Source organism: Hemiscyllium ocellatum, chromosome 4 (assembly GCF_020745735.1).
Source record: "Hemiscyllium ocellatum isolate sHemOce1 chromosome 4, sHemOce1.pat.X.cur, whole genome shotgun sequence".
NCBI classification, from domain to species: domain Eukaryota; kingdom Metazoa; phylum Chordata; class Chondrichthyes; order Orectolobiformes; family Hemiscylliidae; genus Hemiscyllium; species Hemiscyllium ocellatum.
Window position 1 is genome coordinate 16676667 of NC_083404.1, and position 72089 is coordinate 16748755.

General features: G+C 41.7%; 1 protein-coding gene across 1 annotated transcript; it reads right to left on the bottom strand.

Annotated features, from left to right (window-relative positions):
• Window positions 1-23538: 23538 nt before the first annotated feature.
• Window positions 23539-48874, bottom strand: LOC132815306 (uncharacterized). Its single transcript, XM_060824153.1, has 5 exons — window positions 48747-48874; window positions 37645-37790; window positions 37472-37555; window positions 36433-36570; window positions 23539-27402 (listed from the first exon to the last, which is right to left on the bottom strand). Exons 1-5 carry the CDS (start codon window positions 48865-48867, stop codon window positions 27250-27252), a joined length of 642 nt encoding a protein of 213 aa, XP_060680136.1. The 5' UTR covers window positions 48868-48874; the 3' UTR covers window positions 23539-27249.
• Between the last annotated feature and the right edge of the window lie 23215 nt (window positions 48875-72089).

A 72089-nucleotide genomic window follows, 5' to 3' on the forward strand; every position in this document is an offset into this window, starting at 1 on the left:
GAGGGACTTGGGGGAGGGGCGATGGAGGTGGGATAGGTGGAAGGAGGTCAAGGTGAGGGTGAAAGGCCGGAGTGGGGTGGGGGCGGAGAGGTCAGGAAGAAGATTGCAGGTTAGGAGGGCGGTGCTCAACTCAACATCAAATTCTCTATTCCTGAGATGCTGCCTGGCCTGCTGTGCTTTGACCAGCAACACATTTTCAGCTGTGATCTCCAGCATCTGCAGACCTCATTTTTTACACTAATAAGGTCATTCCCAATTACCTAACTGTGTGATGTATATTGATGACCTGGTGATTTTTAGTCACTCATGGAAGGAACATTTACAGCATTTATCAGACTTGTTCGATTGACTTCAGAGGGCAGGCTTGGTGGTAAACCTGGCTAAAAGTGAATTTGCCAAAGCCCAAGTCACCTTCCTGGGCCATGTTATTGAGCAAGGACAAATGGCCCCATGAGATGCAAAAACAAATGTAACTGGGAAACTTCCCACACCATCAACAATAAAAGCAGTTCTATGGTTCCTGGGGCTGAATGGATTTTACCATAAGTTTGTGCCAAGCTTTAGCAGTATGGCTGCTCCACTCACCGAATTGTTTAAAAAGGGCATGAAGTTTCAGTGGACAGCAGACTGTCAAAAGGCACTTGACACCTTAAAAACTGTGTAAACGACTGCCCCAGTATTAGTCACATTGGATTACACAAAGCCTTTCAAGGTGGTTATCGATATCAGTGATGTGGGTATCGGTGTGGTGCTCCTGCAGGAGAATGACCAGGAAATAGAAAGACCCATTGGGTATTTTTCCAGGAAGTTGAACATTCATCAACAGAAATATTCAACAGCAGAAAAAGAGACTTTAAGAATAGTGTTGGCATTACAACATTTCAGTGTCTATATTACCAGCTCTGCAGCTGAGACAATCATACACACTGGTCAAAACTCATTGACATTTGTGGAAAACTTCAAGGACAAAAATGCCAGACTGTTTAGATGGAGCTTGTTGTTGCAGCCGTTCAGTTTGATAATTGTGCATGTGGCAGATCGCGAAAACGTGATTGCTGGTGCGTTATCGAGACTCGAATGAGATGCGGGGGCGTTCGTTGGCGGGTGTGTCACGGCCTGAACTCGCATATGGTTGTGCATGTTTGCATATGTATAGTTAGTATAGTGTGTATGTGTGTGTTTAGACTACTAACCAGTTTGCTTTTAAAGGGCTTTAAAAATGAAGCCATCTTTTGATATTGATGGTTCATTCTTTTTCTAGGGGAGGTGTCACAAAGCTGGACCTTTTTTTCTAAATGCTGTTCCTTTTCTCAATGATACTGTGTCCTTGATTTTTTCAGGGGTCATAAACACCTCCCAGCTCCAATGTGACTAGTTTGGTACAGAGATGAAAAGGATGTTGAGAAGCCTTTTGTTTACGTGACATCAGGCCAAAGTGGTCATGTTTTAGAAGTGACCTGTATAATGAAAGGGGAGTGATCAGCTCTCTAGCTGAGCAGTTCAGTCCAGAACTAGTTAGTAGTTCAACAGTGAGCTGTGTGGAAACAGGTTGCTAAACTCTCTCTCCTTCCACCCTTCTAACTTCAACATGTAAGCATTTGTTCCATTTTTCACTGTTTTTTTTGGGGGGGGTTGCTTATTGGGACTGTTGTATATATTTGGAAAAACATAATTAAGTCTAGTGTGGATAGACTGAGTCCTGTAGGGGCTATTTATTCTGTTCTTTGTGTTTCATTGTGTAATTATGTGAATAAACTTTTGTTTGTGTTAAACTTGGTATTTAACCTAGCTAACTTACTCCGGTTAATTTTCACTGTACACTTACCAAAACAAATTGCAAAGTTATGGTCTGGGCTGCCTGTTAAGAATGTTTTGAATAGTGTCGTCTAGTCCATAACACATTCCAACTTGATTTAACATAGAAGAATGCTAAATTTCTATCCATCTATCCCACAAATTACCACTCTCACAGGTAACAATTCAGAAAGAGTGAAAATACATTCATTTCTAATTTCTATTAGAGACAGATTAGATCTTGTCTCTCTCAAATAATCACTTTTTGTCCTTTCTCCCCCTGTTCTTTCTGAGTAAACTTCTGAGAGGCAAATTCTTTCTAGAGATCCGGTACTAAGTCCATACCCAACCCCTGCCTAGGCTGTGCACTCTTCCGGAACCCTTGACTTTTCTTAGGGTCTGCTTTACAACTTTCACTTATGACACTGGCTTACTTCTTTTCCTACACCTTTTCCCACAGTGCCTTTCTTTAATAATCAGCACTGTGATTTTACCTGTCCCACTTTACCACAGTGGAAACATCTGAGACTTTTCACCTCCTTTCCACCCTCTTGGGCTTCTTTTTTTAAACCTGTGGTAAACAATTACCAGTTTTCTCTACTCTTTGTTCTATAGTATAGGATCTTCCCTTCTCCCAATTTCTATCCCTCACAGGATAAAATTCTTGCCAGAAGCTAAACTTCACCTTATGCACCAATATCTATTCATCTGCCATCTCTGCTGCTCTTCTCACTTCTTGAACTTTCTGTTCATCCACATGAATTCTTACCATCTCTGGAAGTGAGTTTTTAAACTCCTCCAGCAGAATAATCTCTCTTAGAGCCTCATAGGTCCTATCTATTTTTAAGGCCTGCACTCGTCTATCAAAATTACAATGTTTAATTCTTTCGAACTCAACATAAGTCTGACCTGGTTCCTTCTTTGTGTTTCTGAACAGCTGTCTATATGTTTCTGGTACCAATTCATAAGCACTTAAAATCGCCTGTTTGACATCTTCATTATCTCTTGACCCCTCATATGATAGCAGTGCAAATACCTCACTAGCTCTGCCTGCTAGCTTAGTCTGGACTAGCATTACCCATAAGTTCTCTGACCCCTCCATCTGCCGAGCCAATTTTTCAAATGGAATAAAGAAGACTTCGACATCTTTCTCATCAAAATATGGCAATGTTTTTACATATTTGTATATATCACTACCTTCTCCCTTCACCTCCATCCTGTTGACTTGACTTTCCTGATTAAGACACAACTTCTGAAGTTCAACTTCTCTCTCCTTTCTCCTTCTTTTCTCTCTTTTTCTCTCTCCCTTTCTTCTCTCTCCCTTTCTCTTTTTTCTCTCTCTCATTGTTCAACTAAGAAACTTCTCTCTCTTTCTTTTTCTTCTCTCGTTTTGTTTATCTTCTAACATTTTCCTCAACTGTAATTTAAGGTTTTCTAACTCTGCTGCATTTGTCCGTTTCTCTGACACACCTAGGGGCTCGAGTTGTTCTGTTACCAGCTTTCCTTTTACCCCTGGTTAGACCCAATTCTCATCTTTTTGCTGATTCTAAAAGTATGGTCTTTTTCTGTCTTTCTAAACTTCCTTGGCAAATTTAGGAATCATCTTCAAACCCCAGAACCTCTTTAGTAATCTTAAGAGTCATTCTCTCACTTTTCATTTAAACAACGACAAGTAATCGAAATTAAACAAATTGACTCCTATATGTTTATTTAAAGATCGAGGACACTAATCGGCAAGCGCTGGGATCTTTTATGCCCTAAATCTGATCATATCTGTCCAAATCTCAGACTACAACTGCCAAATCCTGTTCAAATCACAGGCCCAAGCCCCCAAATTCTTATAACACCGCAGTGAGCCCTCCTCCTAATTAGACTAAACGCCCAGAAAAGCTCACCTCACCTCATAATCTGTCAAAGTATCAGTGATAGAGAACTCCCAACTTCCACTACTAAAAGAAAAAAATATCAAGTTATTCATTCACTCTAAAAGTGAACATTAAGCAACAACTATTTACGACTCTAAGCCCCCTTTCTCTTTCAGGTTTCTTACCTACCTCACACTTGTTCCAATAAAAAGCCCGTATTAAAATTACATCAACCTAATTTCAAAACTACACAGCAGCAGTCATCTCTGGTGCCCTCCATCCTCTGGCTGTAGATCGACCTGGGCTGTCTTCAGTCGTTTGTTGCAAAGATGGTTCATATGAAAAAGGTGCCTTTGATAGAGAGTGTTTTGAATGGTAGTCTCTCTCCTTAGATGACAGTTTACCTTTTCGGGCTAACTCTCCCAAATGCTAGCTTCTTTATATCCCAAGCATTGGATCATCTCATGAGTTCAAGGTTGGCAAAACCAATGAATTCAAATTCAATTGGGTTTTAGTATCCTCGGGCATACTTTCAACTGATTGGTTAATTTTGAACTGTTGTGAAAACAGCCAAATGTTACATATTTTCAATTTTCCAGTACACTTTGAGACTGCCAGTCAGTCACATGTCAGGTTCTTGTAAGATCTCAGTGCAAAATAGCTTTCACTCTTTCTTAAAGGTACAGTACACGCCTTCAACTTCTTAACAACATGCAGTGGCTGTCCTTGTTCTTGCTGGCCACAATTTCTCTATACAGGACAGTGTGTCAAAATACTTCTCCAAATCCAGTACAAACTGCCAAGGGACAGCCCACAGTCAGTGCAAATGCAATACATGTACCACCAGTGAAGGCAAATGTAGCCCAAAGCGTTACAATAATTCAGTACAGATTTGTTCATGGAGACCACTATTATATCTGGGGATCATTATGCAGGTGTAGTGGTTACATGTTGGAGTTTGGGGGGTTAGGAAAACTAAAATGAGGGCACAGTAACAAAATCTTGCCTGCACATCTGGCCAATATATGAGCAGAGCCAGAGATCTTGATAGAGCAACTCTGCAAAATGAAATTTACATAAAGAAATGATGTGGAAGTGCCAGTGTTGGACTGGGGTGGACAAAGTCTGTAGTCACACGACACTGGCTTGTTGTCCAATAGGTTTATTTGAAATCACAAGCTTTCGCAACACTGCCTCTTCATCAGGTGAAGGGGAGGAAGTACACAAGGATGATGAAAGAGCACTGTTCACAGCAGATTATTGTTCACAACAAACTGCCCGGCTTTCAGGACAACACCATACAACCCAGTCATGGTAGACGCTGCAAGGCATGTCAGAGTGTGGGCATGGATACCACCATTACACAAGGGGACAGCTCCCACCATGTACATGGCAGGTACTCATGTAACTCAGCCAACATTGTCTATCTCACACGCTGCAGGCAAGGATGACCTGAGGCATGGTACATTGGCGAGACCGAACAGAGGCTACAGCAACGGATGAATGGACACCGCACACCAATCAATGGACAGGAGTGTTCCCTCACAGCCAGAGAACACTTCAGTGGTCCAGGACATTCGACCTCGGACCTTTGGGTGACTGTCCTCTAAGGTGGACTTCGAGACAAGCAACAAAGTAAAATGGCCGAGTAGAGGCTGATAGCCAAATTCAGTACAAATGGGGATGGCCACAGCCAGGGCCTTGGGTTCATGTCACACTACAGGTGACCCCACAGTACTGCACACACACACGTGCACACACACATACACACACACATAAGAACAGACACAAACACACAGACACACACACACCTACAGACCCATCACTCATGAAGACTTAACAAACAATCCAGGTCTTTTTCAATATATAATTTCAAATACATCACACTGTAAGTTTTTACTATAAATTCTGTGTCCTATGATCTTATACTCCACAACCACCTGGTGAAGGAGCAGCACTCCGAAAGCTAGGGCTTCCAAATAAACCTGTTGGACTATAACATGGTGTCGTGTGATTTTTAACTTTAGTCAGGTTACAAAGTTGTGAAATCGATCAGGTGAGACTTTGATCATTGCTATTAAATAAAAATTGCTATTCATGATCCCTCTCCCTATCCCCGGCAGCCATTCCCACCAGATCCAGACTTCCAAACTTTTCCAAACACCCACCCTTCCCCCTTCTTTCTCTCACCTTTTCCCCACCTTCCTCTTCTTTTCCCCTCCTCACTCCCCCTCTTCCCCATCCTCTTCCTCTCCCCTCCTCATTCCCTCTTCCTTCTCCTCTTCCTCTCCCCTCCTCATTCCCTCTTCCTTCTCCTCTTCCCCTCTTCCCCCTTCCCTCTGCCTCTTCCCCTTCTAGTTTCCCCTCTTCCCTCTCCCTTTCCCCCTCCCTCTTCCCCCTCTTCTTCCTCCTCATTTCTCTCTTCCCCTTCCCTCTCCCTCTTCCCCCTCCTCAATCTTTCTCTTCCTTCACCCCCCTCTGAACATTTTGTAAAACTGCCCCCACACAAAAGTGGTAAATGTACTTTCAAAGTTTCTAACAGTTCCAAGAACGTACCTGTCCCTGAACTGAACACCTACAGACAAGTGGCCTTCAGACAGTGGCCTTATTGCTCTCAGCACTTCTCATTCCTCTGGGATCTTGCGATGGGAAGATAGTCAGAGCCAGCGGTGAAGCTAGAGGCGCAGAGCAGGGAAAGTGTTCCCCACTCTCCGCCTGGATTAGATTGGTGCTGGAAAAGCACAGCAGTTTGGGCAGCATCCGAAGAGCAGCAAAATCGACGTTTCGGGCAAAAGAAGGGCTTTTTGCCTGAAACGTCGATTTTCCTGCTCCTTGGATGCTGCCTGAACTGCTGTGCTTTTCCAGCACCACTCTAATCTAGACTCTGGTTTCCAGCATCTGCAGTCATTGTTTTTACCCATTCTCTGCCGGGCTCAGCGGATTTAAAAGGATCCCTGTGAAATGAGGGGCATCCCCCCAGAAAAAAAAGATCAGTCGCCGTTTCTGTCTGGATCTGATCACTGCGAGAATCCAGGAGGCAGCATCGCTTACCATAGAGACTGTCAAATTGAGTTAAACAGGTTTTCTGATGTTTAAACGTTGCCACAAAAAAAAATCACCTATACAACTCGACTGAGTGTGTAAACGTGAAATATCAGTTATTTTAAAACTTCTTGATGCAATTCAGAAGTTACTTTAAAATGGCTTTAACTTTGAACTGTCTCCTCAGCTCTTTCAGGAGTAGAGGGTGTAGTGCTTTTTAGATTGCTTTTGTGATACGGTCCATTTGAATTCTGGGAGTATTTAATACAAGGTTGACCTCAAAAAGCTTTCTAAACGGGAGATGTAACGAGATAACAATGACACACCACTGTTGCAATTCTATGCAGGTGCCCATCAGCTTTTTGAAAAGTGGAGCATGTTTTCAGAGCTTTTTACATAACTCCTGTAACGCTGCAAGGTCTGTTTCAGTCGCCAGTCTGTGATGTACAAGAATTTTTTTAAAATCAAGTTTGAAATGTCTTATTCAGAATTCTGCACTGTTTTATCCCTCACTGATTCGAAGTGACCAACATGTAGCAGTCTGAGGTTATCTCTCACTTTTAACAGGCATTCCAGGTTACATTTTGAGAATTGAAACTCTGAACGATAGATATGTTCAGCCCCTTTGTACCTCTAAATTCAAGCGTTGACCTCTCCCACATGTTGGCAAGGCCTGGGTGCAGAGAGTACCAAAGAAGAGACTAATGAGATATACAGTCTTATATGTAGAGGGTCTCTACATATAAGACTATAAAGGGTGTAAAGGCAGAGGACATTCTGAAATAGGATGTCTGAGGATTTGTGCGCCTGGAGACAGTATTTTAGTAAGAATGTGATTGGACAACTCTGCAAGATGTTGAATGGAGATCTGACCCCATCCAAGAGGCTGCATCCATATCTACAATGGTCAATTGAGCCCTGAATATTTCTGTTTTTTTTAAAAACATTTGAATAATTTCATTCTAGGACTGGTGGCAGTGCAGGTACACAAACTTTTACCCGAAATCCTTAGGGGCTAGTTGTTTTTCAGATTTTGGAATTTTTTTGAATCTCTGAATAAATGACATTTTCACAGTGAAATGTTTTAAAAATCTTACCGAGCAGCAGACCCAGGTGTGACTAGTACCAGCACTGAGACACAATGGAGCCTGACAGTGCTGGGCCACACCGCTACATGGGTCAAGTGGGTGTGGAGTTGGGTCATCTGTTCGCGCACCAAACAACCTTGTTATGAAGAAAAAAACTTCACAAAATAACTTCAGGTTTCAGAGCTTTTCGATTTTCGGCATTTCAGATAAAGGCTTGTATACCTGTACAGCATTTTTGCAGGGGTCTGCATTCACCAGTGTGACTTGGTTTACCTTGAGCTGTAGATTTCACTCACTTTGTTGCATGTCCCATGCAGATGTGGAAGAGGGTGCTCACCTTCCACAGGATTGCTGACTTCCTGCAGATGAAATAGTGACACGAACGATAAGCTGGAGAAGTGTAATGTGCAGCTGGATATACCTCATGGAGCCCCTGAGGTGGCCCAGGCTCCAACAGCCCACCAGACAGCTGGAAATTACCAGTCTTGAAAATTCCTACCCCTCCCCCCCTTTCAAAATAAAACAAGGAAACTGCTACAACGGATGCTGCCAGACCTGCTGAGCTTTTCCATTGCCACACTTTTTGATTCTAACCTCCAGCATCTGCAATTCTCACTCTCTCCTAATGGGTAAACAAATGCCTATTTTAGCTCGAAACACTTGAACAACTTCAGAGGTTGAATAATAAATTTCATAAATCTTTACAGACTACTGCAACTATGTTATTGAAGCAACGGGTGTCATTTACAAGAACTTGAAACGAACAACATCTAGAAACATGGTGCAAATAAAGGCATAAATATATCAGATAACATTAGATAAAATAAAAATGAAGTTAAATGTAACAGAACACAATGTACTGACAAATAAAAGTAAGGAACTGACTGACGAAGACAGCTTCTTTCAAGTTTTGCACCTCTTATGCGAATTTTGATATTGTTTTCTCCAGGATTCTACACTGTAGATGTAGATACACTGTTGATTTCACCTTGGCAAGAAGAATGTTCATATCTTCAGCATTGAAACTTGGCAATCTCTTTTTTTTACCACAATCTTCCATGCCGTGTTCTACTTTGCATGTAAAAATGAGTAATTTTCAGGAAGCTATACCTGGAATCACTTTGTACCATTGTTTGTTTCAAGTAAGGAAGGAAAATAAATTAAGAATGATTCAATAGTAATGGCACTAATATAGAAAACAAAATCTCATTACATAGCTATCACAAAGGTGGTGGGTGTAGTTGGTGGAAGGCAATCATTTCAGTCCCAGGAAATTACTGCATGAGTTTCTCACTGTATGGTCCGAGATTTGACCATCTTCATCCATTCTATTAACAACTTTTCCTCCATTATAAGGGCAGAAATGGGAATATTAACATATAACTACATAATGTTCAGCAGCATTCACCACCCCTCAGATACTGAAGCAGTCTGTGTCAATGTATGTCAAAACTTGAACAATTTCCAGGCTTGGGTTGATAGGTGTCAAGTAACACGCCACATAAGTGCCAGGCAATGATCATCTCCAGCAAGAGAGAATATGCCCCTGGCTCCTTGGTGTGTAACAGCATTACCATCACTGAATCCCCCATTATCATCATCCTGGGGATTACTATTGACCAGAAACTGAACTGGACCAACCATATAAATAATGGGTCTACACGTACAGATCAGATGCTAGGAATTTGGCAGCAACTAATCATCTCACATCACACCAGACAGCACACTCCTCGGTTGCCTGGATGGGTGCACCTCCAAGAACATTCAAGAAACTTGACAATAACCAGAACAAAACAGTCTGCTTGATTGGGACCACATCAACCACCTTCAATATTCACTCTCCTCACCACCAGGGTTTATCAACTACAAATTGAGCTATAATAACTCACTATGGCTCCTCTGTTAGCACCTTCCAGACCAATGACCTCTGTCAGCTCTAAAAGGATAATTGAAGGGGAACTTGCAGGTCATAATGTTGACATGTACATATGAACATCATGGCTTGCAAGTTCCCCTTCAAGTCACATACCATTCTCACGTAGAACTAAATCACCGTTGCTTCATTGTCACTGAGTCAACATCCTTCCAGACTCCCTTTCCAACAGCATTGTGGGTGTCAGCACAAGGAGTGTAAAAGTTCAAGAAGGCAGCTCTCCATCATCTTCTCCATCATAAATAGGAATGGGCAATAAATACTTCAGAGCAAGTGACATCCACATCCTATGAATGAATAAAAAAACAACAAACTTATAAAAACCTCAAACTTACATTTACCAAATGCCAATAACATTAAATATTCAAAACTGAGAATTTGTGCAGAGACTTCTAACAAGTTTCCCCCATTTTAATCATTGTGTTAATAGCCCTCTTAAAGGCCATTTCTTGTTCCACTGGTGTCACTACAAGGATGTTTCTCATTGACCATAGATTTTGCTGAGGATTCACGAAAATATTTCTGACAGAGACTCTCAGACAGTCTTGTGTTAGTCACAGCTAAAAATCACACAACACCATGTTACAGTCCAACAGGTTTATTTGGAAGCACTAGCTTTCGGAGTGCTGCTCCTTCATCAGGTTGTTGTGGAGTATAAGAACATAAGATACAGAATTTAAGGAAAAGGTTTACAGTGTGATGTAACTGAAATTATACATTGACAAAAGACCCGGATTGTTTGTTAAGTCTCTCATTTTTTAGTTTGACCATGTTGATTTCAGTTGTTTTATATGTAAATCCCAAAACTTTGGTCAGGACATAAAGTTCATTGGCAGACAGGTGTCCATTTTGTGATCATGACTTGTCCAGTCATATACCATCTTACCATAATTGGAAAACCTGGGACATGATATGTTACTTGTAAGTTTGGTTCACAACAATTGTAACTAAATTGATCAAAACATTAAGCCACAGTTTTCATCAGTAATCTTTCAGTGCACATAGCACATTTCAGAACAATTGCAAATTTTGAATGAACGTACAAGACAAAAACTTTTTTTCTAAATTCACTCGTACAGAATCCTTACTGTGCCAAAATAAGTCACTTGACCCACTGAATCTGCATCAACCCTCTGAAGTTCATTCCATCCCAGACCCAGGATCTGCCATCCTATCCTCACAATTATCATAGTTAATCCACTTGACCTGCAATCCCTAATCACTATGGACAATTTAACATGACCAATCCAACTAATCTTTGGACATCTTTGGACTGTGGGAGGAAATGGGAGCACACCCACACAGTCTGAGACAGCAGTGCTAACCACTGAGCCATTATGCCATCATGCTAATGGAACCTGAAGAAAGGTTACTCCTGAAACATTGACTTCTCCACCTCCCGATGCTGCCTGGCTCGCTGTGTTCTTCCAGCTTCCTGCTTGTCTAGCCATACTCATGTACAGACAAATTAGCATGTATTATTTGTAATATTGTTCCAGTATTTGATTCAATAAAGCACAACATAAATGAAAGCCTATTGTGAATTTAAACTGGGATTACTTGGATAATTGCATGCAATGTTCTTACTGTAAGAGTAGTAACAGTATCTCTATACTGATCAATACTCACAAGCAGTTCTGCTAAAATACTGTAGCCTGAGTAAGAACACCAAATACGCACAAAGGACTTGGAAATTCTACTACTCCCTCACCTATAAATGACAAAATCTCTATGGAACCAAAGGAAATAGCTGAAGACATTTGACTCAGCCATTTTCCTGGGGAAATTCTGGTTGAAGTTAATGAAAAATAAAACCAGCCTGATTTCCAATTAGTCTGTCGCTTTGCTATAGCCCATTTTGAACTACCACCCAGTATATTGATACCCTTACAAGCCCAAGATACAAAATAGAATCTAATCATATAAAAAAAACTGCAATGGTGAGGAATTGCTGGAAAATTATGCCATTATAATGACATATTAACAGCACTCACTGTTATTAATTCATGAATTATTCAGATATCTGCAGAGTAAAAGAGGTATACCAGGAGTTCTGGACAATTTCTGGACAATTTGTGCTTTTCCACAAACAGTCTTGTCAAAGTCGCTGTAAGTTCCTTTTTGCTGTGTCTCCTCCCTGAAGTTAACAGTAATCATGAAATGGCTGGATTGACTTTATGAATACAAATGATTCCTATTGCAACCATTAAGTGCTGCTAATTAGTGTCACCGTGGATCACGAGATTCATGGTTCTCACAAGATACCGACTCATGGAGGTTGGGAAAGGAACAGAGAAGCTGTGGAGTCGCACTCTGGCAAGCAGTTAATTACTATTAAATTTTTAAAAATCTTTTGGTCAATTTCTGTGCCAGTTTTCACATTCACATTGCAGTTGGTAACAGAGCATAACTATGTTCAGGACATAAAGCTCTTTGAGCACTCAGAAATTGCTCACCCTCTTTCAAATGCAAATATCCAAGAAGTTAAACAGGGCATTCAGAAGTTTTCTGCTGCTATAAAGGAAGATAGCACAGTGGTACTGATTAATCTTCCAGCAATAATATAATGTCAATGGTTAGCATAAATGTCCAATTAATGTCACCACATCCACCCTTGCAGCCATTACTTTCCTATTCCACATGCGCACAGATGGTGATATTAGGTTAATCAGAAGACAGAAAAGCAAATAATACAGCTACAGAAGATGAATAGTCCTCCGTACTGCTCCATGACTGAAGTGGAGTGTTTGGAAACAGGCTGCTGGATTTTCTGGTGTGGACTGGGCACACTTTTGTGAAATTCTGTGTGATGACAGCAGTATGGCACCAATAAGCGGGTTGGCTGGACACCGAAACTGACCGTCGATCTGCCATTTTTATCAAGTAATGAACAAGAGGGTCAGTCCATTAACAGTCCATTAACAGCCCATTAACGAGCTACTCCATTACTTTCTAGTCACAAGGGAAAAAGCACTGGAATTGATTAACAACAGGTGTGAGGGGGCGAATAATAAAGACAGCAAAGGGCTCATGTGGCACAGTGATATCGTCTTTACCTCTGAGCCAGGAGGCCCAAGTTCAAGCCCCACCTACTCCATGGGTTTGCAATAACATCTTTGAATAATTGATTAAAAACATGTCTAAAAATGACAGCAAGTCTGAGCCTGGAGGCCTGAATTCAAGTCCTACCTGCACAACAGGTTGATTCAATTTTTTTTAAGAAGAATTATCATTGGCATTAGTTAAAAAGTGTGGTGCTGGAAAAGCACAGCAGGTCAGGCAACATCCGAGGAGCAACAGTCGACATTAGGAGAAGTCAACAAGGAGAGATGGGAGTGTTTTCTTTTCATACATTTATTTTTGTTAGACAGTCATAAGGGCAGAGGGCCTGAATGTGTGGCTGCTGTGCTACCCAGCTTATTCAATTCTCCAGCATTATCCCCTAGTTTTATTAATTCACAGGATCTGGGCATCACTGGCTCAGCCAACATCTACTGCCCATCTCTAATCATCCAGAGAACTGTTAAGAGCTTACCATATTGCTGAGAGTCTGGAGTCATGTGTAGGTGAGACCAACTGAGGACAACACTTCCCTTCTCTTTTTCTGACTGGCAACAGTTCCATGCTAACCATTAGACTCTGAAATCCAGATTTCTTTCTTTTTTATTGGATAAAAGTGCCGTTATCAGCATTGGTTGGATATGAACCCAGGTCCAGAGAACATTATCTGGATCTTTGGATTAATAGTCTAGTGCCAGTGCCACTCCAAGACCTTTGGTACAGTGCACTCTGGAGAAAAGGAGATGGAAACAGAGGAAGACAGTTGTGTAAAGAGGTGCATGTTGCAGTCCAGGAAAGTAAGGGACCTTTGCTGCGTGGGGACATGTAAGTGCAGGGGCCAATAATGTGGAGACAACATAATTCTGCCAATAGAGTGTGTTGGTATTGTTGCAGATGTCAGAAAACCTGTGCCTTAGAATATTGCGTCTCTCTGGGTAAAGGATTACATCACTGTTTTCCATGTCAGTTTGGAGTACACCTTGCCACCCTTTGCCTGTCGTTTTGAAAGTTAGAGCAGCCTTGAATTTAATTGCAGGCATCAGCTGGCAGTCTTTGCATTCAGCAGTGTCCAATGCATCAGGTTTGAGACACACACAGCTGTCAGGCACGCCATGAAGTCTACTTTTAGCAAAAATAACAGCTGACTCAGATTGACCAGCAAGGGCTTTGCTGGAGTCCTCAAATTGCAAGGGGTCAGAAATTACACTCAAGTGGCATTCAAAACCCTGTCAGGACATTCAGGAGCCTTTGTCAGCACAATAGGTTCCATTGAATCAAGGTGCAGCTTGTTTCTGGCCATTGTCAGAAGATTTCACAGCTGTGTGCACACTACCCCGTATGTGGTCATATTTCCTGCGCACCGTTATAGGAAGGATATCACTAAGCTGGAGAGGGCTCAGAAGACATTTGCCATGATGTTGCCAGGAACAAAGGGGCTTGAGTTACAGGAAGAGGTCAGATAGGCTCAGATTTTTATCACGTAGCATAGGAGGTCGAGGGGTGATCTTCAAGAGGTTTATAAAATCACCAGAGATATAGACAAGGTGAATAGCAAGAGTCTTTTCCCAAGGGTAAGGGATTTCAAGACCGTGGGGCATATTTTTAAGGTGAGAAAGATTTAAAAAAGACATGAGGGGCAATTTGTTTTCACATAGTATATGGTTTGTGTATAAAATGAACTTCCAGACAAAGTGGTGGATGTGGGTCGTGTTATAATGTTTAAATTTAAATAAGTACATGAATAAGAAATGTTTGCAGGGATATAGGCCAAGCGCTGTCAGGTGGGACCAGTTTAGTTTGGGATTATGGTCAGCATGGACTGGTTTGACAGAAAGATATTCTGTAAGGTTATTACTGTATGACTTAGGCACTCAGGCAGAGATCTGGCAGATGGAGAATAATGTGGAAACATGTGAAGTTGTTCACTTTGACAAGAAGAATAAAAAGGCCAAGTTTACTTAAATGGAGAACAACTATAGAATTCTGAGATGCAGAGGGACTGAGGTGCGTGAGTAACTAACATTTAGTACACAGGTGCAATTCTAAAGGAATTGAACAAAAAGTAAGGATGATTTGTTTCAGGGGATTGGTGAGATCACAACTCGAATCCTGTTTACAGTTTTGGTCTCCTTATTTAAGGGTGTTAATGTGTCAGAGGTGGTTCAAAGGAAGCTTATGACATGGATTCAGTAAGGCGTTCGACAAGGTTCCCCATGGAAGACTGATTAGCAAAGTTAGATCTCATGGAATACATGGAGAACTAGCTATTTGGATATAGAACTGGCTCAAAGGTAGAAGACAGAGGGTGGTGGTGGAGGGTTGTTTTTCAGACTGGAGGCCTATGACCAGTCGAGTGCCACAAAGATCGGTGCTGGGCCCTCTACTTTTTGTCATTTACATAAATGATTTGGATGTGAGCATAAGAGGTACAGTTAGTAAGTTTGCAGATGACACCAAAATTGGAGGTATAGACGAAAACGAAGAGAGTTACCTCAGATTACAACAGGATCTTGACCAGATGGGCCAATGGGCTGAGAAGTGGCAGATGGAGTTTAATTCAGATAAATGCGAGGTGCTGCATTTTGGGAAAGCAAATCTTAGCAGGACTTATACACTTAATGGTAAGGTCCTAGGGAGTGTTGCTGAACAAAGAGACCTTGGAGTGCAGGTTCATGGCTCCTTGAAAGTGGAGTCGCAGGTAGATAGGATAGTGAAGAAGGCATTTGGTATGCTCTATTTTATCAGTCAGAGTATTGAGTACAGGAGTTGGGAGGTCATGTTGCAGCTGCACAGGACATTGGTTAGGCCACTATTGGAATATTGCATGCAATTCTGGTCTCCTTCCTATCGGAAAGATGTTGTGAAACTTGAAAGGGTTCAGAAAAGATTTACAAGGATGTTGCCACGGTTGGAAGATCTGAGCTACAGGGAGAGGCTGAACAGGCTGGGGCTGTTTTCCCTGGAGCGTCGGAGGCTGAGGAGTGACCTTATAGAGGTTTACAAAATTGAGGGGCATGGATTGGATAAACAGACAAAGTCTTTTCCCTTGGGTTGGGGAGTCCAGAACTAGAGGGCGTAGGTTTAGGGTGAGGGGAAAGATATAAAAGAGACCTAAGGGGCAACTTTTTCATGCAGAGGGTGGTACATGTATAGAATGAGCTACCAGAGGAAGTGGTGGAGGCTGGTACAATTGCAACATTTAAAAGGCATTTGGATGGGTATATGAATAGGAAGGGTTTGGAGGGATATGGGCCGGGTGCTGGCAGGTGGGACCTAGATTGGGATATCTGGTCAGCATGGATGAGTTGGATCGAAGGGTCTGTTTCCATGCTGTACATCTCTATGACTCTATGATTGGATTGTCTTTTGAAGATAAATTGGACAGGCAGGGCTTTTTTCCACTGGAGTTTAGAAAAGTGAGAAGTCACTTGATTGAAGTGCATGACAGCCTGAATAATCTTAACAAAGTGGACATGAAAAGGATGTTTTCTCTTGTGGCAAAAGTGAGTAGATTAGATTAGATTACTTACAGTGTGGAAACAGGCCCTTCGGCCCAACAAGTCCACACCAACCCGCCGAAGCGCAATCCACCCATACCCCTACATTTACCCCTTACCTAACACTACGGGCAATTTAGCATGGCAGTACTGCAGATGCTGGAGATGGGGGAGGCACGGTGGCTCAGTGGCTAGCACCAGGGACTCGGATTAAATTCCTGACTGTCTGTGTGCAGTTTGCACATTCTTCCTGTGTCTGCATGGGTTTCCTCCGGGTACTCCGGTTTCCTCCCACAGTCCAAAGATGTGCAGGTTAGGTGAATTGGCCATGCTAAATTGCCCATAGTGTTAGGTGCATTAGTCGGGGTGAATATAGGGGAGTGGGTCTGGGTGGTTGCTCTTCGGAGGGTTAGTGTGGACTTGTTGGGCTGAAGGGCCTGTCTGAGTAAAAAGTGAGATCTGCAGATACTGGAGATCAGAGCTGAGAATGTGTTGCTGGTTAAAGCGCAGCAGGCCAGGCAGCATCCAAGGAACAGGAAATTCGACGTTTCGGGCAAAAGCCTGATGAAGGGCTCTGGCCCGAAATGTCGAATTTCCTGTTCCTTGGATGCTGCCTGACCTGCTGCGCTTTAACCAGCAACACATTCTCAGCTCTGAAGGGCCTGTCTCCACACTGTAGGGAATCTAATCTAATCTAATCATTAGAGTCAAGATTAGAGTGATGCTGGAAAAGCACACAGAGTCAGGCAGCATCCGAGGAGTAAGGGAATCAATGTTTCAGGCAAAAGCTCTTCATCAGGAATTGTTTCCTGTTTCCTCTTGTGGTTGAGTCCAGAACTAGGTGAGGTGTTTTAAAACAGGGTGTCACTTTTTTAGGACAAGATAAGGGGAATCTTTTTTCCTCACAGTCGGGTTGGAATCCTCAGAAGGTAATGGAAGCGAGATCATTGAACATATTTCAGGCAGGGTTAAACAGATTCTCGTTAGACCAAGGAATCACAAATCATCATAGGTAGATGGGCATGTGGAACTCAAACCGAGGTATGACCTTATTGAATGGCAGAGTCCAAGTGATTTACTTCTGCTCTGATTTCATTTGTTCATACATCCCAAGTGGAAGCTATGTCCACTGGAACTATTCTTCTGAGAGACAAGGGATACCCCTTCAAAACATAGCCCAAAATCTCAGTCAGACATCTAGATACAGAGTCCAAAGAGAGCCACACTTCCACCAGGGCCATCATCCACTTGGATTGTTCAGGTGATGCACTGCTATGTTTCTTGCTTGTGGTCTACATCATGATGCACAACCTGCATTTCAGGCAGGAGAAACCCTGAGAGGAGGGGGAGATGCATCTGCTGAAGAGGAGGCTGAGGACACGTCTGATGATGAGGAGGGTAAGTAACGTCAGCCAGTCTGTGTGCAAGTCATTCTGAACTTTGGCTTTTAGTTAAAGACTTAGTTAATCTAGTATTTTGAGACTTATGATGAAACATGTATTTTGCTAGTCTAATGTGGGAGTGACTACTACTTTCTGCACTAATACATTAACTTCAACCTATTTTGTGCTGCCACATAATCGCATATACAATCTCAAGAGGATTTATAATCCAGAATTGTGTGTAAAAACCAGCAACCTGTGATTAATTAGAGAATGCTCCTCAATTAGGCTATAATCGAGGAAATAAAGGTCATTTTTAAAATTAATTTTTAATTCAGCAACTTTTATTGGTATGTCTTAATAACTGGATGCATTTTGAAAATGAGTTCCATCTACACTGTCAGAAACAGTTGGCCTTGGGAGGAATACAAGGCATCATGATACCTCCAGGTTCTTATCAGCTAGCATTCGGTGAAATACAGACGCGTACATCTGTTCTGAGAGATAAGGCAATGAGACTAAAATGTCTTTTGTTTAAGGCAATTTAGGCAGATGGGAAAGACCAAGTAAATTAACTAGTAGTATATTATTAGCAACTTGCGTTTTAACAACTTTTAATTAAGGATATTAATACCAAAGGGACTGTAAGGTAAGGATTCTGGACACCATAACTTTGAATACTGTGGGTTGTTGAAGACAGCTGAAGTATGATCCTGCCCCCAAGTTGGGTCTAGATTGATCCAAAAGAGGCAAGACTTCTATTACACTTAACCAGGACATTGCTGAAACTTGAAGTCAGGATAGTTATTTAGGGTCTACAGTCCATGTTTTAACAGTTTTCAGAGTTAGTCAGGGACTTCTGTCAGTGCGAATACACTGAGGGTATTTAGTCCTGAGGAATACAGTGATTCCTGTCTAAGAGTCAGGTTTTGGATGGTTGATTTGAAGCTGTTGTATTTCTAATAAGAAACACAGAAGTTGCACTTTTGTTTACTGCTCAACTAGTACTTTGCTATAATGTAAATGTGTTCTCTTCCTTGATTATACTTCAGATCTGCGAGTACTGCTTTGCCTAATGGTATCCCTGTCAAACAAGAAGCTCTTGGCTGACATAGTATGAATGAGTTAGCTTGAGACTTTTAATGCATTGGGGGTTCCTGCGCAGCCCCAAGAGACATTAGTGTCCCTGGCAGAGAGGGGGAGAAAGACTGGCCCCATTTTTTTAAATATTCATTCATTGGATGAGGATATTGCTGATCAGGCCAGCATTCATTGTCCATTTCTAATTGCGCAGAGGACAGTTTCGAGTCAACCATGTTGCTGTGGGTCTGGAGTCACCCAAAGCCCAGACCAGGTAAGGACAGCAGTTTCTTTGCCTAAAGGGCATTATCGAACCAGATAGGTTTTTCCCTAATAATCGATAATGGTTTTGTGGTCATCATTAGACTCTTATTTCCAGGTTTTTTGTGTTTGAATTCAAACTTGACCACCTGCAATGGTAAGATTCGAACCTGGGTCCCCAGAATATTATCTGGATTAATAACCGAGTCGTAACACCACTAAGTTAACGTCTCCCCAATAGAAGCACCCAGGTGATGCTCCCTTAATAACCCCCAATCATGACTGGAGTAATGGTGTAGCAGGGAGGGGTTTAGATTCTTGAGGCATGAGGATGGTTTCTGGGGAAGAGGGGGCCTGTATTAGCCTGATGGGTTGCACCTGGGCAGAGCTGGGATAAATCTCCTCATGAGGGCTTTTGCCAGTTCCATTGTGAACTTATAGAGGTTTATAATGTCATAAGGGGCATGGATAGGATAAACAGACAAGGTCTTTTCCCAGGGGTAGAGAGTCCATAACTAGAGGTCATAGGGTTAGGGTGAGTACTCTTTGCTATCTTCCCCCACCCCCCTCTCTGACCTATCACCTTCATCCCCACCCCTATCCGCCTATTGTACTCTTTACTACCTTCTCCCCAGCCTCACCCCCACCCCTTCCCATTTATCTCTCCACCCTGGAGGCTCCCTGCCCAAAACATCGATTTTCCTGCTCATCAGATGCTGTCTGATCTGCTATGCCTTTCCAGCACACTGTAACCTAGACTCTGGTTTCAAGCATCTGCAGTCCTCACTTTTGCCAGAGGAAGTGGTGGAGGCTGGTACAATTACAATATTTAAAAGGCATCTGGATGGGTAAATGAATAAGAAGGGTTTAGAGGGACACGTGCCAAGGGCTGGCCAATGGGACTAGATTAATTTAGGATATCCAGTCGGCATGGACGAGTTGGACCGAAGGATCTGTTTCCATGTTGTACATCTCTAACACTCTATGAAGAGGTTTCAAACCAGGACAGTAGGAGGATGAGAACCAATGTGTAGGCTTTGATGAGTCAGGTTCCATTCAGGAAACAGGAGTTAGAACATCAGAAGCCTGAACACAAGCACCAGCCGGTTTTGAACCAGTTTCTACCCTACTGTTAGAATACTGAATTCACTCACAAACTCTAAACATTCGCCTGTACCTGTGTTTTTGTTTTTGCCGCTGCTACTTAACTCTATGATCTGCCTGTATTGCTTGCAACACAAAGCTTTTCACTGTGCCTCAGCACACGTGACAATAAATGAATTCAATTCAATTCAGTTTGGGATATAGTCAGCCATTTGAAAAAGAAAAAAACGAAACAGGATTAAAAAGGTGTTCAAAGGAAACCAACAGGATTATTACAAACAAGGCAGATGAACTAAAAATACAGATAGATACATGGCAGCACAATATCATTGCTATAATGGACACCTGGTAAAAGCAGGGACAAAATTGATAGCTCAATGTCCCTGGATTTGGAGTTTTCGGACAGGATAGAGTGGATGACGAAATAAAGGACAGGAGGTAGCAGTATTGATTGAAGAATCATTTACAAATGTGGGGAAGGATGATATACTAAACAAGTTAACAAATGAGGCTTTACAGATTTGGGCTTAAAAAGAATTTCCTGGACACAGTACATAAAGTTTTCGCCGCACAGTGGGGCGGCACAATGGCTCAGTGGAGGGCGGCATAGTGGCTCAGTGGTTAGCACTGCTGCCTCACAGCACCAGGTACCCGGGTTCAATTCCTGTCTCGAGCAACTGTCTGTGTGGAGTTTGCACATTCTCCCCGTGTCTGCGTGGGTTTCCTCCGGGTGATCTGGTTTCCTCCCACAATCCAAAGATATGCAGGCCAGGTGAATTGGCCATACTAAATTGCCTGTAGTGTTAGGTACATTAGTCAGGGGGGGATTGGGTCTGGGTGGGTTGTTCTTCGGAGGGTCAGTGTGGACTTGTTGGGCCGAAGGACCTGTTTCCACACTGTAGGAAATCTAATCTGTAGGGAATCTAATCTAAAAAGGGGCGAGCACACTACAGACCACTAAGTGGTGAGAGGGAGATAGAGATGCATATGTTGACAAATTTCTGCCTGTAGGAATAAAATGGCAATAATTGTAGGAGACTTTATCCCAATACCTACTGGGTTTCAAATAATATAAGAGGCATTGATGGTGAAAAATTCATGTACTGTGTCCAGGAAATTCTTTTTGAACAATACATGACAAGCCCAGAGTGGAGATGCAATTCTGGTTTCAATTTTGGGAAATTAAAATGGACAAGTGGGTGACATGACAGTGGGTGACCATATCAGGGATAGTGATCACAATTTAGTACTACTGGGAGTAGGATAAAAAAAAAATCAGGAATAAAAGTTTTAAACGAGAGGAAGGCAAATTTTACAAAACTAGGAAATGATTTGGTTGAGTCTGGACGCGACAGTTAATGGATAAATTTGTGCTAAATCACTGTGAGGCATGAATAAAGTGAGATCATTACAGCACAAAGCAGACATGTCCCCTCCAAAAGTAAGGACAATGTCACCAAATCCCTACGGTTATCTAGGAAAAAAAGAGAGCAAGGTAAATAGAAAATGTTATAATTATCACAAAGAAATCACACTGCATATAGCCTAGAGGAGTATAGAAAACACAGGGATTAAGTTAAAAAAGAAACATAAAAATCAAAGAGAGGGCATGGAAATATATTAGCAAGCAAGACAAAGGAAAACCTTAAGATGTTTTACCAGTAATAAATTTATGGAAAAAAATGGGACTTGTTGGAGCAGTTTGAATCCTTGAAAGTGGATAAGGCACTCAGGGATTGTTCCCTAGAATGTAGAAGATGGTCAGGGAGGAAATAACCGATGCTCTGAGGACTATTTTCCAATCTTCACTAGACACATGTAAGGTACTAGGAGACTGGAGGATTGCAAATATTGTTCCGTTGTTTAAAAACAGTACAAAGGAAATGCCAAAAAATGATAATCCAGCCAGTCTTTCTTCAATGGTGGGCAAATTGTCAGAATCAATCCTGTGAGATTGAATCATCCACCACTTAGAAAGGCAAGGACTAGTCAGGGATAGTCACCGTGGCTTTGTTCAGAGTGGCTTTATAAATTTGATTGAATGCTTTGATAAAATGACAAGGCTGATTGATAAGGATAGTGTAGTGGATGCTGTCCACATGCATTTTATGATGTGGAGGTGCTAGTGTTGGAGCGGGGTGGATAAAGTTAAAAATCACACAACACCAGATAATAGTCCAAACAGGTTTATTTCGAAGTACAGGCTTTCGGAGCACTGCTCCTTTGTCAGGTAGCTAGTGGGGCAGGATCATAGGACACAGAATTTATAGCAAAAGACCATAAGATCTTTTGCTATAAATTCTGTGTCCTATGATCCTACTCCACCAGTTACCTGACAAAGGAGCGGCACTCCGAACACATGTACTTCCAAATAAACCTGTTGGACTAGAACCTGGTGCCGTGTGATTTTTAACTACATGGATTTTAGTAAAGCATTTGACATGGCAGTCTGAAAGCCTGTGGGATACATGATAATGTGTTGAATTAGATCCAAAGTTGGCTTAGTAACAGGAAACAAAGGGAAATGGTCAATGGTTGCCCTTGCAAACGGAAACCAGGAAAGAGCAGTGTGCCCTTAGGATCCATTAAAATCTGGGCTATCCTCCAGCCCTGCCAAACTTGAGTCAATGCTAACTCCAGCGCCAATTTTGATGGAGTGAAGATGACAAGATTAGGTGCTGCTCCTCCCATCCCCGCCATGTCTAAGGGCTCTTAAGCAAAGAGAACATTTTAGAGCATTTTCTGAGTGAAAATCATGCTTTAACTTGTGTGCTGAACTGATGCAATTCAAGAAAATCTATTACCAACTTACGGCAAGTAGAAACGTGAACTGAAGTTTCACCAAGTTAAACAGCCTGCACTGATTTAGTTAAAAATTACACAACACTAAGTTATAGTTCAACAGGTTTATTTGGAAGCACTAGCTCTTGGAGGGCTGCTCCTTCATTAGGTGGTCATGGAGTGCAAGATTGTAAGACAGAATTTATAGCAAAAGGTTACAGTGCAAGGCAACTGAAATTATATATTGCAAAATACCTGGATTGCTTGTCAAGTCTCTCATCTTTTAGAATAGCCATGTCGGTTTCAGTTCTTTCATACGTAAATCCCAGAACTTTTTTTTTAAAAAGTTACATTCTCAAGTGAACTTTAGCAATAGGTGCCAAATCTTCTCAGATAATGCATTGAAGGTGTGAGGTAATTTAGTGCTTTCAGTGCAGTAAAATCTTCCAATGGCACTTCACAGAAACGCAATAAGACAAATATTGATATGAGTCGAGAGTATGGTGCTGGAAAAGCACAGCAGGTCAGGAAGCATTCGAGGAGCAGGAGAATCGATGTTTCAGGCATAATCCCTTCATCACATTCCTGATCAAGGGCTTATGCCCAAAACGTCAATTCTCCTGCTCCTTGACGCTGCCTGACCTGCTGTGCTTTTCCAGCACACACTCTCGACTTTGATCCCCAGCATCTGCAGTCCTCACTTTCTCGAAGTATTGATATGAGCCCAGAAATATAACATTAGAACAGTTGGCTAGGTCTGCCCGTGCTGAAGCTGTATTAAATGGCTGAAAGTTGATATAAAATTGCTGGGGAAGATTGAGTAGAAACAGCAGCTTCTATTGAACTAGAGTAACTGTAGCCTTCATAGGAGGATTATATCCCAGGTGACAAGATTAGGATAGCACACAAAGGATCTTCTGAAATGCATACAATAGTCTTGTGAAATAGAAGCAAATACAGCTGCTTGTACAGGGACAGTTTAATAAGGTACATCCTTGAGAAATTCTGATAGAAGGCTCCATACCAGGCTGGTCCAAAGTTTGGTATTCATTCTGGGACAGAAGAGAGGGGTCTGACTCACATCAATTCAATGAACACACTTCACAGGAAGTGTTATGAAGAAAGCGTGGAGTCACTTGGACAGGCAGCAGCGATTCCAATTCCTGCAGGGCCCACAACATTCAGGGATGGAAGAGAGGATGAATAAAACCCTTAAAAATGCTATACCCGAAAAAACAGTGGAAACAGGAAAGGGCTGGGTAGATGTGCTCCCCTGCATTCTGAAGAGACTAAGCCACCCCAAATCAGACAACCAACCTAACACCAATCAAATTAAAGACAGGAAGGGTCATGAAATTCCTAAAAGTAGGAGAGGGCTAAGTTGGAGCCATGAAAAGCCATGAAAACATCGACAATTCAGGCAAAAGCCCTTCGTCAGGAATAGAGGATCCTGAGGAATAGAGATCCTGATGAAGGGCTTTTGCCTGAAATGTCGATTATCTTGCTCCTTGGATGCTGCCTGACCTGCTGTGCTTTTCCAGCACCGCTCTGATCTAAACCCCAATGATATGTAGATTAGTTGGATCAGAAGAAGCTACGTCAGGAAGCAAAAGATCAATAAGGAGTAAGGAACTTAGAGTTGAATGGACTGATCGGGGACAGAGTTCTTGTGCAGGTTACCCACTAACTGTGCTAGGTTTGCCCCAAAATATGTGGGGCCACTTGCCAAGATCATGAAGAGTGACTTTTATGAATCTGTAGACATGAAACATAAAGGCCAGTAGAAATGTTCGTCCCAACTAAAGTTACATAAAGATGATGAATATTGACCTACCAGGAATGGAAGAATAAATTGAAAATGTACTGTTTGGAGCCTTGGGAATAAGTTAGTACTGCTAGGGATATGGCACATATTTAGATGGTTTACTAGAAGAGGACAAGCTATTGGAAATTAAGTCCAGATACAAAGGGAAAATACAAATAATGTTGAGGAGATAGAAATGATCAGGATATGGACTATAGACCCGGTAGAGTGTATTCATCCCATGCACGAAATGACCCATTCCACTGTCAAAAGGGAATAAATAACAACTGACAAAGACTGACATTAGTTAACGACCAGGTCCCTCTTCTGCTGGAGTTACAGATACCCAGCAGGAAAAGAAAATGAGAATAAACGGGCTATATTAGCTGTGGAGTATACTGCTAGCATCTGGGAGCTTAGAACAACTGCTTGAAGAAAATAAGTGAAGATTGACAAAAGGGACAAGAGACTTTAGAGACTATAGGGCATTGTATAATGTGTCAGATGCATTCCAGGGAATTAAGACTGAATTAATGACAAAACATATTTTAATGCGTGGCTCATGATATATCTGGGCAAAAACATGGTATGTTTACATTGCTCCACAGGCACGCATGTTGGGAACAGAGACCAAAAAGACAGGTGAATGCACTTTTGGAGTCCTGTGTGCCCTCCCTCCGGATAGTGGACAATGGAATATGAAAGGGGGAAGGTAGCAGTGTGTGGGCATTTTGAGGATATGTAAGTTTTAAGATGTGCCTTAGGAGCAGTGAGATGGAAGGGATTAGGGAGGAAAAGTTAGAGTTTTGGATAGATAAAACTGCCTATAGTGAGCTGGAGGCAATTGGGTTTGTTTTGAGGGGAGCAGGATAAAGATGCCAAAGTTTGAGAAATACAGTACTCTTGGAGGGTTTTACAAAGTCAACTACATTTGGAGAACAAGTCGAAAAACATTATTTCTACTTACCTTCCACGTTGCAATACAAAATGCTACTTTTAGATATTCCCTGCTCTCAAATTCTCACTTGTGTACCTGCCTGACAGAGCAGATCTGTATTCTAACCACAGAGAACACAAGCTGCAACACAGGGGAAATTTGCTGAGTTGTTATTTTAAAAAATACATTTAATTTCTTGTCCGCAATTTTGTGTGCATCCTACAATATGAAAGGTACTTATGGCTCACATGGTTTCTACATATTTCTACAAAAGTAATCCTTTATTTAAAAACAAAGCAACACATTGGAACCAAAATAAACAAGTGTCCAATTGTGACTTTCACAAAGCTGCTAAAAAAACGTTGGCTTAAAATGTATATGTTATAATGTCAAAAGCGAGGCAGGGAAGAAATTGCATTTATATCCCATCTTTAAACAACCTCAAAATGTCCCCAACTGCTTCACTGTCTGTGAATCTTGGGGAAGCCCTGCTTCTGCTCTTCTGGCTGATTATCAACAATAATCTCAAATATTGTGACTCATTGTTTGATAACCATTTTGTTAACACAATCTGTGATCCACTTTGGTTAAGGGCAACTAAGAGGTGTCCTGATGGGTAACTACAATTTAGGCCTTCATCAAACAAATTGTGCGAGGGTTAAACTTAAGCAGGAACGTGGTAGAATGTGTGAGCACACTATGTAAGAAGTGAGAAAGAATGCCTCACCAACGTTCTGTAGACCCAGAGAAGGGACAGAGAGAACAACGGCATCTTGAATCCCAGACAAGTATCTGGTTGCCAATGTGATCGCTTCTCTCAGTTGACATTGGTTCCACTGATCATAGAAAGTTTAAGGTCATGAGGATTATGACCTGGCTTGGGCACCTTGTGTAATTGGCCAACTCGATTGTAGTAAAGCTGGATGTAATTGGTCTCTACAGCCTTTTTTATGGAAAGCAAGTCTATGAGGAGATTCCCAAACATTCCCTAAGATCTCCTTGCATAGCTTTTACATAACAGGTTGACTGATGCAATGGTACATGAGCATGATTATGTAATATGTAATAAGAGATCACAATTCTATCCTGACTGCACTAGTAATGCTCATTGTTCAGATATGAGCATTTGTCAAAACTTACTTACACAAATAAAATATCAACACTGTCGCCCATAAGGACTGTCACTTCAAATCACTTGGAAACTTGAGTTTGAGGAGTTAAAGAGATAATTCACTTAAATATCTGGAATTCTTACATCAATGAAGTATTTTTCCTGCATAGTCACGGTTATGGATAACGTGACAGTTAATTTGTGCCACAACCAACAATGAGATAATAAGAGAACTCCTCCATTATTCTTCAGCCAATGACACAGGATCTTTCACATCCACTTGAAAGGGCAAAGACTCAGTTTGATGTCTCATTCACTGGCCTGATGTTTGGTCAATTAGGACATGGACTTGCACTTATTGTACTGGCCTTCAGTAATGCAGTGATTCAACAGAGCATACCGCTAGAGTTGACAAGAATGTATGCAGTTCAAATCAGAATCTAGTCATCAGCACAATTGCAAAAGGTATCCTCTTCATGATTAACACAATGTGTCATAATAAAAAGTTATTCAGATTTCTGTGAGTTTAAATATTTTTTTCCAGCATAAGTTTATATCTGAAATTTTTTCTTTTATTCTTAGAAGCTTCTTTGTTGGGCATTTTGTCTTGCCGTTGATTATTGACGATATATTGGGTTTCCTGTTGTGATTTTTTCTGTTTTTCTGTCAAAATGTAAACAGAGATTAGATTTGAGCATCTCAATAATAGAAGCACTTTGTTTAATTATTATTCATTTTGGCTCAAAATACACAAGGTTAACAACACACTGTGTTCTATAACATAGTTTAGTAGGCATATAAAAACTATGTAAGTTAGCTAGGTAATATCATCACCAGAGAGTCTCTGGTGAAGCGCTGTTGGTATGTCCTGCCAGAGACTCTCACTGATGATGTTACCTAGTATGGTGATGAAACGTCTAAAAACAAATCTTCAAGTTCAGCAAGCAAACTTAGAGACTTATCATCAACTTGAACTACAAATCTTCTCAAAAAGCGCTAATGCCTACTAAATGTGTAGCTTTAGAACAGTAAAAAACAATAATACAATTGTTTTATTTCTGTTAAATGTTATGTTGGAATTTCAAATTTTCTTGCAGGGTATTTATGGTATTGGCACATACATTTTAAATATTTTATCATCTGAAACATCCTTCCTGTGTTTACTCAGTCAGAATTTTATCTGTTTCCATGAAGTACCCTTCATTGTTTTAAACTTCAGCAAATAGTCATGACTGGTCCAGTCTCCCCTCAGGAGAAAGTGAGGACTGCAGATGCTGGAGATCAGAGCTGAAAAATGTGTTGCTGGAAAGGCACAGCAGGTCAGGCAGCATGAAGGGAGCAGGAGAATCGATGTTTCAGGCATAAGCCCTTCTTCAGGAATCTTCAGTCTTTCCTCATACAATCAGGGCAAAAGTGAGGACTGCAGATGCTGGAAACCAGAGTTTAGATCAGAGTGGTGCTGGAAAAGCACAGCAGGTCAGGCAACATCCGAGGAGCAGGAAGATCGACGTTTTGGGCAAAAGCCCTCATACATCAGCCCTGCCATCCTAGGTAAGCCTTCATTGTTCCCTCCATAGCCAGAACATACACCCCAGATAAGGAGATCAAAACTGCACATAAAATTCCAAGTGTAGTTCCATGAAATTGCAGCAAGACATCCCTGCTCCTGTACTCAAATCCTCTCACTATGGAGGCCAAAGTTTCCACTGTATTTATCACTGATTGCTGAACACACATGTGACTGGTGTACAAGGACACCCATATTTCAATGCATCTCCCCCTTTCCCATTCTATTGCCATTCAGGTAATAAGCTGCCTTCCTGTTTTTAACCACCAAGTCCACATTATAGTTCAGCTGCCAGTATCCACTCATTGAACTTGTCAAAAGTCACATTGAAAAACGTCAGCATCCTTTTCACATTTCATCTCTCCCTCGCAGCTTAGCATCATGATCAAACATTTACTTCCCTCATCATTGCGTTCAATTCTGGTCACCACCAGTAAGGATGTGAAAGCTTTGGGGAAATGGTTTACCAGGATGGCTGCTTGGATTAGAGGCTATAAGGAGAGGCTAGAAAAAACTCGGGTTATTGTCTCAGGAGCAGCAGAGACTGAGGGGAGACTTGGTAGAAGTCTATAAAATTATGAGATGCATAGATAGGGTTGCCCATCAGAATTTTTTCAAAATGTCTAATACTAGGGGGCACGTATTTAAGGCGAGAGGGAGAAAGTTCAAAGGAGATGTGAGGGGCAAGGTTTTTAAACAGAAATAGGAGGAGTCTGGAACGCACTGCCAGAAGTGGTGGTGGTGTCAGATACGAAAGGGTGTTTAAGGGACTGTTAGATAAGCACATGAATATGTGAGGAATGGACGGATAAGGACCAAGAATAGGCAGAGGGATTAGTTTAATGTGGTGTCATGTTCAGCACAACATCATGGGTCAAAGGGCCTGTTCCTGTGCTGTACTGTTTTGTGTTCTATTAATGTGTTGGCAATAGCTGGGATCTAGTCATTGGTTGCCACTCAGAAAATGACCTTCTTATTCCTACTCTTTGCTTTCCATCCAACTGCCAGGGCACAACTACCCCCCCCCCCCCCCCCCCCCCCAGCAATCTTATACATTTTACTTTTAGTTACTAATGTCTTATGTTAGACCTTATTAAAAGCCTTTTGAAGTCCAAATACACGAGATCCATTGGCTCTCCCTTATCAACTCAACTAATTCCGGTAGATTTTTTTCACTACAATTTCCTATTTGAAATCCATGCTGACTCAAATAGTGTGACTGTGTTCCAAGTGTTTGGCTATTAAACCTCTTCTAATGAACTCTAGCATTTTCCTTACTATCAGTGTCAGACTAACCAGTCTTGCAATACCTTGCAAGAACTGTAACAAACATTGTATTGGACAAACAGGTGGAAAACTAGCCACCAAGATACATGAACATCACCTAGCCACAAAAAGACATGACCCACTCTCACTCATATCCTTACATACAAATGAAGAAGGACACCACTTCAACTGGGACAACACATTCATCCCAGGATAAACCAGAGACATGCACGAAAATTCTTAGAACGTTGACATTCCAACAGAGATATGTTCTATCAACAAACACATTATATTGGATCTCATTTATCACCCCCTGAGGAAAAAAAACAAGGAATGGCAACACCACAGGAAATGACATCAACAACCCAAGGAAACCTAAACACAAATGGAAAGCAGGCCATACAACCAGTGTTCATCCGAAGGCTCACTGATTATGTTACCTAGTATGGTGACGAAATGTCTGAAAATGAACCTTCCAGCTCAGTGAGCAAACCTACATCCATAACCAGTCTATAATTCCGAGGTTTCTCTCTACCTCCCTTTTTAAATAATGGGGTTATGTTAGCTACACTCTAATCCATAGGAACTGTTCCAGAGTGTCAGAATTTTGAAAGATTCCAATGTATCCACTATTTCTCGTGCCATTTCTTCAAGTACTCTGAAATGGTGATTATCCAGCTCTGGGGATTTCTTGGGGGCCAGATAATCCAATTTAATTCAATCAATATCCCTACTAATTTTGATTTCTTTCATTTACCAAGTGGTCTCCAACATTTTTGGGAGATTATTTGTGTCCTCCTTTGTGAAGGTGGATCCAAAAGTACGTATTGGAACTACTCTGCCTTATTTGTTTCTGATGATAACCTTCTCTGGTTTCTGACTGTAAGCGACTTACATTTGTCCTCACTAATCTCTTCCTCTTCACATGCCTATAGAAGCTTTTACCATCAGTTTATATGCTCCCTGCCAACTTACTCTTGCACTCTATTTTGCCCCTCTTCATCAATCCTTTCTCGTACTTTTCTAAAATCTGAACAGCTTCCAATTCTCAAAACCTGTGGATTTTTCTGGCTAATTTGTCTGCCCTTTTCTTGGATCTAAAATTATCCCTAATTACCCTGTTAGCTGTAGTCAGGCCACTTTTCCTGTTTTATTTCAGTCCCATTCCTCCATGTACTCTTCACATGCTGCCACAGCCCATCCACCATTATCCCTTTAAATAACATTCCACAATTTATCAGTTGGTTTGTGCCTCATATCATTCTGATTAAGCAACTTACCTCAGAATCAATTACATCACTCTCCCTTAAAGGAACAATTTGATCATATTATAGTCATTCTCCCCTGAGAAGTCTTGCATATCTTGATTGCCAATTAGGTCTTTCTCACTACACAACACCCAGTCTGCGATGGTCTTTTCTCCAGTTGGTTCCTCAACATATTGATCCAGAAAACCATTACGGACACATCACAGGAATTCCTCTATGGCACTGTTACTAATTTGATTTGCCCAATCTGTATGCAATTGCAATATGTTATAGAGTCATAGAGATGTACAGCATGGAAACAGACCATTCCGTCAAACTAGTCCATGCCGACCAGATATCCCAACCCAATCTAGTCCCATTTGCCAGCACTTGGCCTGGATCCCTCCAAACACTTTCTATTTATAGAACCATCCAGATGTCTTTTAAACATTGTAATTGTACCAGTCTCCATCACTTCCTCTGGCAGCTCATTCCATACATGCACCACCCTTTGTGTGAAATGTTGCCCCTTAGGTTCTTTTTATATCTTTCTCCTCTCACCCTAAACCTATGCCCTCTAGTTCTGGACTCCCCAACCCCAGGGAAAAGGGTTTGTCTATTTGTCCTATCCATGCCCCTCATGATTTTCTCAACCTCCAGAAGGTCACCCCTCAGCCTCTGACGCTCCAGGGAAAACAGCCCCAGCCTGTTCAGCCTCTCCCTATAGCTGAAATCCTCCAACCCTGGCAACATCCTTGTAAATCTTTTCTAAACCCTTTCAGGTTTCACAACATCCTTCAGATAGAAAGAGACCAGAATTGCATGCAATATTCCAAAAGTGGCCTAACCAATGTCCTGTACAGCTGCAACATAACCTCCAACTCCTATACGCATTCTTCACTATCCTATCTACCTGCGACTCTACTGTCAAGGAGCTATGAACCTGCACTCCAAAGTCGCTTTGTTCAGCAGCACTCCCTAGGACCTTACTATTAAGTGTATAAGTCCTGCTAAGATTTGCTTTTCCAAAATGCAGCACCTCACATTTATCTAAATGTAAAAGACATCTGGATGGGTAACCGAATAGGAAGGGTTTAGATGGATCTGGGCAAATGGAACTAGATCAACCACTATTGGAGGAAGTTGATGGTCTAGTGGTATTACTGAGAGACTATTAATCCAAAGACCCAGGTAATATTCTGGGGACCTAGGTTCGAATCCTACCATGACAGATCGAGGAGTTTGAATTCAATAATTACCTGGAAGTAAGGAGTTAATGGTGACCATGAAACCATTGCCGATTGTTGAGAAAAGCCCATCTAGTTCATTATTACCCTTTCGGGCTGGAAATCTGCCGTCCTTACCTGGTCTGGCCGATATGTGACTCCAGACCCACAGTAATATGGCTGACTCTTAAATGCCCTCTGGGCACTTAAGGATGGGCAATAAATGCTACTTTAGCCAATGATGCCCACATCTCATGAACAAATAAACAAAAAAACAGTTTAAGATATCTGGTTGACATGGATAAGTTGGAACGAAAGATCTATTTCCATGCTATATCACTCTATGGCTGTATAAAGTCACCCACAGTTACAGCTGTACCTTTACTGCTTGTGTCTCTAATTTCCTGTTTAATGTCTTCTCCGATGTGGCCACTACAGTTAATAGTCTATATATAACCCCCACTAATGACTGAGTTTGCTCAAAAGGTTTCTGGTTAACTGGTGTTTCTGATCAATTGGTTTTGAAATGGATTACTGAAGTGAAATCAATTATGCAAACCTCTCAAATGTAATGGATAGGGTAGGCAATGGGTGTTGTCTATTTGGACTTAATTAAAGCCTTTGCCAACATCCCTCATGGTACACTGCTCCAGAAGATTAAGTCACATGGGCTTCACAGTGAGTTGGTAAGTTGGATACAAAATTGGCTTGGTCATAGAAGACAGAAGGTGGTTACTGAGGAGTGATTTTCTGACTGGAAGTCTGTGACCAGTCGTGTTCCACAAGGATCAGTGCTGGGACCCCTGTTGTTTGTAATACTTATAAATGATTTTGGATAAAAATGTAGATGGTTGGATTAGTTAATTTGCAGATGACATGAGAATTGGTGAAATTGTGGATAGTGAGGAATATTGTCAAAAGATTCAACACAATTTAGATCAGTTGGAAAACTGGGCAGAGAATGGCAAATGAAGTTGGAAAAACTTGTATTGTTTTCACTGGAGCACTAGAAGCTGATAGGTCACCTGATAAAAGTATATAAAATTATTAGAGGCATGGATAGTCAGGGTCATCTTATCCCCAGGGTGGAAATGTCAAATACAAAGGGGCACAGGTTTAAAGTGAGAGGGGGCAAATATAAAGGAGATGTGCGGGACAAGTATTTTTTTGAAAGCAGTGGGTGATAGGTGCCTGGAATATGCTGCCACGGGAGATGGTAGAAGCAGATACAATAGCAATGTTTAACAAGCAGTTGGACAGACAGATGAACAGGCAGAAAATAGGATTGAGACCAATTGCAGGCAGATGGGACTAATTTAGAATGGTATCATGGTCAGCATAGACATGGTGGGCCAAACAGTCCACCCTGTGCTCTATTCTATGTTCTATGGAAGAACACAGAAGCTCAACCCTAGAAAATTTCCAGGAAAGACCAGAATCTACAACTGCGTTTAAGCCCTAACTGCATTTCCAACTCACTTTAAATTATATGCAGGGTTAAACTATTTTCACATATTTAAGAATGCTGCCAAGTAAAAATTTGATGCATCTTATAAAAAGGCAATTGTACTTGATAAAGGCCTAGAAATTTAGAGGTAATTTGGGAGCATACATTAGTTGACACTGGAAACACGGGAAATTTTGGTAGTTATGTAGATGGATATGCTCATGGGATTCATAACTTTTAATATAGTAATCAACAACTTGTTTCAATGTGTCCAAGCAAGGAAGTCTCAGTGGGAATGGAGAGGTGTGTAGGTAGTAACCACACTAAATGTTCAGATTACTTTATTGAATCATAAGACACTAAAATACCAACTGGAGAGATCAGCTGATTCAAAGTCAGGGTGAAAATTGCTGGGACAATATCACAGTGAAAATACTGTTTATTCTTGGGATGATCAAGCAAAGATTTTTGTCACTCAGGCATTAGTTAAGTCAGCATAGCAAGTTAAGACTGGAACAGCATGTAAACCAGACCAGTTCATGTGACAGATTAAACACAAAAGGAACAGTTGCAACTCTACTAGACTTTCATGATCACCTTTCACTTTTCCAAATTACAACAGTTATCAATTTGTCACAAAAAAATAAAAACACCTCTGGTCTACTAGTGAAGTACCAAAATTGTACAATATTATGAGAAGAAAAAAAAATGAAGAATTAATAATTGTTAAAACAGGCAAAGACTAGGTTGTGCCTGATTAGGAAAGGAAGTGAATTGTAATGGTGGATAAAGATCAATAAAGCCAATCAGTACAGTAGGTAGCCTCAGCATACAGAGGAAATAAGGAGTTTAATTATCGGAGTACAAATCATGAAAGATTATCTGGCGACAGGGTTAGCTATTGATCAGTCCCCATCTGGCAAATGGTGTGCATTTACTGTCACCATATCATAGGAAGGATATAATTTCCCTTGAGAGAATACAGAAGTGAGTAACAGATGTTTCCGAGTAACAAGAATTGAAGTTTAAAAAAAAAGTAAACACATTGAGTTTTTCTCTTCAGGGATAAAAAGAAGGCTTCAAGGTGATATTTTCAAAATAATGATGTGAATTGACCAAATTGATCTGAGATAGTGCTTATGTGAAATAAAAAGGAAAATTAGGGGTAACATTCTTCCAAGAGGAAATAACAACTGTGAAGTAAAGAAAGAACTGTGTTTAAAAACACCTCAAATCACTAAGTTCCACAAGTAAAAGGTAGGAAAATGTTACCCTTATTTGCTGTTTGCAATGAGATGGATCAGAAATATCTTTTCTATTTTTTTTTACAGTGTTGGTTAAAAAGGGAAATTCATCTTCAGAAGAACTGTCCTTCTCTAAATAATGTCATAGGATTTATATTTTCCACCTGTACCATTAGGAGTGTAATATCACATCTAAAGGATAAATACTGAGACTGAGGCTGTTGGCAGTAGGGTGCAGCAAGGGACAGAGCTGTGACCACAGCTGTTCACAATCTATAGCCATTATTTGGATGTGAGAGCCAGATGTAATATTCTCAAATTTGTTAAGGACTCAAAACTAGGTGGGAATCCACGTTGTAAGAAGAATGCAAGGAGGCTTCAAGGGAACTCCGATAGACTATGTTAATAGGCAAGAACAGAGCAGAAGACATGAGTGAAGTTATTCACTGGTTAGAAAAAAGCACCTCTTAAATAGTGAGAGTTTGAGAAGTGATGATGTCTAAAGGAACCTAGGGTATCCCTATTCATGAGTTATTAAAAGCTAAAATGCAGGTACAGCAAGCAATTAGAAAGGCAAATTGTATGTCGACCTTCACCTCAAGTGGATTTGAGCCTATAATCATGCAGGGTCTAGGCAGGACCTCACCTCTGTACAGTTTTGTCTCTTCATCCAAAGGAAGATATATTTGGCTTTGAAGGAGTTCAATGGAGGTTTACCAGCTAATCACTTGGATGTTGGGACTATTTTACATGGAGACACTGAGGAAACTAAGCCTATATTCCCTAGAATAAGAAGCGATTTCATTGAAGTTTACAGAACTCTTATAGAATGTGACAAACTGGACATGGATAGAAGAGTTTTCCTGGCTGAAATATCAAGGACCATGTCACATGGTCTTAGACTAAGGGGTCGACCATTGCAGACGAGATGAGGAAGACATTTTTTCCAATCAAAGAGATGAATATCTGAAATTCTCTATCCCAGAGAGCTGTGGAAACTCAATTAGCAAGCATGTTTGAAGATAGAAATCAATATAATTTCTAGATACGAATAGCATCAAAGGATAGTACAGGAAGTGTAAATGATCAACCATTATCTAACTGAATGGTGGCACAGTCTCAAAAGGTTCAGAGGCATTTTTCTGTTCATTTGTTTCTACATTCCAAATGGTATAAAGTTTGACAAGTAGCACTTCCTGAATGCTGCATTGGGCCCTCAGCCAAGAACATAGAGGGATTTTTTAATTCCACATTCGCAGGCTTATTCATCAGGAGCTGAAATGTGAGCAGACGAGATATGCAGCGTTCTTGCCATTAATTTCCATAAGCCCAAAGTTGGGAAATATCCTTCAGTTCTCAACTAAGGCTTGAGCCCATGACCTTCTCAATCAAATTAAAAGTGACACATTGAAGACTTGGGAAACAAATCGTCTAAATTGATTTAAGAGACAATTAGATGAATTTCCAGAGACAATAGCAGTAGATGCAATGCTAAGACAGCGAGGTTTAGAGGCATGTTTGCCCCACAAAGCAAAATATTCATCTGCAGTGGCATAAAGACCCACAGCAAAGTATTTAATCCCATTAAATAATGCATCCTTAACATTATCATATAAAGGTTTCTAAATCTGTTTAGATGCAAGAAAACTGAGATTAATTTGATAAAACATGATGTGACCAAATCTTACTGACATACCTTTTGATGATCACAACTACATCTCAATGTTTTTTCAGTTCGCTTGGATAAGATTATTATCTCCTGATTAAAGTCAAAGTTATATTGCTTAGAAATATAAAGCACCGAACACGTCAAGCGATGGACTGAGGGAATTTCCTAAAATGAAGCACAATTTTGAATATATTAACAATAAGTGTTTCACACTATGTAAATGAATGGGAAATAGAATATTATCAAATGGTGTGATTACTCTGTTGTTTATCTGAACTCAATACTGTAGAGCTTTAATTATAGCATCACAAGATATTTGGATGAAGGCTGTCCTTAAGTCCATGTTGTGCTTATTCTTCTGGAACACTAATTTTATCATCTATATTGTAACATTTAGCTTTTTCTATCAGGAATGCAGAGTCAAACACAATTGCTGGGAAAAAAATTTAAGCTCTCAATCAACATCTATGTCCATTGTTTGGCAACTGTACTGATGTTCCCTGTTTCAAGGATATTTTAAAGTATTTTGCAGGCTGAACTACTCCAGTGACAACCAGCATTGCATAGAGTATTTCAGCTAGTAGAATCAAAAATTGAAACACTTCAGTCAGTAACTTAAGGATCTTATGAGAGGGTGTGAGTAACAAACAATCTACATAGCTGCCTTAAGTAATTACACAACTGCGAGAGTTTCAATCTTCTTATAAGTTTCATCCAAACGCAACAGGAAGTTAGAGCTAAGTATTCTGACATTACCTTATTTAAATACTTCAAACTGACTGACAGAAGATGGTATCCACACAGAAATGAAAATTGAGACGTACTAATTTTAAGTTCAATAAGTCCACCTGAAAACATATTTAGATTCTTAATTTAGATTCATAATTTTGGTAGTAGGATTATTATCTTTCACCATTAAACTCTAATTACTTAGACAAGCTTTCTCAATATTAAACTAAAAGTTTTAAGTACAGGAAGGGCCAATGATTGGTCATATTTGCAGTGATTTATTTATTGAGATTAGACTGAAAATGTGATGCATACGCAACACTTGAAATCAACTTACCTTTCCATTAAGGCAAGGAAAAGGTTTTGATTTCTGTGGTTTTCTGCAGTTGTTGTTATTACTTTTGGTAGCCAAAAGTTCTAACTGAAGAAAAAGAGATATTTAATGAAAATTACTGTAGCAGTTGCAGTAATTATAACAAGCTAAATTCATATAATTGTTTTGTTCCTTACCAAGTGCTGCAAATCTTGAAATATAACGTACTGGAAGTCATTTATTACTTCAGTCATATTTAAGTTTTTGTTCTTACAAGGAAGTGCGACGTTTGGGATCAGAAGAATCATCAAGGGAGGTATACCAAGGATACACCTAAAGAAAACTGAATTACAGTAAAAAGCATTCAAAATGTGATTGCAACCTTGTTGTATAGTTAACATTTTGTTATGCACATGCTTTTTTGTCACACTGAATATATGTGCAAGCTGTTAAACATTGACACAATTAGCTATATTAATCTTGAAAAACCAAATACCTCAAACTATACATTGGCAGATGAACTCTGACAGAGTATATGAAAATAATAGTGGGGAGAATTAAAACTGAAGAACATAAACTCTTTGGATGCAACTCAAATCGGTGATTCATTTTGTGTTATGTTGATATGATCATTTTCCTAGAATGTAATAATGTAGATAGAGACTGTTATCAAAAGGAACAGTGGGCTTAAAACGGAAAAAAACATGTTGTATAATACTCAGTGGAAATTACCATCGCTGTCCCCTACAATACCAACATCCTGTGGGTTATCATTGACCAGAAAATAAACTTATAGCCAAATACAGTGGCTAAATGAATATGCCTGAGCCTTGGAATCCTGCAGCAAGTATTTCACCTCCTGCCCCTATCTACTCAGCACAAGTCAGGATTTGACATCCCACTTGTCTAGATGAGAGCAGCTCCAACAACACTCATGAAGCTTGACACCATCCAAGGGAAAGCAGTCTACTTCATTGGCACCACGTCCATAAACAGCCACTCCCTCTACCTCCCTCTCAATAGCAGTAGTATGTGCCATCTACAAGATATACTACAAAAAGTCACCAAGGCTTCTTGCACGCTACAAACCAAAACCACAATCATTACTAGAAGAGCATGGGAACACCATCACCAGCAAGCTCCCTCCAAGTCATTCACCATCCTGACTTTGAAGGATATTTGTTTTCCTTCACTCTTGCTAAGTCAAAATCTAGGAAGCCTTTCCCTGATAGCATTGTTTTTCTTTCACTTCGAGGCAGCATTGTGGGTCTACACCAAATGGATTGCGGCTGTCCAGGAAGGCACCTTCAAGGAGAATTAGGGATGAGTATTAAATGCTAATCTAGCTAGCAAAGCCCGTGTCCCCTGAATGAATAAGAAGCAACACATGTTTATCATAATCTTTGTCAGCACTTTCGTTTCTAATTAATCAATTATATCATTAGTTCATCTAACTTGGTAACAACGTGCACAGCAGAAATGAAGGAAAGAATACTTTGCTCATACTTCTCTAGCCTATACTTTTGCGATAGAGTAAATGGGTAACCTGCGAATGAAGCTTCAAATCTATTGTGCTTCCAACAATACTACCTTAATCTGCACAGGGGCTGTCCACCTCAAGCACATGATGTTATTTCCATCAGGTTCACTTGAGCGGGCATCACCATTAGAGAATATATTATAGGGCTATTGTGATGCAGTGGTATCATCCATAATCTCTGAGCTAGGAGGCCTGAGTTTAAGTCCCACCTTGCTCCTGTTTTGTGAAATAACTTCTCTGAACAGGCTGATTTCAATATAATGAGAAAGTAGATTCATGATTAGCTGTTACCTGGTATAATGACTGTGACACACTCACTTGAACATGCCACTTCACAAATTTAAAACTCTGATAATAACATTGTTTTCTTTACCAAAATATCAAATGGAAATGTTGTCAGGGGCAACCGTGGGTTTGCTGAACTGCTCAATTAATGACTGGATACAACGATGGGACTCAGTCTACTAACCAGCTTGATGAACGTTACGGAGAGCTAGTTCATTTGCCAGCACATGGCTTTGGTGGCATGGTTGTTGTGTCCCTGCCTCTGAGTAAAGAGGTCTGATTCAAGTCCCATCAGCTCCAGAGGGGTATCCTACCATCTCTAAATAAAATAACTTTTAATGAAAATGAAAATAAAACTCACTGCAGTTGTGATATCTGCTGCTGGCTGTAATATGATTAATAGATATCAAGACATCTTTTTACAGAACATACTGAGGAAATCCAGGGATACAGCCTTCCTAAATGGAGTGCTAGAATACAGCTAAATGTCAGTACACTAATAATCCAGAACCAGGTTGATTTTCTGAGAATGTGTTTTCGAATCTCACCACGTTAAAGGTGATTTTTGAATTTAGTAAACTTTGACATAAAAAGCAAGATTAATAGCAACCATGAAATCTCTGTTGATTGTCATAAATAAAACCACCTACTTGCATCATATGGGCTCTTGTGGTTCCTCTATATTGGGGAGACAGGCCGCCTACTTGCGGAACGTTTCAGAGAACACCTCTGGGACACCCGCACCAACCAACCCAACCGCCCCGTGACTGAACATTTTAACTCCCCCTCCCACTCCGCCAAGGACATGCAGGTCCTTGGCCTCCTCCATCACCAGACCATGGCAAGACGATGCCTGGAGGAAGAGCGCCTCATTTTCCACCTAGGAACCCTCCAACCACAGGGATGAATGCAGATTTCTCTAGCTCCCTCATTTCCCCTCCCCCCACCTTATCTCAGTCCCAACCCTCAGACTCAGTACCACCTTCTTGACCTGCGATCTTCTTCCCGACCTCTCCGCCCCCACCCCCTCTCCGGCCTATCACCCTCACCTTAACCTCCTTCCATCTATCGCATTCCCAATGCCCCTCCACCAAGTCCCTCCTCCCTACCTTTTATCTTAGCCTGCTTGGCACACCTTCCTCATTCCTGAAGAAGGGCTTATGCCTGAAACGTCGATTCTCCTGCTCCTTGGATGCTGCCTGACCTGCTACGCTTTTCCAGCAACACATTTTTCAGCTTTGAGGCAGAAGGCCTGGATTCAAGTCCCACTTATTCCGACATCTTCGAACAGGCTAATTAAAAATATTTATGAAAATCTCCTTCTTAATTGTGTTATATCATGGTGCACTTTAGAATTTATCATTCAACATATCCCAGTCGTCCAGTAAATAATCATCTGCAGAAGTTCAGTTAAAGATGTCAATCTTTAAATGGTCAAAACAATTCCTGGAAGCAGATGATGGGAAAGAGCAACTCAGTGAATTTTAATCCAATATTGGGACATCAAACATTCTTCTAAAAGAACCATAATTATTACATGGATGCTAAAGTAATTTCCACTTCTGGATTGAGATTCAACCTCAAGATCACTCAAGTATTTTATTTAATTTTATCTGATATTAGTTTTCACCCATGCTTTACTCTGAAGCCCTTTCAAATATTAATTTCTTCACAAATGTAGTATCAACATATTGTGTACATGAACAAAACTATTATCTTCCCTGTGACAGGTGATTAGCTCATTGGCCTGAAGCCTCAGTATTTCTCTCTACATTCCTTTCCAATAAAAAAAAGGTTATATTTGCTTCTTTTAGTCTAATGGAATCTTTCCCAAATCTAGCAATTTTGAAAAATTAAATCCAAGTATCTCACCACCTCAGACTAATGGTACAAATCCCCACAATGGCAATTGGTGAAATTTGAATTCAAGAAAAGCCTGCAATAAAACAGAACTCACCAATGACAAATATGAAATCAGTGTTAGTTTGCTGCCAAAAGGAAACACATATCTGGTCCACTAATGGCCTTTGGGGAAAGAAATCTGCAATCCTTATCTGTCCTGGTCGATATGCGACTCCAGGCATCTAGCAATGTGGCTGACATGCAAATACCTTCTGGATAATTAAGAATAGAAATAAATGCTGCCCTAGTCAATGACATCCATATCCCATGAATGAATACCTTTTCACAAAACAGGTTTTAAGACCCTAGGTAAAATCTACTAGTACACAGGGATTTAGAAGCATCCGGCTCCAACAACTTATTTAATGTTACTTCTCTGATAACCGTAATTTTCTTGAGTTCATTCCTCCTTTTCATTTCCTCAGTTCTGGAAGATTACTTGTATCCTCAATAGTGAAGACCAGTGCAAAATACCTTATCAATTCATCAGCCATCTTTTTATTTTCGACATGTTCACCAAATTCACTTTGTAATGGGCCAACATTCATTTTGCTAATTATTTTCTTTATTATCAATAGAAACTCAATTTCTGATTTATACTTCCAGCTAGCTTTCTCTCATACTAATTCCTTATAGTCATAGAGACATACAGCTTGGAAATAGACCCTTTAGTCCAACTTGTCCATGCCAAACAGGTATCCTATCTACTCCCATTTGCCAGCATTTGGCCCATATTCCTAAACCTTTCCTATTCATATACTCATCCAGATGCCTTTTAAATATTGTAATTATACTAGCCTTCACCACTTCCTTCACCACCCTCTGCATGAAAAGCTGCCCCTTTAGACCCTTTTAAATCTTTCCCCTCTCACCTTAAACATCTGCCCTCTAGTTTAAGATACCCCCATCCTGGGAAAAAAAAACCTTGTCTATTTACCTTATCAATGCCCCTCATGATTTAAAAAACCTCTATAAAGGTCACCCCTCAACTCTGACACTCCAGGGAAATTAGCCCTGACCTATTCAAATCTCTCCCTATAGCTCAAATCCTCCAACCCTGGCAACATCTTTGTAATTTTTTTCTGAACCCTTTCAAATTTCACATCCTTCTCATAGGAAGCAGACCAGAATTGCACGTAGTGGTCCAATAGTGGCCTAACCAATGTCCTGTACAGCCACAACATGACCACACAACTTCAGTACTCAATACTCTGACAAGTAAAGGAAAGCATACCAAACACCTTCTTCACTATCCTATCTATCTGCAACTCTACTTTCAAGGAGCTATGAACCTGCACTCCAAGGTCTCTTTGTTCAGCAACACTCCCCAGTGTATAAGTCCTTCTTAATCCTTTCACCTTTTTTTGTTTTATTTTAATATATTCTATGTTTTGACCTGTCATCCATCTTTATGCAATTGTGATTTATTTCCTTTAAATTTGATACAATCTTTACCTTTTTTATTTATAGATGCTGTGTCATTCCTTTGGAATTTTTTTTCTCATTAGAATACATCTATTGTTAATTCCAAATGCCCTCTTAAATGTGTGTCACTGCATTGCTGTTGATTTATCCCTTTACCTGCCATGCCAATTCACTCAAGCAAGCTCAGCTTTCCTGTCCACACATAATTGCCTTTATTCAAGTTTAAAAGTATAATCTTGGGCCCATGAATGTAAAATTTAATTATATTAAATTACTTACAGTGAGGAAACAGGCCCTTCAGCCCAACAAGTCCACACCGACCCACCAAAGCGCAATCTGCCCAGACTTATTCCCCTACACCTAACACTACGTGCAATTTTAGAATGGCCAATTCACCGAACCTGCACATTTTTGGACTGTGGGAGCAAACCCACACAGACACAGGGAGAATGTGCAAATTCCAGTCAGTTGCCTGAGGCAGGAATTGAATGTGGGTCTCCCGCGCTGTGAGGTAGCAGTGCTAACCACTGTGCCACCATGCCACCCACAATAATCATTCCTTCTTCAGAGTGCCTTCAGTGTGAGATCATTGTCTGCAATACTGAAAGTCTGAACAAAGTTCTTCAACTCATGATTGGTCTTGATGGGATGTTAAGTTTCCAGATGTGATGGGATGACGTGGCTACCCTTCTTTAATTACCCATCCTATTAGTTGATTGCAACAAGATTAATTTCAAAGGAAGTCCCTTCCCATGTGGATACCTTTCTCTCACCTCACACAATCATATGTTATAAAAAGAGTCAATTTAACCAGGCTTCCTTGAGTTAACACAAGATGAGAGCATTTGTTACTAAACTGGAGAAGGATTAGTAATGCCACGCATATTCATACAGATTAGAAATAATATTAGAAACAAAAGGATAAAAGCCTTAAAAAAATGTCTCGGAATTATTTGCAAAGCCAATAGTTAAATATTGGAGGTTATTGATAGCAGTGACCTTGGTAGTTGAATGTTTGTCACATGATCAGCTTGCAGATCAGTTGAAATTCTATAGATCAGACAAGATTCTATAAATCAGACTCCTTTCAATCATTCCTGAAGAAGGGCTCATGCCCGAAACGTCGATTCTCCTGCTCTTTGGATGCTGCCTGACCTGCTGCGCTTTTCCAGCATCATTATTAGGTTCCAGCATTCAAGATTATAGAGAGCCTTTTTTTGCCCTGTTTCTCTCTTGGTCTGGCTGCTAGCTAACTACTAGCATTCTCATTCACAGAGTGAGAGAGGCCTCTTTGCCTGCAACAAAGGAGAGACGTGGGGATAGTCTTTGACTGCAAACGTTACAGCATGATCAAGATCAAATCCATGTTAATACACATGAAAATACGAAGTCCAATGAGCACATTCCAGCAGAGTTGAAACTAGCTTTATAAACTCTCCGCTGGTTAGAATCACACCTGGCACATAGGTAGATTTTCGTGTTTGTTGAAGGTCAGTTATCTCAGGTCCAGAATATCTCTAAAGGAGCTCTTCAGGGTAGTATCCTAGGCCCAATCATGTTCATTTGCTTCATTAACAACCTCCCCTCCTTCCATCGTAATGTCAGGTGTGTGCATGTTCGCTAAAGAGTGGGTCAGTGGTTAGCACTGCTGCCTCACAGTGCCTGGGACCCGGGTCAATTCCACCCTCAGACGACTGTGTATGGAGTTTGCATATTCTCACCATATCTGCATGGATTTCCTCTCTCAGTCCAAGGACGGCAGGTTAGGTGAACTGGGGCAGCACGGTGGCACAGTGGTTAGCACTACTGCCTCACAGTGCCAGAGACCCAGATTCAATTCCCGACTCAGGCGACTGACTGTGTGGAGTTTGCATGTTCTCCCCTTGTCTGTGTGGGTTTCCTCTGGGTGCTCCTGGTTTCCTCCCACAGTCCAAAGATGTGCAGGTGCTAAATTGCCCGTGAAGGGATAAGTGTAGGGGAATGGGTGGGTGAAGACTTGTAGGGCCGAAGGGCCTGTTTCCACACAGTAAGTAATCTAATCTAAATTGCTCATAGTGTAGGTTAGATGGATTAGCCATGGGAAACACAGGGTAGGCAGGGGACTGGATGTTTCTCAGAGGGTTGGTGTGGACTCAATAGGCTAAGTGGCCTGCTCCCATTCTGTATTGATTCTATCTTCGCGCATTTAGCACCGTTTGCAACTCTTCAGATAATGAAGCTGCCCATGTTCAAATGCAATGAGAACTGGACAGTATCCAGGCTTGGACTAACAAGCAACATTCGTGCCCCACAAATGCCAGGCTATGACCATCACCAATAAAAGACTATCTAACACTTTCCCCTGACATTTAATTGAATCCCCCACTATCAACATCTTGGAGGTTACCATTGACCAGAAACTCAACTAGACTTGCCACATAAAAACATTGGATACAACAGCAGGTCAGAGGCTAGGAACACTGCGGCAAGTAATTCACCTTCTGACTCCCCAAAGCCTGTCTATCATCTACAAGGCCACTTGTCAGGAGTGTGATGGAATACTCCTCACTTGCCTGGATAGGAACAGCTCCAGCAACACTTAAGGAGCTTGACTCCACCCAGGACAAAGCAGCCCATTTGATTGGCATCACATCCATAAGCATCCACTCCCTCCATCAGTGATGCTCAGTAGCAGCAGTGTGTACTATCTACAGGAATCACTGCAGAAAATCACCAAAGATGCTCAGACAGCACTTTCCATACACACAAGCACTTTCATGGAGAAGGACGAGGGCAACAGATATATAGAAACATCACCACCTTCAAGATCCCCTCCAATGCCACTCACCATTCTGACTTGGAAATAGATCACTGCTCCATCAGTGTCGATAGACCAAAATCCATGTATTCCCTCCCTAATGGCATTGTGGATCAACCCACAGCAAGTGGCCTGTGATTCAAGAAGGCCACTCACCACCACCTTCTCAAGGATTAAAGGAAACCCTTTTTCTTGTGTATTATTCAAAGAGATTTTAAAAATGTGCCTTCAGTTTGAGACATAAAGCACAGGAGCTTGTTAGCCCCTTGTATGTTAGTAGTCATGAGAGATCACAAACCAGTTTCTTTTGAAGTGCCTCTCCACCCTCTGAAGGGTTGTTTGGAATCCCCTTCAGATCTATAGGTATACCATTCTATGGGCCTTCTCTCTAGCCAGTCAATTAGTTTACATCCATGGCCAATTGGCTGTACCTTCCTTAGAAATCACATTCTGGAATTAAAAGTTAAATAAATGTCTGCAGTACTTTGTGGTTTTGACCTGTGGTCATGACATGTCTCATTACACAATAACAGATTTAGTATATCCTACTTTTTGGTTGGCTCCAGAATATACTGTTCTAATAAACTGTCCCAAAGACAACACATAATCTTAGCTACCTTTACCCATCTGACTCTTCCAATCTGTCTGTAGGTTAAAATTGCCCATGATAATTACCATACTTTTCTGACAACACCCATTATTTTTTCCCTTATTTTCCATCCGAATGTGTGGTTAATGTGTGAGGTTCTGCATGCTTCTCTCTTTGCAGTTCTTGCCTTCAACATTATTTACCTGTACCCAAACTGATTCAGTGTCCTTCTATTACATCCATTGTGCTACTACATGAATAATTAACCGAGTCACCCATACAGTTCACCTGATAGGGCCCAAAAATCTAATTGTACCTATTTGATTTCCATTCATTTTCCACTTAATTTTACAGCACTGTCTCTATTCCACTTCCTTTGACATTTGATTCCATATCTTTGCCACTCCCTTTGTAAAGGTGTTAAATCTGAACTGACTGCACACTTTCTTTCTAACTAATCAATAAGGTCTGGTTGCTTTACCTGATAATTTCCTGCATTGAAGCAAGTGGCTATCAGGTTACAACAAAAGGTCTATCAAACTTGCTCTTCCTCTGAAGGGTGCATCCTAACACTAGTGACAGGCATTTAAAACTTGTAATCTCTAACCCAAATGGACGGCATTAACCCAGGCAGGATTTTTCAGTGACCCAAAATATTCAAATAAATTCCTTTTAAAGTATACTCTTCTCCCTGTCTCAAACTATCAGCAATAAGCATTTTATTATTCAGCTACAGCAAAACCAGATCTTTAACTCTAGCCAGATATATTCCACCACAGCACCACTCTCTGACTGGATGTTGTGAATTTTGACCAGTTATCTCAAATTACTTCACTGAACTTGATTGGCAGTGTACCAGATGGTAGAAGGCTTGAGTTTAGAGTTAATAACAATTAAATTGAGTCTGGGCAAATAAATTCCATATAAAAATGGTGCAGCCTAAATGGAGAGATGATTTTGTCATATTTAAATGTGGATTCAAACTCAGGTTTGCATATCAGCAAGAATACACAAGTCAAACAAATGATGAAATCTGATCCTAACCATCAAGTTTATTTAATAACTATGTAGCATGTCTTTGTTACTTTAGTTGTGTTAAAGAATTCTAAGAATTGACTCCTCTGATGAAAGATTCTGGAATTGACTGCACAGTGATGGAATGTTGGGGAAAACAAAACTGTACAGGATTAAAATAATACTATAGATTAGGGGAATTATCTGACTTAATACAACTGTAAAGTTGAGCATCAGATTTTCAAAGTCAAGATACTTTTTTGGAGTCTAAAGCTTGAAAATTAGCTCTCTGAATACTTATGTACCAATATAAGAATTACACCAAATTTTACAGTGTATAAAAATGCATTTGAGAACCTCATCTGTACAATATAGAAAGAAAAGGATGTAAAATTGTATATAACAGAGAAGGAGACCATTGAGAACTTATGCTGGTTGTTACCTAATTAGTTCCACACCTGCTTCTTGCCATTGACCAAGGTTTATTTCCTTTTCCAGCGACACAAGCCCATAAGACATAGGGAGCAGAGGTAAGCCATTCTGCCCATCAGGTAAAAAATGAGGTCTGCAGATGCTGGAGATCACAGCTGAAAATGTGTTGCTGGTCAAAGCACAGCAGGCCAGGCAGCATCTCAGGAATAGAGAATTCGACGTTTCCAGCATAAGCCCTTCATCAGGAATGCAATTCCTGCCCATCAGGTCTACTTACCATTTAATGGGATCATGGCTGATCTAATAATCCACAGATGCACTTTCCTGTATGTATATACACACCCACACCCACATCAGGGAATGCAAGGCGTGTGATCAAAACTCGCTGCTTGAAAACCGTACACAAAAATCTACCGAGTCGGTACTCCCAAGGTACTGACCAGTCGCATCACCTTCAAAAAATTAACTTTCTGCAAAATTGGAGGCAGTGTATCCGATTTACTGATGTGGAACATCCGACTGAAATAACCGTTAGTCAACTAACATTTCCGCTTTCAACTCAATTGTTTCAGTCATTTGGGAATTACCAATCTTCAAGTGAGCGAATTGTAGTGTTATTGTTTTAGCCGGAGTGGTTCAAATGTAAAACCCAGTTTGCAATCTGTAAATTAACGCGGTTCCTCCAAATACTCAGTACATTCTCAGTACAATCCAATTTCTTGTGTTCCAGGTCCCTTTCCAAACCTTTCAACAAACAGATAAAAAGAAGCCTGCCGTTCTCCATCCACCTGGTGAGCTCCAGGTCCCTGAATGGGGTTATTTTACACAGTCACTCGAGCTGCTGTGCTAAAGAAGGGCACATTCCTTCTTAACCCCCACCCCCCATTAATCACCTTCATCCTTCACGTAAATACTATACCCTGCTGTCGTGTACGAGAAAAGTTCAGGAGGGACAAAGCTCAACTTTGGCTAAATATTACCGATTAAATTTAGGGATATTCGCCGTGGAACTGGATGAAGACTCTTGGTCTCCGGTGTTAAGCAGGTGCCTTTAAAGATCACCGGGAAAGCCGGGTCCACAGTTCCCTCCCAGTGGACCGCAACAGCGCATTCTCAGGGGGAAAGGCCTCCTACCTCTATCCCACACGGTCATTCCTGGCTCCTGATCCACATCAGAGCTGGTTGTTTGCAGCGAATCCTGTCCTACCTTGAGTGCGGGACCACAGGGAACCCATGCATAAGAAAGCAGTCACTTCTTATCATTAACTAGTACACGGCTGTCATCAAAGCTCCCCTGCACTGTACTTCCACTTACCATTTGACATTTTATTCTGAGTCACCAGGGAATGAAGGAAATCCCGATCATGACGAATGTCAGAGCCCAGACTGAGGCGCTTCCTGATGAAGGGATCTCCAACATTCCCCGCCTTCCGCATACACACTTTGGAGTCATCAGTGTCACTTGGGATTGGTGCCAAGAATAGCCGCCACGCAGTCTCGGACTTGTTAATTACTTTCACTTTCACTCTGTCCACAGTCGCTCATTCCTAATTCACACTCTCACACTTTCCAAACTTTGTTTAAAAATCACACAACACGAGGTTACAGTCCAACAGGTTAATTTTGGAAGTAATAGCTTTCAGAGCACTGCGCCTTCATCAGGTAGCTGTGGAGCAGGACCAGAAGACAGAATTTAGAGCAGATCACAGTGTCAGGCAACTGAAATGTTATATTGAACAAACCTGGATTGCTGTTAAGTCTTTCTTTCAGTTCATTGAGATGTAATATGACACATGCTCGAGATAACTTAAGGTTTTATATTAAAAAGAGACATCTTAGCTCAAACAATGCACTAAAGGTGTGAGGTTAGAGTCTATCTGTATGCCAGTCTTGAGTCAGACTGGTTCTATTTCCAAAGCAGGAATTTATAAACTATTAACAGATTGGCTTTTTGCATTGACTGCCTGAAGATTGGGCCCTTTTTGAGCAAAATAGAATGTATCTGCAAATACTATTCTGCAAGTTCAAATTCACCCCATAGACTTATTTGTGTGCGTGCCTGCATGTGACAGACAGAGAGAGAGAGAGAGCCTGAATGTGTGCATGTGAGTGTGTTTGCATGTGAGAGTGTTTGCATGTGTGCATATTTGATAGAATATGTGTATGGCTGTGAGTGTGAGGGGTATGTGTGTGTGTCTGAGAGAGAGCATGTGTATGAGAGAGGGTCTGTGTGAGTACATAATGGTGATTGTGTCTGTGTGTGTGTGTGAAAGTGAATATAGTGTGGTGGGTCAGCTGTAGTATGACACGAACCCAAGGACCCAGTTGAGGCCATCTTTTTGGGTACTGAACCTGGCTATCAGCCTATGCTCTGCCACTCAGCGCTATTGCGTACCCTGAAGTGCACCTTGGAGGATGGTCACCCAAAGATCTGAGGCCAATTGTTCTTGACCGCTGAAGTGTTTACTAACTGAGAGGGAACAATTGCCAGACATGGGTGTTCCCTCCTAGTCGGGGAACCTTGGGTTCATGTCACACTACAGGTGACTCTACTACACTACACTCTCTGTCTCACGCACACATACACACACTCTTACGTACTCACACAGACTCTCTCTCATACACATGCTCTCTCTCAGACAACACATGTACGGCCCCCACACTCACACCCATGCGTATACCTTCTCACAGGCTTCTGTTCCGTCACACTCACATGCAACATCTACTAAGCATGCACACATGCAAACACACACTCTTACACATATTCATACTCGCACGCACACACTCACACTCTCTCTCCCTCTATCTCCCTCACATGCATGCAGACACACATAAGTTTATGGGGTGAATTTGCATTTGCAGAATTGTAATTGCAGATACACTCTATTTTGTTCAAAAAGCATGCAATCTGTAAGCAGTCAGTGCAGCCGTTCAATCAACGTAACATTTTATAAATTGCTACTTCAGAAATATAACTAATCTAAGTCAAGATTGGGACACAGCCAAACTCTAACCGAACACCTTTAATGCATTGTCTGAGCTGAGATGTCACCTTTTATTTTAATTAAACCTTAAGTTATCTCAAGAACGTGACTTGAAAGAAGTTTTGGGTTTTACATATTAATGAACTGAAACCTGCAACCCAGACTAAAAGATGAAATGCTTAATAGCAATCTAGGTTTGTTCAATATATCATATCAGTTGCATGACACCATGATCTTTAGCTATAAACTCTGTCTTACGATCCTGCCCCACAGCTACCTGATGGAGAAGCTGTGCTCCAAAAGCTAGTTGTTGTGTGATATTTAACTTTGTCCACCCCAGTCTAACACCAGCACCTCCACATCTCAGTTTCCAAATTCACTCCCATTCACTCACAACACGCACTCATGTACTATCCATAATCATTCACACACTACCCAAACACACTCTCATTCATTGTACATGCTTAACCATTCATTATTCACATATTGTCCAGTTTAATTTACACTCACGGTCCACATTCACTCAAATTGTCCACACACAATCGTGTATTTCATTCACTGTCTGCATGCTTTTACAGACTCACTCTCTGGCAGATTCACTCTCTCAAATTCCATGTTCATTTACTTCACTTGGTATCTGTAGTCATTAATATTCCACATTTGTTCATTCACTGTGTACATTCACTGTCCACTGCCACCTCACACCTCTGCGCAGTACTCTTCTCACTTTCAGATTTTGTCATACCTCATTCATAGACTTGCCGTCACTCACACTGCCGTGCATGCATCATTCTTCCATTGTCACTCCACTGTCAATCAGTGACTCTCAGGGTGCCACCAACACTAGTAGAACACCCTTCACACACTCTCTCACATGAACACAGTCTACCATATACGTTCCTTTATATCTTTGATATCTTCAGAGTCCTGTTAAGCAAAAAAAATCAATCTATCTCACCCTTAAAAACATATTGAACAACTCCACCCTCTGAGGCAAAGTGTCCCCAAGTCAAGCAATCTGCAGAGAGACAAAACAACTCTCATCTCTGTTCTAAAGTGGTGATCCCTAAAACCAGTCACACATATGCTACCACATACCCGTCCCTTATAGGTCCTCCCTCTTACACATACATCAACAATTTGGGGACCGTTATTCTTCACTCCTTCAATCCCCTTCCTATCTTTGACAAGATTTTGAATACGTATTTATGACGGGTGCTAAGTATGAGTCTTTGGAAGATATTGTATCACCAAGGTTGTGTAGGGCAGGTGGTTGGCAGTCTCTTGCTTGGAAGGACTGTGGCTGTCTTTTCTCATGCATTCAAGATTGTATTTATCAAGCAATTAAAGTGAACGTTACAGAGCTGAAAATACTCACACAACCTTATTGATAGCTATTCAGAGGTTTGAGTACTGTCATGATTAGTTCTAATCACATGCTTTTTCTGCCATATTATCTAATTAACATAATGAATAAAAAATTATCTTTGCAAAGTAATTGTTTTGAAATGGTCTTTCAAAGGCAGATGTGTTTATTTAAAATGACTAGAAGTAAAACTATTTTCAACAGAGTTAAAAATCACACAACACCAGGTTATGATTAGATTAGATTCCCTACAGTGTGGAAACAGGCCCTTCACCCCAACAAGTCCACACCGACCTCTGAAGAGTAATCCATTCAAACCCCATTTTCCCTCTTACACTATGCATCCTACACTATGGGCAATTTAGTATGGCCAATTCACCTGACCTGTACATCTTTGGATTGTGGGAGGAAACCTGAGCACCCAGAGGAAACCTACGCAGACACGGGGAGAATGTGCAAACTCCACACAGACAGTCGCCCGAGGTTGGAATTAAACCTGGGACCTTGGTGCTGTGAGGCAGCAGTGCTAACCACTGAGCCACCATGCCGCCAACAGATTATAGTCAAACAGATTTAATTGGAAGCACTAGCTTTTGGAGTGCTTCCAATTAAACCTGTTGGACTATAACCTGGTGTTGTGAGATTTTTAACTTTGTACACTCCAGTCCAACACCGGCATCTCCAAATCACACCTTCAACAGACCATCCCTGGAATGAACAAGGCTTTTGCTCAAAACATCGATTCTCCTGCTCCTAGCGTGCTGCTTGACTGGCACCACACTCTCAATTAACAGGATATACCCTATTTTTTTTAAATGCATGTCCAAAAGAAATCAGTATTAATAAATCAGTATCTGGATGGCTACAGGTAGTAAATTTGAAGTTTTTATTATTGCTGACAATAGTGCTCCCTCAGTACCCAATAGGAAATCTGGAACGTCTTGTTTGTGTGATAAGATATTGACCCTAGAACATTAATCCACGTTCTATAGATGTAGCCTGACCTTTGTGTTTCCAGAATTGTCATTTTAACCCTTGAATATTTTGTCATTTTATTATAACATATAATAATTTTATAATTAAATGAGTGTAATGGTATTGTCACTGGACTAGTGACTCAGGTTAAAGCTTCAGGGATGTAGGTTTGAATTCACCATGGCAGATGGTGGAATTTGGATTGATGAAAATCTGGAATTAAAAGCTAACCCATTGATGACAAAGTCAATCAGATCAAGTGGTAATTAGGGATGGGAAATAGATGCTGGTCCAGTCAGTGATGCCCGCATCTCATGAATTAATTTTTATTTAGAAAGTATAAATAGATTGTTTAACAGCTCTATTTACTTTCTGTGGATTGCCACCTTGGCATGATGTTCTGACTGTCCCTTAAATGGTGCAATACCACTGGGAGCTCCTGGAAGTCCTTAACAGCAGAACAACTGTGTATCTCCCCTCCTGCAAAGGTGAAAGAAGGCTGCAGCAGCAAAGTGGGTTTATTCATTGTGGTAGAAAGTGCAACCAAAATCCGATCACTAGCCCATCGAGTTGTTTAGATGATAACTGTGCTTCAAGGGCTCTATGTTAAATGGTGAAACATGCCTTTACCAGAGTCTGCTTAACACATCCTCTGGTGACGTACGGGATAGAGTTCTGAATCTAGGAGTTCCTCATCAAAGATCTGCACAGAGAACAGATACATGTGTGGGATCGTGTTCGAATAATGACCAGAATCAATGAGTGTTGACAATAGCCTCTTTTAATCAATAGAAAATGTGTTGCTGGTTAAAGCACAGCAGGTTAGGCAGCATCCAAGGAATAGGAAATTCGACGTTTCGGGCATAAGCCCTTCATCAGGAATGTTTCCTGATGAAGGGTTTATGCCCGAAACGTCGAATTTCCTATTCCTTGGATGCTGCCTAACCTGCTGTGCTTTAACCAGCAACACATTTTCAGCTGTGATCTCCAGCATCTGCAGACCTCATTTTTTACCCGAAGATTTTAACCTACTGCGAATATTCCTGATGAAGGGCTTATGCCCGAAACGTCGAATTTCCTATTCCTTGGATGCTGCCTAACCTGCTGTGCTTTAACCAGCAACACATTTTCAGCTGTGATCTCCGGCATCTGCAGACCTCATTTTTTACCCGAAGATTTTAACCTACTGCGAATATTCCTGATGAAGGGCTTATGCCCGAAACGTCGAATTTCCTATTCCTTGGATGCTGCCTAACCTGCTGTGCTTTAACCAGCAACACATTTTCAGCTGTGATCTCCAGCATCTGCAGACCTAATTTTTTACCCTCTTTTATTCAGTAGCACAGCACAAGTTTGAAGTGACAATAAAATCCAGAAATACAGTTCTTACAACAGCCCCTTTATACATAGTTCTTACATATATTAAAATTCCATTACTATGGTGTTTTATTGTTTTATTGATAGTACACAAAGGATTGACAGGCTTCTGTCCTGGGAGACCGAAGATGAGTTAAAACTTGCTAGTGTACAGTACAGTAGCGTAGCTTTTATTTGTCATTTCTACCATATCCAACAGATAGAGTAAAGATGAGACAGCATTCCTCCAGCACCAAGGGTGCTCCATGGACAGCACAAATTTCATAATTATACACGGTGTAACTAAAGAATGATGAATGATAGAAATTTTCCTAGCAGCAATTCAAATGGATTTCAGATGGGAAAGAGTGCAAACATACTGTGTTAAGGAGCCTGATGGCTTGGGGGAAGAACCTGTTGCACAGTCTGGCCATGAGAGACCAAATGCTCTGGTATCTTCTGCCAAATGGCAGGAGGGAGAAGAGTTTGAGTGAGGGGTGTGTGGAGTCTTCCACATTGCTCTTAGCTTTTCGGTTGCAGCGTGTGGAGTAGATGTCTGTTATGGATGGAACAGAGACCCTGATGATCTTCTCAGCTGTCCTCACTATCCGTTGTAGGGTCTTACAATCCGAGACAGTGCAATTCCCAAACCAGGCAGTGATGCAGCAGCTCAGGGTACTCTCAAAGAACCCCCTTTGTAGACTGTGGTGAAGATGGAGGATGGGAGATGGGATTTCTTCAGCCTTTGCAGAAAGTAGAGATGCTGCTGGGTTTTCTTAGTTACGGAGCTGGTGTTGAGGGTCCAGGTGAGATTCTCTGCCAGGTGTACACAAAGAAATTTGTTTCTCTTCATGATCTCCACAGGGGAGCCGTCGATGTCCAGCAGAGAGTGATCACTCTGAGCCCTCCTGAAGTCAAAAACCATCCCTTTTGTCTTGACCATGTTCAGAGACAGGTTGTTGGCTCTGCACCAGTCCATTGGCCCCTGCAGCTCCTCTCTGGATGTTGACTCATCGCTCCTGACAACAAGACCCACTACAGTCATATCATGCTAAATACTGACTGCTACTTCTGATGGGATTAAGAGTGACTGTCCACTTTGCTTGCATAATTAAGAGGTGTTAATCTTTTTGTCTTTTAAATTAGTAAATGTTAGTAAATGTATTTGGCCTATATGTTCTAAATAGATTAAAATTTGTACCACCTACTTGCGGAACATTTCAGAGAACACCTCTGGGACACCCGGACCAACCAACCCAACCACCCCGTGGCTCAACACTTCAACTCCCCCTCCCACTCCACCAAGGACATGCAGGTCCTTGGACCCCTCCATCGCCAGACCATAGCAACACGACGGCTGGAGGAAGAGCGCCTCATCTTCCGCCTAGGAACCCTCCAACCACAAGGGATGAACTCAGATTTCTCCAGTTTCCTCATTTCCCCTCCCCCCACCTTGTCTCAGTCCCAACCCTCGAACTCAGCACCACCTTCCTAACCTGCAATCTTCTTCCTGACCTCTCCGTCTCCCACCCCCACTCCGGCCTATCACCCTCACCTTTTCATTCTCACCTTAACCCCCTTCCACCTATCGCTTTTCCAATGCCCCTCCCCCAAGTCCCTCCTCCCTACCTTTTATCTTAGCCTGCTTGGCACACTTTCCTCATTCCTGAAGAAGGGCTCATGCCCGAAACGTCAATTCTCCTGCTCCTTGGATGCTGCCTGACCTGCTGCGCTTTTCCAGCAACACATTTTCAGCTCTGTACTTAATAAAAGAAAAAAGTTATATTAAACTGATTACCACAGCTGGGTTGTGAGATTTGTTTACTATTTGCCTGTGTGAGTTTCATTCATTCCTGCAATTTCATGGAAGCACAGTTTTGTTGATTAGTTTCTCAAAGGGATAATGGCCCAGTTAAAAAGTATTTAACAGGTATTTACTAACTGGGGAATCAATTCAGGTCCAGGAAATGGTTCGTAAGGGCTGATTAACATTATAATGTTTCATGGAAACATGATGATGGGGATGGTATTGTTCTGTACCACTTATTCAGAGGTAAACGATGCTTGTAGCAAGGGCTGCTAAGATGTGCAAATGCAGAAATGGATTTGAAAGGGGTTGTTTTGATGAGAAAGAGTTGTTTTAAATTTGGTTTACCTTATGATAGTAAAATATACAACAGAACCGTGATTTTGTGAGTGAATGAATGAAACCATATTATAGTAAAGAAAGGGTTAGTAAAGGGTTATGAATGAATGAACAGGAATCCAGTATTAACATATATAGTGAGCTAGTTATTGAAATAATAAAGATAACCTAAAACACAATATCTCACAGTTCCCCTTTTAATTCTACTGAGATCTTTTGAAGACAATCACACAATTCTTATCCTGGCTTATATACTTTTAACAGTTTGACAAGTGCATTTAAAAAAAAGAAAACATGTACAATTAGAATAACAATAAGAAACATCATGGTGGTCAGCCAGTCTCTGGTCCTGCTGTACTGTGGAATGTCCATTGGGAGGCATAATTCTGGGCCTCCATTTCTTGGACCTTGACGGCACTGGTATGGTCCTTCCCACTTCACACCTAAGGGTTCCCTGTCGGTCTTATTCACAAGGACCCATTCAACTGGTACGGTGTGTCATGACCTTCCTCCAGCGGGTCTTTCCAGGCAAGCGACACCTGTGAGGAAACAGAACTTATAGCATTGGGATAATAGGGCACCACTCATAAGATGACAGCCAGCAGCATAGCAGGACCCTGTGTGAAAGTTGGCAAACTGATCCTCTGGTCTTCTGCAGGCCTCAGAGCCCATAATTCTGCTGACTGTGTAGGTGCTCCAGGGGTAGGCTTCCCAATGTTATAACAGTTTTGTTGACAGCCAATCTGGCTTTCCTGTTAGCTGTAGCTAATATCCATTCCCCACGTGCCTTTTACACCGGCCACGCCATAAGTGCTGTGAGTTCTAATCAAGTCCCTATCTCCTGTTTGAGACAAGGTGGAGATGTTCTTGTGAAAGTCTCGGGTTCTATTTTCAGTAACGGGCAGTCATCCTTGTCTTTATCCAGATGCAGTGATCTTTTAGTTCTTCCCTTTGTAGGTTTCTGATGGACCACATTACCCATCCATCATTCAAATGCAAAGAGGAACTCAGCTGAGTGAGGATATCCATCCTGAGGAGCGGCTGGGCTACAGGACCTACCCACATACAGTTTACTGACTCGTGGGGGCTGAATTCGAGGCTTTGGTCCGTTTGATTTCAACCCTGTGAGCTCCTGCTCCATAAGCTGTCCTCAGTGTCCTGTCTTGCGGGGATATACCTCTGGGTTAGGCACATCAATTCTAATCCTGTGTCCAAAAGGCACTCAATGTCCAGGTCACCCGCCCTCGTGGTCACATACAGTCCATCTCTTCTCTGCTGGCATAAAGCCAGTAGGACTGTCCAGGGGCACGGGGTGGCCTCTTTCAGTTTTTTTTGTCATTTTTAGCAGCTCCTGATATTGCTAAATACAGACGAACCTCAATAATCTGGAGGGCACAAGTGGGGTGTATTTTGTTTGGTTAATAGAAATCCTGATAAATGAATGCTGGATAACATAGTTTAGCCAAGCATCAGAACATTGCGCTATTGCCGGATAATGCAATATTTGGATAACTAAATGCCAGATAATTGAAGTACCTCAGTTGTTTTTTAAACTGTTCTAGTTTACTCAGTCGTACTCCCAGCTTCCACGTTCTCCTTTTCCTCAGTGCTTATTAGATGACTTTTCCTTTTTCCCTCTTGCCAGCACCCCCTAGCCCCGTGGCCTTCCTTCCCACAGGTGTAACATTTCCCTGGGAGCTTGGATTGGGTCTTCCCAGGGTTACTGAAGGTCTGTCCCATTTTTTCTATTGAGAGGGCTTGCAATTTGGAGCCTATATCTCTGTCGAGCTGGTGGGCTCGGTCCACCAAGTCATAGTAATTAGTCCCCCCTCTGGTCCCAGTGCGGTTTAGTCAGCTTGAACATTTTAGTGAGCTCAGGTTTAAGTCCGGCCACAAAAGCAGACTTCAGCAGGCCATAATCACAACCCTCATACTTCCTGACATCCTGCACATCTGAGACTCATAGAACATAGAACATAGAAAAATACAGCGCAGTACAGGCCCTTCGGCCCTCGATGTTGCGCCGACCCAAGCCCACCTAACCTACACTAGCCCACTTTCCTCCATATGCCTATCTAAAGCCCGTTTAAATGCCCATAAAGAGGGAGAGTCCACCACTGTTACTGGCAGGGCATTCCATGAACTCACGACTCGCTGAGTAAAGAATCTACCCCTAACGTCTGTCCTATATCTACCACCCCTTAATTTAAAGCTATGCCCCCTCGTAATATCTGACTCCATATGTGGAAATACGTACAAACATACTCAGCCCTTCTGTCTGTGGCTGGATGGGACCCAGCATGCTCGAGGGAGAGGGACTAAGTTTCTGACCTCATCACCCCTTGCTCTTTTCACCTTGCAAGGGTTCTTTCGAACATCCCTGAGCAAGCCCTTTGAACTTCGTTCTCAGATAGGGCAAATCTAGACCCAGAACGCTGAAACCTGTGAGGTCCAGTTTCCAATCCTCTGCCCGATAGGAAACAAGTTCTCATGACTTGATCAAAACTCTTCTTGAATTTTAATGCATCAGACAAATCTGCCCTTTAATCCTCACTGTCACAAACAAGCCATACCACACCAAAAGCTGCACATGAACTGAAATCCTTCGAGCCACACACCATTGTGGTCAATCTCCTCCTCACATCCTGATGAAGGGCTTCTGAGTGAAACGTCGACTCCCCTGCTCCTCAGGCGCTGCCTGACCTGTTGCGTTTTTTTCAGCATCACACTTTTCAACTGATACTCAAGCATCTGCAGTCCTCACTTTCGCCTTCCCACACCCTGGCAAAGCATTCGAAATCCCACTCAGACTCTGGTCCTGACGGCTACCGGAGAATATGAAATCTCTCCCCACCCGATGCTGTTCCGGTAACTTCCTATCCCGCCTTTGCTGAAGTCTGGAACTGGGGGGGAAAGAATCATAGAATCGCCACAGTGCGGAAGCAGGCCATCGAGTCAACAGTGACCCTCCGAAAAACATCCCACTCAGACCCACCTCCCGACGCTGTAACCCTGCATTTCCCATGACTAACTCACCGAGCCTGTACATCCCTGGACACTATGGGACAACTTCCAATGGCCAATCCACCCAAACCTGCACATCCCTGGGCACTATGGGACAATTTAGCATGGTCAATCCACCCTAACCTATACATCCCTGGGCACTATGGGACAATTTAGCATGGCCAATCCACCCTAACCTGTCCTACGTATTCTTTCCAGGTCGGCCTAAACCTTTCCTCATATTTGGTGACTTCTTCTGTGGGTTTTTGACAGCAAGCTGTGACATATGTCCAATTGGTCTTACGCGGACTGTAGCCCTGTAACAACTGTTTTATTGCTGTCCAGCCAGCTTGCAGCTCCTGCTCCTACTCTCCAAGAGCATCCTTCGCTTATAGTTGCAAAAACGCTCAGAGTTTGTACCCCCATCCCAAGGATTTGGATTGGATTGGACTGGACTGGACTAGACTAGACTGGATTGGATTGGATTGGACTGGACTGGACTGGATTGGATTGGATTGGACTGGACTGGACTGGACTGGACTGGACTGGATTGGATTGGATTGGACTGAACTGACTGGACTGGATTGGAATAGATTAGATTAGGTTAGTTTGGACTGGACTGGACTACCTGGACTGGACTGGATTGGATTGGATTGGATTGGATTTGACTGGACTGGACTGGACTGACTGGACTGGATTGGATTGGGTTGGATTGGACTGGACTGGACTGGACTGGACTGGACTGGACTGGATTGGATTGGATTGGATTAGACTGGACTGGACTGGACTGGACTGGACTGACTGGACTGGACTGGGCTGGATTGGATTGGACTAGATTAGATTGGATTAGATTAGATTAGATTAGATTAGATTAGGTTGCATTGGATTGGACTGGACTGGACTGGACTGGACTGGGCTGGACTGGACTGGACTGGACTGGATTGTCACATGTACCGAGGCACAGTGAAAAGCTTTGTCTTGTGATCAATACAGGCAGATCACACAGTTAAATAGTATAGATAAGTAAATAGCAGGGAAACAGCAGCAAAAACAAAAAACACAGGTACAGGCGAATGCTAAGAGTTTGAGAGTCCATGTATATATATTCCCCTCAACCAGTCTCGGCTTTCCTGTGTCTTCAATGGCCCCTTCTTTTGGCTGAGGCATTTCTTTTGACCACCTGTCTATATTCTCAGGGATCGCAGGTCCATGCACAGTGTGCATTGCAGTCTGTAGCACCACAACACCCACATCAGTGTAATCCTCTAACCTCTGCCTGACCATTCTTTTCATCTTTACTTTTCTGGTTTTAAGAGGTCGTATAAATGGTGCCGGGGATATACAGTCCTCGTTGCTTTGACTGCCAGAGTCCCTCTGTTTCCCAAGGACAATAGCTTGACTTCTTTGAATCACTTCTTGTATGTCTCGAGTCGTTGGGTACAAATCTTGTGTGGGCTTGGGAACCGGGGAAGAAACTGAAAGGACTGTTATCTCATCCTACAGTTTCTTGTTCTCTTTCTCAGGGTTTTTTAAGGTGAGCTTGTTCCTGCTTTGATCTTTCTTTCTGCAGCTCTTCACGCACTGCTTTTAAGTGCTCCCTAAATTGGGTTACTTCACGATCAGGGGCTGATTAGGACATGGTTTCATTTCTCTAGTGAATTTGTCCCATTAAAGCAAGGGACCATTTAATCCTGTCATTATTTTTCTGTCAGGTATTTTCTCCCCAGATCAGTCTCATGTCATCTCGGGTCCACAGTCCTTGGGACATATTATACTTCTGCCCGATTTTGATTGGGGTCTTCCCGAACAAAAACTGTACCTCAAGACAGTTCTACAACTGCTGCAGCATTTCTGGGGACTTAAGACAGAAATTCAGGGAGCTAGGATGAACAGAGTTGTTGTCTCTGGTTTGTTGCCTGTGCCACATGCTAGTGAAGCGAGGAATAGGGAGAGAGAGGAGTTGAACACGTGGCAACAGGGATGGTGCAGGAGGGAGGGTTTTGGATTCTTGGATAATTGGGGCTCTTTCTGGGGAAGGTGGGACCTCTACAAGCAGGATGGTCTTCATCTGAGCCAGGTGGGTACTAATATCCTGGGGGGGACATTCGCTAAGGCTATTGGGGTGGGTTTAAACTAATCCAGCAGGGGGATGGGAACCAAAATTGTACTTCAAGTATAGAAACGGTTGAGAGTAGGGAGATCTGAAATCAAGTTTCAGGGATGCAAGATGGCACCTGCAAGCAAGAAGTTGGTTTGAAGTGTGTCTACTTCAATGCCAGGAGCATCCGGAATAAGGTGGGTGAACTTGCAGCATGGGTTGGTACCTGGGACTTCGATTTTGTGGCCATTTTGGAGACATAGATAGAGCAGGGACAGGAATGGTTGTTGCAGGTTCCAGAATTTAGACATTTCAGTGAGAACAGAGAAGATGGTAAAAGAGGGGGAGGTGTGGCATTGTTGGTCAAGGACAGTATTACAGCTGCAGAAAGGATGTTTGGGGACTCATCAAATGAGGTAGTATGGGCTGAGGTTAGAAACATGAAAGGAGAGGTCACCCTGTTGGGAGTTTTCTAGAGGCCTCCAAATAGTTCCAGAGATGTAGAGGAAAGGATAGCAAAGATGATTTTCGATAGGAGTGAGAAAGACAGGTAGTTGTCATGGGGGACTTCAACTTTCCAAATATTTACTGGGAACACTATAGTATGAGTACTATAGATGGGTCAGTTTTTGTCCAGTGTGTGCAGGGCTTCCTGACACAGTATGTAGACAGGCCAACAAGGGGCGAAGCCACATTAGATTTGGTAGTGGGTAATGAGCCCGGCCAGGTGTTATATTTGGAAGTAGGTGAGCATTTCGTGACAGCAATCACAATTCTGTTACGTTTACTTTAGCGATAGAAAGGGATAGGTGTATACCACTGGGCAATAGTTACAGCTAGGGGAAAGGCAATTACAATGCGATTAGACAAGATTTAGGAAGCATAGGATGGGGAAGGAAACTGCAGTGGATGGGCACATTAGAAATGTAGAGCTTATTCAAGGAAAGGCTCCTGTGTGTCCTAGGTAAGTATGTACCTGTCAGGCAGGGAGGAAGCTGTAGAGCGCGGGAGTCATGGTTTACAAAGGAAGTAGAAGCTCTGGTCAAGAGGAAGAAGAAGGTTTATGGTAGGGTGAGATGCGTAGGCTCAATTAGGGCGCTTGAGGGTTACAAGGTAGCCAAGAAAGACCTAAAGAGAGAGCACGGAAGAACCAGGAGGAGACATGAGAAGTTGTTGGCGGATAGGATCAGGGTAAACCCTAAGGCTTTCTATATGTATTTAAGGAATAAAAGAATGACGAGAGTAAGATTAGGGCCAATCAAGGATAGTAGTGGGAAGTTGTGTGTGGAGTCAGAGGAGATAGGGGAAGTACTAAATGAATATTTTTCAACAGTATTCACTCCAGAAAATGACAATGTTGTCGAAGAGAATACCGAGATACAGACTACTAGACTAGGTGGGAATGAGGTTCACAAGGAAGAGGTAGTAGAAATCCTGCATAGCGTGAAAATAGATAAGTCCCCTGGGCCGGATGGGATTTATCCTAGGATCCTCTGGGAAGCCAGGGAGGAGATTGCCAAGTCTTTGGCATTGATCTTTAAATCATCATTGTCTACAGGAATGGCGCCAGAAGACTGGAGGATAGCAAATGTGGTTCCCCTGTTCAAGAAAGGGAGTAGAGACAATTCTGGCAATTATAGGCCAGTGAGCCTTACTTCAGTTGTTGGTATAGTGTTAGAAAAGGTTATAAGAGATAGGATTTATAATCAAAAAGAATAATTTGATTAGGGATAGTCAGCACGGTTTTGTGAAGGGTAGGTCGTGCCTCACAAACCTTATTGAGTTCTTTGAGAAGGTGACCAAACAGGTAGATGAGAGTAAACGGTTTATGTGGTATATATGGATTTCAGCAAGGCGTTCAATAAGGTTCCCCACAGTAGGCTATTGTACAAAATGTGGAAGAATGGGATTGTGGGAGATATAGCAGTCTGGATCAGTAATTGGCTTGCTGAAAGAAGACAGAGGGTGGTGGTTGAAGGGAAATGTTCATCCTGGAGTCCAGTTACCAGTGGTGTACTGCAAGAGTCGGTATTGGGTCCACTGCTGTTCGTCATTTTTATAAATCACCTGGATGAGGGCGTAGAAGGGTGGGTTAGTAAATTTGCAGACAACAATAAGGTCGGTGGAGTTGTGGATAGTGACGAAGGATGCTGTAGGTTACAGAGAGACATAGGTAAGCTGCAGAGCTGGGCTGAGAGGTGGTAAATGGAGTTTAATGCAGACAAGTGTGAGGTGATTCACTTTGGTCGGAGTAACCAGAATGCAAATTACTGGGCTTATGGTAAGATTCTTGGTAGTGTAGATGAGCAGAGAGATCTCGGTGTCCAGGTACACAGATCCTTGAAAGTTGCCACCCAGGTTGAGGGTTATTAAGAGGGTATACAGTGTTTTAGCTTTTATTAAAGAGGGATCGAGTTCCGGAACCATGAGGTAATGCTACAGTTCTGGTCACTGCATTATAAGACGGATGTGGAAGCTTTGGAAAGGGTGCAGAGGAGATTTACTAGGATGTTGCCTGGTATGGAAGGAAGGTCTTACGAGGAAAGACTGAAGGACTTGAGGCTGTTTTCGTTAGAGAGAAGAAGGTTGAGGGGTGACTTAATAGAGACATATAAGATAATCAGATGGTTAGATAGGGTGGACAGGGAGAGCCTTTTTCCAAGTATGGTGACGGTGAGCAAGAGGGGGCATAGCTTTAAATTGAGGGATGATGGATAAAGGACAGATGTCAGAAGTAGTTTCTTTACTCAGAGAGTAGTAAGATATGGAATGCTTTGCCTGCAACGGTAGTAGATTCGTCAACTTTAAGTACATTTAAGTTGTCATCGGACAAGTATATGGACATATATGGAGTAGTGTAGGTTAGATGGACTTCAGATTGGTATGACAGGTCGGCGCAACATCGAGGGCCAAAGGGCCTGTACTGCGCTGTAATGTTCTATGTTCTATGTTCCTCAGTTATGTCAGGAGGGGCCAGCCTGCCTCTGGATGTTATAGGCAGCTTCCTGGGGTCACTCATGCATCGTGGGCAATTCCCTGCTGTGGGTACTTCTGTGCCATAGACGATGCTAGCTGATCTGAGGTCTAGATGCGTGGGATTCAACATAAAATAGCCAACATACAAAAGATTCTGGCTCCTGTTCAGGGACTAGGTCATGACAGTAAGAAGGAAGCTTCTTACCCTCAAAGAACTGTCAGTGACCAGTCAGTTTAGGTGGTGTCCCCAACGATCCTGCTGACTGCGCCAAGTTGTGGCCTCATTTTCAAACGACTAAAATCAGTGAGTGGTGAAACAGCCCTTTTATGCAGCTGTACAGCACAAGTTTGAGACGGCAATAGAATCCCGAAATACAGTCTTTACAAGACCCCCTTTAAACACAGTTCTTGCATATATTAAAATTCGATTTTTATGGAGTTAAGTTGTTTTATCTTTGGTACACAAAGATTTGAGTGGCTTCTATCCAGGGTAACAGGAGATGGGTTAAAACGTGCTAAATGCTGGCTGCTACGTCTGATGGGATTAAGAATGTCTGTTTGTATAATTAGGAGGTGTTAGTCCTTTTGTCTTTTAAGTTAGTAAATGTTTGTAAATATAGTCGGCCTATACACTCGAAATAAGTTAAAAATTGTGCCTGTATTTAATAAAAGATAAAGAAGGATATAACGGATTATCACAGCTGGGTTGTGAAATTTGTTTATGATTTGCCAGTGTGAGTTTCATTAATTCATGCAACTTCATGGAAGCGCTATTTTCTTGGTTAGTTTCTCAAAGGCATAATAGTCTAGTTAAATAGTCTAGTATTTAACAGGTACTTACTAACTGGGGAATCGATCCAGGTCCAGGAGATGGTTGGTTAGGGCTGATTAATGTTATAGTGTTTCATGGAGACTTGATGGTGGGATGGTATTGTTCTGCACCCTATACTTATTCACTGCTTGTAGCAAGGGCTGATAAGGTGCAGAAATGCAGAAATGGGTTTGAAAGTGTTGTTTTAATTAGAAAAAAATTAAAAATCACACAACACCAGGTTATAGTCCAACAGGTTTGTTTGGAAGCACTAGCTTTCGAAGAGTTGTTCCTTCGTCAGGAAAGCTAGTGCTTCCAAATAAACCTGTTGGACTATAACCTGGTGTTGTGTATGATGTTTAACTTTGTCCACCCCAATCCCACATCAGCATCTCCATTTCTTGATTAGAAAAGGTTGTTTTAAATTTGGTCTGTCTTATGATCGTAAAATGTACAGAACCGCGGTTTTATGAATGAAAGAATGGAACCGTGTTATAGTAAAGAACAGGTAAGTAAAGGGTTATGAATGAGTGAACAGGAATCCAGTATTAATGAATATAGGGAGCTGGTGAGTGAGTTAATAAAGTTAAAAACACATTATCACACAATGAATGCCATTTTCACCTGTCCTGGACAGAGAGGTCTTTGTATGGGCAGCAGCATGTGTAATTGAGCCTCAGGATAGTGTCTGTTCACCTCAAATAGAAGAGGTATAAAAGGTGCCCGAGAATATTGTTTCCCCTTTCCTCCTTCCTGCTGACTGAAGAAATCTTTGGGACTGCAATCTTTGCCGTCAAAAAACAAAACCTTAATCTTTCTAGTTTGGGAATATAAGAACACGTCTAGATACTCTCATGCGGGACCATTAAAGATATCAAGACTCAAAGCTGACATCAATTCCTCCAGCGAGGCCTACTTTCCTGGGGAGGCGCAACAATGGGGACAATCTGGGAGATGCACCTTCTAATCGGTAGGAAAAACTAATATTGACCCTCATGCCCATGGTGTTGCTTTTGACAACCAGACCAGGATCATGGACGCATTTCTAGATTCACTGATTGTATAAATAAAAGCCTAATGACACTTGATTCACAGATCAACTGTAAGCAATATGCTATCATCATCTACCCTGAGGGTACAGCTCTTGACATAATGAAGATGCCAAGGAAAGTTTTGTTCCAATCTTGGTGAAATCCACCTCACCCGCACATCTTTGGATTGTGGGAGGAAACCCCAGCGCCCAGAGAGAACCCACGCAGACATGGGGAGAGCCTGCAAGTGCCAGATAGACAGTCGTCTGGTGCTAGAATTGGACCTAGGTCCCTGGCACTGTGAGGCATCAGTGCTAACCACTGAGTCACCGTGCTACCCTAAAACAGAAATGAGCATACAGAATTGTCTGGAGAAGTAATAATACATCTCATGCCAAGAGGCCATCAATCCAGTAGTCAAGTCTGATGTCCAAAGACAAACCTGGAAGATAGTAGGCACATGACTGGAAGAGATCTAACAATCTGCTGACCTTCCAGCTTGTGAAGCTTTCGCAGAGCCTCCAGGACCATCAGTGGGCCAAGATCAAATAGACAAAATTTCCTTTGCTCATGGATAGTATTTCCCTTTTGAACGATGCCAATGCTATCTGTCAACACTGGAAGGAACATTGTGAACAAAGTGTCAATGTGAATCCAGAGTAGCAGATGCTACTCTTCAGACTATCCCTCAGAGCCTTGTAGTAAAATCCATGGGTGAACTGCTATCAATGGAAGAGCAGCAAACAATAACATCAGCTGGTGAAAAAACAATAAAGCTGCTGCCATAGATGGTGTTCCCAGCTGACGGTCATTTGTTCATATCAACACTCCCTGCACTCGTCTTAAAGATTTGGGAAGAAAACAAACTCCCTTCTCTGTTGCCTCTCCCCCACCAACTCTCCCCGCATCCCACCACCCTGACTTACAAGAATTATGACAGTCTTCAAGAAGGGCTATAAGTTATGCTCTGGAAATGTTTGAGGTATTTTCTTCTTTTGCAGTAAACAGACTTCCAACAGAAGTCCTGGAACATACGACAGTTACTGTCATTGGAACAATTTATGTGTCAGTGACACATAAGAACCCAAAAGAAAGTCCATCTGCGGTGCTGGTGCCATACCTCAGGGATTCAATGGCACAATCATTGAACAAAAGTGAAAGTTATTATCTTTAGGGTTGGACAAAACTTTCTGATATTTGTTTTATGCTGTCTGAGAAAAGGTAGGTGAATGTTGTTTCTGTGTGGAGGTCATTGGCATAGGCATTGAATGAACATGTGAAAGTTTACTATCTGCACTCCAACTTTCCATGCCAAATGAATAGGTAAGAATCATTTCACCTATGTATCACAAACAGCCACTGTTTAAGGAGGGTGGTAATGACAAGCCAGGGAACTAAAGACCAGTGAGCCTGATGTCGGTGGCGGGCAGATTGTTGGAGGGAATCCTGAGGGACAGGATGTATATGTGTTTGGAAAGGTATGGGCTGATTAGGGATAGTCAACATGGCTTTGTGCTTGAGAAATCATGTCTCACAAACTTGATTGAGTTTTTTGAAGAAATAGCAAAGAGAATTGATGAGGGCAGAGCAGTAGATGTGATCTATATGGACTTCAGTAAGGCATTCAACAAGGTTCCCCATGGGAAACTGGTTAGCAAGGTTAGATCTCACAGAATACAGGGAGAACTAGCCATTTGGATACAGAACTGACTCAAAGGTAGAAGACAGAGGGTGGTGGTGGAGGGTTGTTTTTCAGAATGGAGGCCTGTGACCAGTAGAGTGCCACAAGGATCGGTGCTGGGTTCTCTACTTTTTGTCATTTATGTAAATGATTTGGATGCGAGCATAAGAGGTATAGACCATAAGGCCATAAGACCATAAGACATAGGAGTGGAAGTAAGGCCATTCGGCCCATCGAGTCCACTCCGCCATTCAATCATGGCTGATGGGCATTTCAACTCCACTTACCAGCGTTCTCCCCGTAGCCCTTAATTCCTCGAAACAACAAGAATCTATCAATCTCGGCCTTGAAGACATTTAGCATCCCAGCCTTCACTGCACTCCGTGGCAATGAATTCCACAGGTCCACCACTCTCTGGCTGAAGAAATGTCTCCGCATTTCTGTTCTGAATTGACCCCCTCTAATTCTAAGGCTGTGTCCATGGGTCCTAGTCTCCTTGCCTAACGGAAACAATTTCCTAGCGTCCACCCTTTCCAAGCCATGTATTATTTTGTATGTCTCTATTAAGTCGCCCCTTAATCTTCTAAACTCCAATGAATACAATCCCAGGATCCTCAGTCGTTCCTCACATGTTAGACCTGCCATTCCAGGGATCATCCGTGTGAATCTCTGCTAGACACGTTCCAGTGCCAGTATGTCCTTCCTGAGGTGTGGGGACCAAAACTGGACATAGTACTCCAAATGGGGCCTAACCAGAGCTTTCTAAAGTCTCAGTAACACATCTCTGCTTTTATATTCCAACCCTCTTGAGATAAGAGACAACATTGCATTCGCTTTCTTAATCATGGACTCAACCTGCATGTTTACCTTTAGAGAATCCTCAACTAGCACTCCCAGATCCCTTTGTACTTTGGCTTTACTAATTTTCTCACCATTTAGAAAGTAGTCTATGCTTTTATTCTTTTTGCCAAAGTTGTATAGTTAGTAAGTTTGCAGATGACACCAAAATTGAAGGTGTAGTGAACAACGAAGAAGGTTACCTCAGATTACAACAGGCTCTTGATCAGATGGGCCAATGTGCTGAGAAGTGGCAGATGGAGGTTAATTCAGATAAATGCGAGATGCTGTATTTTGGGAAAGCAAATCTAAGTAGGACTTATACACTTCATGGTAAGGTCCTAGAGAGTGTTGCTTAACAAAGAGACCTTGGAGTGCAGGTTCATAGCTCCTTGAAAATGGAGCCTCAGGTAGATAGGATAGTGAAGAAGGCGTTTGGTATGTTTTCCTTTATTGGTCAGAGTATTGAGTACAGGAGTTGGGAGGTCATGTTGCAGCTGTACAGGACATTGGTTACGCCACTGTTGGAATATTGCATGCAATTCTGGTCTCCTTCCTATCGGAAATATGTTGTGAAACCTGAAATGGTTCAGAAAAGATTTACAAGAATGTTGCCAGGGTTGGAGGATCTGAGCTATCAGGAGAGTCTGAACAGTCTGGGGCTGCTTTCCCTGAGGCGTTGGAGGCTGAGGGGTGACCTTAGAGGGGCTTACAAAATTATGAGGGGCATGAATAGGATAAATAGACAAAGTCTTTTCCCTGGGGTCGGGGAGTCCAGAACTAGAGGACATAGGTTTAGGGTGAGAGGAGAAAGATATAAAAGAGACCTAAGGGACAATCTTTTCACATGTAATCCATATTACATGTATGGAATGAGCTGCCAGAAGAAGTGGTGGAGGCTGGTATAATTACAACATTTAAAATGCATTTGGATGGGTATATGAATAGGAAGGGTTTGGAGGGATATGGGCTGGGTGCTGGCAGGTGGGACTAGATTGGGTTGGGATATCTGGTCGGCATGGACGGGTTGAACCGAAGGGTCTGTTTCCATGCTGTACATCTCTACGACACTATGACTCTATAAGTCTTGTTTTCTCATCATTCTTTCCAGCCTTCAAGAACAATTCCTCCCACACAGATCAATCACATGGCTCCGTTCAAATTCCTTCTGAATGTCAGCTATAGTTTGTTATTGAAGCAGAAATCAAACCCACTTTTCTGATGTCCCTTCATTCAAGGAATTATTCACAGCAGCAAGGTTTAATTGATGGGGATATTGAACAATTAGCTACAGTCAGCCTGGGAGCTATGCAGCTTAAAAAGTAGTAACATTGTGTCTGAAACATTCACTACATTGATTATAAAAAAAACATGTTGAAGCACGTATTAAAATAGCTTTTAAAATGGTAATCTTCTGAATGGCTGCAGGCAAAGAATCTTGGAACCTTCGAGTAAGAAGGAGAAGACTATGAATGAGCTGTCTAATTAATTCTATTTATTTGTACATTCCTGTAGCCCTAACGAGTTATTCTTCTTGAATGCATATCAAATTTCTTCCCAAGCTATTATGGAATCGGTTCCCAACGCCTTTCTTAGTCATGCATTCGAGATCATGACAGCTCTCTGTGTAAAAGAAATTCTCAGCCCTAGCCCAGATTTTTCTTTCAACTGATTTAAACTCTGTATCACTTAATAAACAACACACCACCTGTGAATTAAGTTGTTCTATATCTGCTCCATCAAAACCCCTCATGATGTTCAATCCATCTATTAAATCCCCCCCATAGTATTTTCCACTCTAAGAGGATTAATGCCAGCTCTTTAGTCTCTCAATGTTACTGATTTTATTCTCGTGACTCTTCACTGTCACCAGGATCTTGATGTCTGACTAAAAATGGACCCAATATTTCTACTGAGATGCAAACAGTTTAGCATAAAGTTAAGATTTAGGATTTTTTTTGCCTTTGTACTCCTTGAAGGTCTGATGTTAACTATTTATAACTGGGTAGGTTTTGAATAAGTTAAAATCTGACCCAGTGGGGAATGTCTCACAGGTGCCTGAGTGACATGGTTATGGTAGGGGAATGTGGGAGCATCGTGTGAGGAGTTGAACAAGGTCGTTCTGGATGTCAGGAACAATTTGTTGCATTTTCAAACAGAGTACTGGGCATTAAGTTGAACTATTAGTGTCGTTCTAGTGTGAAGACTGATGCAGAGTATTCAACTCCTCTGCCATTTCCTGGTTCTCCATATTATTTTCGAGGAGAAAGTGAGGACTGCAGATGCTGGAGATCGGAGCTGAAAATGTGTTGCTGGAAAAGCGCAGCAGGTCAGGCAGCATTTCCCCAACCCCATTCTCTTGGGAGCCTATGCTCATTTTGGCCTCTCTCCTTTGTCTGACATAAGAAAAAAAACTTTTTTAAAAAAATCAAGGGGTATTCTCCAGTTTATAAATCAGAAACATCCCGCTCGGACATTCAATGTAGTATGTAATGTAGTGTCTTCTTTAAAGTAAAGAAGTGTTTACTTCTTTTATGAAATCCTTTGTTTGATACAAAATTAAATTATTTATAGTTCAATAGCAAAACCTATGATAAGCACCACCCAGTTTGAGGATGTCAAATGGACTTGTGGGCAATTTGAAATTTCAAAGGAGTTAGATCTAAATTCCAGTTCCTCCTCATAGTCTCTGTGACAGTGAGTGGTATATCAAAAACTATGATTTGTTGCTAACATACAATAAACAGTTCTGTGTTCAATGTAAGAACCTCTTCTAGGTTAAACCAATAACTATATTTCCTCCACCACAATTAATCAAACAGGCTCTGTAGAGCTAAAGAGTAACCCTCTGGTAAGGTGCAGTCTACATTTAACTACAGATACAGAATGGTGAGGTGAGTGTAAGATCTTCAGACTCAGCTTAAGTTGCCTGTTCTTACAGCCAGCCAGCAGTAGGGAAGAGTTGTAGCTGATAGAATCAGTGTTGGGACCACAATTATTCACAAGTTACAAAGATGATTTGGGGTTGGGGACCATGCATAGTGTGCCAAAGTTTGTAGATGACACTAAGATGAGTGGCAGAACAAAATGTGCAGAGGACTGTGAAACTTTGCAGAGCAACATAGATACTGTGTGGGCAAGAGTCTGGCAGATGGAATACAATGTTAGTAAATGTGAAGTCGTCCATTTTGGTAGGAGTAACAGTAAAAATCTGCAGTCATTGTTTTTACTCAGTAACAGTAAAAATGTCTATTAATTGAATGATAATAAGTTGCAGCATGCTCCTATACAGAGGGACCTGGGTGTCCTTGTGCATGAATCACACAGGGTTGGTTTGCAGGTACGAGCTGAAAATGTGTTGCTGGTTAAAGCACAGCAGGTTAGGCAGCATCCA

Bases quoted from the DNA above. Each gene is read 5' to 3' on its own strand.
- LOC132815306 (XM_060824153.1), bottom strand. From the start codon at position 48,867: ATGCGGAAGGCGGGGAATGTTGGAGATCCCTTCATCAGGAAGCGCCTC. The intron at 37,556-37,644 runs GTAAGGAACAAA...CTTTTTCTTCAG, and splicing joins TTCAAGATTTGCAGCACTTG to TTAGAACTTTTGGCTACCAA. The intron at 27,403-36,432 runs GTATGTCAGTAA...ACATTTTGACAG, and splicing joins GTAGTTGTGATCATCAAAAG to AAAAACAGAAAAAATCACAA.